We start from the raw sequence: 72089 nt of genomic DNA on the forward strand, positions 1-72089 counted from the left end.
TGTCTTTTATGAAATACTGGTCTGATTTGGGATTTGTGTCGGCTGGCCTAGTTTCATGATAGGCGCCATCACGGTCAGGTCGATTTTATGGTCGTGACAAGTTGGTATCAGAGCCTATGTTACATAGGTCTCACGAGTTATGAGCGGGTTTAGTAGAGTCTCGTAGATCGGTACGGAGACATCTGTACTTATCTTCGAGAGGCTACAGAACCTTTAGGAAAAACGTTACATTCTTGAATTCTTATCGTATGACATTGATTCAGCTTGAAGCTTAACTCCTTGAATTCCTTCCACGCATTCGTGTGCACACATGAGCGCTCATTCAGCTGTGCATCGATGGCTTATGATTCCCTGAATGAGGGACGAGATGTGATTTTTGTATGTTGATGTTGGGCCAGTTTGGAGGACTTAAGGTCGGGCTTTGCCTGTAGCTTGAGCACTGAGGTGTTAATTGTGTGAGCACATGCTTTTGGACTTATATGTTCGGTAGTGTCCCTATTAGTGGAAGTGACGGCTAGATGGCTACGTGATGAACATGATGTTACCGCGAGATGTGTTTATATGATTTAATATAACGAGAAAGGTCCGTTTGAGGGTAGAAAGAACTAATTGATGCTTGATTTCCATCTTGATTTGATGTATAGCCCCTAGTTAGGGATGTGTTGAAGGATCTTTTCATGTTGTTTAGTTGGGGAGTGAGGTAGATTTTATGTCGTGATATGAGTTCAGACTTAGGAAGATTAGGTGATTGCATGATGTTTATGGCGGTGGAATGGTATAAAGAGAAGTTAGTTTGAGGCAGAGCGGGTGGGTTATCTCCTGCAGAGTGTTCTGAAGTTTGTGTGATCCCTATGTTGTTTGTTGAAAGTCCTCTTTTACTAGTGAATTACATATGTTGCTGTTTGAGTTTGGATCGTGTATGAGAGTTGTCTTGATTGTTACGAGGGTGAATGCGAGATTTGTAGATGATTTGAAGTACTAGATGGTTTGTGTTGCACGAGCTTATGAATGATTTAGTTAAACCTTACTATGGTATTATAACAGTAATAGAGTATGGGCATTATGAGTTTTTGAGGGTTTTGGCCTATGGCTTTGAGCTAAGTGGGGGAGTCTGCCATTGATAAGTTGATTGCGCGGCTAAATATCGTATCAGTTTTAGTTTGAGGTATACTGGTGAATTAGTTATGGCTTACAGAGGTTGAGATTAAGGATGACTTGAGTAAAAGAAATTTTGGATAGGGGTTGTGTTATGCTTTATGGGTGTATAAGAATCATGGAATGACTTGAGCTGTTATTGGTGAAGGATGTAATGTACATGGAGTAGGAATTTATTTGGTTGCATTAAGGTGGGGTTACTTTCTGGGGTGTTGGAGTGCTAATGGAACATAGGTCGTTCGGTCTATTTGATCAGTTTAATTGAGTTTTGAGTAGAGTGGATGGATCTCGAGAAGGGTTCTAATGGATTCAAGATTTATATGTAATTGGGGATCTTCAGGATGTGTAATTGGCTAGAAATCGAGGTTTTCCTTGGATGGTGTCAAGACTTGTGACATTTCTACATCATTATGGACTCTACATATCAATATCAGGAAGGTGAAGTTAATGGCTTTGGATTCGCAGGAAGTCTCTTCAAGGTAAGTATTATGAGCCTTAGACAGTGTAGTTTTATGCTTGGGTCTCGTGTGGTGAGTCTGGGTTGAGAATTGGGGTATTACGATGAGGGGAGGTATCAATTTGAAGGGAATTCAAAAGGAACTTGGATAAATAGGACGGCTTGGTAGTAGGTTGGATCGGCATGGTAAGGGATATGATTAGTTCTTTGAGTGCTTATGAGGTAATGAGTTTCTATAGGTGATTCGTGGCAATGCTCTTGGGTTTTTGGTGATCTGCGTAGCTTGGTTGAGTTAGAAGGATTCAGTATTGATAGTTTGGTTTTGTGAAAAGGGGATTCGGAGAGTTCTTGGTGATTTCTATTACGGTTGGAGATGCGTAATTTCTATTGGCGTGAGGAGCATGTGATGTATAGTGATTTTCTTCTAGATGTGATCAAATGGAAGTTCTTTGCTAGTTGAGTACGTAGTTGTTTGTGGCTCGGAAGGGATTATGAAGCCCTCATATTTGACATAGGATGGCATGGTATATGCGGTATGTTGTGTAGGGTTGAGATTGCATGTGTAAGGTCACAATTCAGTTCTGAAAGGAAGGTAATAAATTCTTAGGCAGCACGTGCAGTTTCAGATGGTTAAGCAAATGATATTACTAATTTGTGTGGCTTGATGAGGGTATACATTTCAGAAAGGGCAATGTGATTGAGTTAATGATACATCATTGGTATTGCCGCATTCTCTTATTTGATCGACTGCTGATATTCGAGTTTGCTTGGTGGCACAAAAGAATTATAGGAGTATTCGTCATGGAAGGATTGGGTATTAGAGGTGTATTATATATTCGGATGGTGGAATTGGGATCGGATATGGTGATTCGTGTGCTATATGGATTTTGAGACTGGGAGTTCTCATAAACAGGTTATGTTATGGTTGTGGGTCGCGTGTATCGGCCTTGTGTGGTGACTATAATGGATCCTTTGTTTCTTAGTATGGTAGATTTTGATGTGATATTGGGTATGGATTGGTTGTCTTCGTGTCGTGCTATTTTGGACTGTTACGCTAAGGCGGTGGCATTGGCTATGCCGGGGATGCCACAGAATGAGTGGCGAGGTTCGACGGATTATGTTCCCAGTAGAGTGTTTTCATTTTTTTTGTAAAGATTTGGGAAGTGTTGTCTTTCTTATTTGGCCTTCGTGAGGGATGTCAGTGTAGAGACTCCTACCATTGATTCAGTTCCGGTGGTGAGGGATTTTTCGGATGTGTTTCCTGCAGACCTGACGGGCATGCTGCTGGACAGGATTATTGATTTCGGTATTGTTTTGGTGCCGGGCACTCAGCCCATTTCTATTCCACCGTATCGTATGGCACTGTCGGAGTTAAAGGAGTTGAAGGAGTAGCTTCAGGAACTCTTTGATAAGGGGTTCATTGGTAGGCCAATATGGATGTGTGTTCTGCATCGAGTCGGCTTTGTTCACTCCGATTTTCTATTATTGAGGTATGTGCCGTTCGATTGTCATTGAGCTTATTCGTGTTCTGGAGTGATCTATGAGTTAGTTTTCCGTGTTGCGATGAGTTGTGATTCATTGATTTATGCACAAGTGATATAGTTCTATTTGGGCTTTATAGAAGAATTTGAGTGAGACAGGTATTTGGGTGTTGTATGATTGATTGCGCATTTTATATGTTCTTTCGGACTGGTATGGCATTGCGTCGTTTGCTTCTCCGTGGTTATGGTGATTCACTTTTGGTACTGGGCATCAAGTTGCGTGTGGTAGTTGATTTTCTGCATGGTGACATGAGGTGTTTCATATGGACCAGGGTTTGGATAGGGTCGCGCATTGCCGCGAAGTTATATGGAGGTATGATCCTTCGGGTTAGATTTGTGTGTTCTGGTACTACAGTGTGTGGCGGGTTCTTAGCATCGTGGTGTGATGGTACTGGTGAGCTTGCAGTACAACTCTCTCATTTAAGTTATTTTCCATGATTTGAGTACATTTTGGACTATTGCTTATTAGTGCACGGGTTGGCCGGATTGTGGCTTTAGATTGTATTGATGTGTCATGTCACTAGAGTAGTCGTGTTGGATGAGATGAGGTTATTGAGATCTAGAATGAGTACTATCGGATTCGATTTCAGCATGTTGGAAGGATAATATCGGGATTTGGCTTAGAAATTTACTATGGTCCTTGCCAAAGGAGAGGGAGTTTCAAGAATGGTTGATCTGAGGAATGGTTATGACTTTCTACGTGTTTTATTCATCATTGGCAGTATACGAAAGTGTTGGAATGAGGTCTTGTTTGATAAGAGGGTTTATTACCGGTATTTGGTTGTTTGAGCAGTTGTCGTGATTAGAAGTTATCGCTACGAGTGTTTGAGCTATGTGGTATATCATGTAATTGCATCTAAGGTTACAAGTATGGTTTGCTACAGCTTGTTCGGACTTATTCAGAGTATAGATGTGAGGTTCTGATCTTATAGATAATTTCGGAAGCGGAAATTTGGTTCTAAGGTTAATGGGCTAGGTTGGATTGTGAAATTTCAGTTATGTTGTGCTATCGGGCCTATATGGGATGGGGTGATGTGGGATCACCCCCAGGTATGTGCATGGTAAGGTTATACAGCGATTTGTTGGCTTTTGGAACAACTCTGGGCACGTTCGAGGACGAACGTATGTTTAAGTGGGGGAGGATGTAACGACCCGATCAATCGTTTTGAGCAATTGCACTTCACTCACCAGTTATCGGGCATGACTAGCCCTGTATGATGTATTATGACTTATGAAAATCGCCGGTTTTGGTTTTCAGGATAATCAGAATAGATATGGAAGAATAATTCTCAACTTGAAGCTTTAAATTTGAAAGGTTTGACCCAGTCTTGACTTTTTAGTATTCGATCTCGGATTTGAATTTTTATGATTTGTTAGCTCCGTTGGGTGATTTTGGACTTATGAGCGTGTTCGGAATGTATTTTGGAGGTCCGTAGTAGATTTAGGCTTGAATTGGTGAAATTGAAAATTTGGTGTTTTCCGGTCGGCAGTGGAAATCTTGATATCGGGTCGGAATGGAATTCCAAAAATTGGAGTAGGTCCATAGTGTCTTTTGTGACGTGTGTGCAAAATTTTAGGTCATTCGTGTGAGGTTTGATATGTTTCGGCATCGTATGCAGAATTCGGAAGTTTGAAAATCCTTAGGCTTGAATCCGAGGGTGATTTGATGTTTTGATGTTGTTTTGAGTGTTCCGAAGGTTGGAATAAGTTTGAATGGTGATATGTGACTTGTTGATATTATTGGTTGAGGTCCCGAGGGCCTCGGAATGATTTCAGATGGTTAACAAAGAGTTTGGATGAGGAATAAGGCAGCTGAAGCTGCTGCTTCTGATATTTCCACACTTGCGGAGTGGGAACCGCAGGTGCGATGATCGCAGATGTGGAAGATGATTCTCGGATGCGGGATTTTGAAGAGCTGAGGCAGGAGGTGCAGGTGCAGGTGCGGATAGTAGAGCGCACCTACAAGACCGCAAGTGCGGTGTTGTGATCGCAGAAGCGGTTTCTAAGAGCAAAAGTGGAAACCGCACCTGCGATGGATTTTCCGCAGGTGCGGTGTCGCAAAAGTGACATTTTGACCGCAAATGCGGTACCTCTGGGCAGAAAGTATAAATTGTGGACTTTGCAAATTTTGGTTCATTTTCCACCATTTTTAGTCGGCTTTGGAGCTTTTGAGAGCAATTTTGAGGAGGAATTCAAGGGTTTATCAGTAAGGTAAATGGCTTGAGCCCTAATACTCGTATATGTGATGATTTCCCATTGTGTAATCATGGAATTTGTGGAAAAATTAGGGATAAAATTGGGGAATTAGGGCTTGAAATTGGAGAGTATAAATTGGGGATTTGATGGGTCATTTGAGTTCCGATTTTGGTAATTTTGGTATGTATGGACTCGTGAGAGGATGAGGATTCTGGTTTTATGATTTTTATCGAATTTCGAGACGTGGGCCCGGGGATCGGGTTTGACCAATTTCGGGATTTTTGAGTTTATTTGATTACTTTCGCTTGGGCTTTATTCCTTTAGCGTATATTAATGATATAATACTAATTTTGGTTAGATTTGGAGCATTTGGAGGCTGAGTCGTGAGGCAAAGGCATCGCAGGTTAGAGTTCGGTCCGGTTTGAGGTTAGTAATGATTCTAAATATTGTCCTGAGGGTATGAAACCCCGGATTTCACATTGTTATGCTACTTTGAGGTGACACACACGCTAGATGACGGGCGTGAGGGCATGCACCGTTGGGGATTGTGACTTGGTCCGTCCCGTATGACTATTAAGTCGCATATTTGATTGAAAACTATTTGATAATATTGTGTTTTGGAAAGTATTACTATGTTTTAGGCTGAATGCCATATTTGGGCCTCGTGCCAAGCTGTTAGGCCCTTAGGGGCTTTTACTATTATTGCTCACTGTTTTGATTTAATATCTGCACTCAGTCATGCTATGTTATACTAATTTTTTAACTCAGTCTTTATTACTCTGTTTTTGATGCATAAAATGATATTTTGGGCTGAGCACCCTGTTTTACTGTTAGCCCGAGTGGCTTGAGAGATTCCTGACTGAGTGAGACTGAGGGCCTGTGTTGTGAGGATATTATGGGATCGGGCTGCATGCCACATCAGGTTGTTACTGATTCATGATATTGTGAGGTCGAGGGCCTAGATTGATTCATGCCATGAGGTAGCTTGTTGTTATGAGGCCGAGGGCCTGATTTATTATGCCACGAGATAGATTGTTATAGTGTTTGGGCTGTAGGAGTCTGCACACCCCCAGTGAGTGCACGTCTAGCGATTGGGCTGTAATAGCCCCTCCGGAGTCTTTACACCCCCAGTGAGCGCGGGTACCCTGAATGAGTGATATGTTGTTGCCCAAAAGGCTGTTCTTGATTCATGTTATGCCCGAGGGGTTGCTTACGAGTGATTGTGAGGTATGCCCGAGGGGCTGTGTATGAGTGACAGTGATGATTGCCCGATGGGCTGTTTATGACTTATGTTGTCCGAGGGGCTGTTTATGATTTATGTTGCCCGATGGGCTGTATACGAGTGAGTTTTTACCTGAGCGGTCGACTATGTTTTCATCATTTCTACTCACTATTTCATCACTTGTTTGAAAACTGCTGAAAGATGCTTTAAATGGATTTTTCACATCTTCAAATGATTTCTACCGACAACTGAATTTTTAACGAAATGATTTGATTTACACACTATTTTTGAAACACACTGTACTTACTGTGGTGTTATGACGTGGATTATGTATTTTATTACTACTCGGTCTTTATTTACTCTTATTACTTACTGAGTTGGTGTACTCACATTATTCCTTGCACCTTGTGTGCAGATCCAGGAGTTGCGGGTTGTGCTAGCGAGCGCTTATCTTCATCCAGCGGGTCTTTGGAGTCGGCAAGGTAGCTGCATGGCATTCGCAGCCTTGCTCTTCTCCCTCTTATCTTCCCTAGATTATATTAGTATTATTCCCAGACTTTGATAGACTACATTGTATTCAGACAGTTCCTAGTAGACGCTCGTGACTTGTGACACTCCGATGTCGGGCTTTTGTTGTTTTCTGCACTTGTTATTAGACTCATGTTATGGAATTTTTATCGATTAATAGACTAAAAATGTCTTTTATGAAATACTGGTTTGATTTGGGATTTGTATCGGCTGGCCTAGTTTCATGATAGGCGCCATCACGACCGGGTCGGTTTTAGGGTCGTGACACTTAACTAACTCTAATTATCTGCACCGTTGGATCCAATGCGTCTGAGCCGTCAATCTTTTATTAAGCAACCTTCTACTACTGCCACGTGTCTACATGTATTTACCCTTATTTACCCTAATCCCTCTTATTTCTTTTGTCTTTAGACAGCCGTCCCAAACCTAACAGAATAAAATTAAAATATCGTGAAATTGAAGGTTGCAGCAGATTTCAAACAAATATACATGGATTCTAAAACTAATTCGCAAGACGGAACCGATAATTAGCTACACTAGTTTTGGATCGGGTTGATCCAATGGGTCAGGTTATACGGGTGGGGAGTGGGGTTTAAATTCATCCAATAAGAATGAGACATGTCATTAAAATTTATAATTGTTTTAATTAATTTTGGGTTGTTAGTTATATGGATAGGTTTGAGCCAAATAATTTAACAGTAGGGGCAAATTTGGCTCAGTAAGTGGATGGATGACAATTTTGTAGTAATTCTGATAGTTCAGAGGTAGTTTTAGTCCTTTTTAATATAATATATATAACCATATATAATCAGTGCATGATCTATGAATACCACTAGAAAATGTTAATAATAAATTCGATCATCTATTTATGTAAGATCGCTTGCGTAAAACTTCTCCATTTTGGTCTATCTTATTTCAATTCTAAGTGTACAAAATGAGCAAAGGGAAAATTGCACCGTCTAGATTTTGCGCCTACAGATTTTGCTCTGGAAAAGGACGCAACTAGGCTTTGCATATAAGTGTTGTATAGATAATTAAGGGGCAGAAAGGCAATTCATAGATTTACAATTATTCAAAATAATTAAATAATATTACTTAAAATAAATAATGATCATATTAGGGCGGCTGGACTCATGTACCAATTATCCAGTAATTTGAGTAGTAGTTTGTCTCAACAGACACTTGAAAAGATCACAAAGACATCTTCTAGCTAGTAGATGATGAGTTGACTATGCAAAATATAATATTGTAAAGATTTTTTTTTTAAAATTAAATAACAAAATAAGACTCAAATAGAAACCTGAAGCTCCTATAGTCGCTCTCTCTATATTGGCAATGAATCAATGAAAGTGTAAAGTTGTTAAAACTGCAACAAAAATGGCATAATATGACAACATCGTGAATATATAAGTCGTCTGTGTCGTCACTAAAAGTTAATGCAAAAACATTTGATACCACAAATATAACTTTTGGAAGATTGAGAAGAAATTAATATTATATAGAGTAATATCAAAGTTCTCATGGGAGTCAAAACTATCAAATACCTAGAGAAAGGTATGAAGAGATGTTATTGCTCATGCCATGTTTACAAACTATGATAGGAGGAGGAATTGATGAATTTAGTCTATCAAAAAATAGATTTCATAGTCATCTTAGTTTTAATTATTTGTGTTTCCATATACTCTTATGAATAGTGACTTTACATTCTATGTGATTCAGCTGTCCAATCTCTATTTATCTTAAATTTCATATTTGAAATATTTCCTATAACATTTATCTATGGGAAAAAAGGTAGATAAAAAGTTTAGATTGTCAAAATTACCAATGAAATATTTGATGTTGGAGATCCTAGCCGATAAAATGAAATAAGGGAATAATTTGAGTAATCAATTTAAAGTCATCTCATTTCAGATGCCATTAAGCAACAACTAAGAGTGGAATAGTGTTCACTTAAGCATGTGGAGAATCATCTTAAAACACTAAGAGGCACATGAAATACAATGCAAACTCTACTATACAAAAGTGCTCTTGGATGGGATGATAACTTGAAGATGATTATTGTCCGTCCTAAAGCCTATGCTCACTATGTTCAGGTAAATATTTTCATGTATGTAATGCTTTACTTGTTCTGTTTTTAGAGATACTTATGTCGCTTCTTGCACCAAATTGCTATGAAGATGAGGATAGTTTGTAGATATGGAATCGTTCAATATTTTATTTCTTGTATCATATGTCAATGTGTTGCTCCTAATATTTGTAGTCCTATGTGCAAACCCCTATTGGGAAAATGTTTGATTTTATTTTGTTGACTTTTCTTGCAAGTGCCATTCCATATCATAGCATCTTCAGATTATATTTGTACCTTGAAGTTTTACAAAACTTTAACCTTGTAAACTCCATGAATTTTCAATTGAACCATCTGGTGTCATACTTAAACAAAAATATCAGCGAAAGTCAGTATTACACATACTTTCTTGGTAGTTTAGTTTGGTCTCTTCAATTATTTATATTCTTGGATTCTAAAACTACTGCATATTTGGAATATAGTATATTGTATTGTTGGTAAGAGTTGTTATTTTTGCCGTCTTAGTTATAAAGAAAGTCATAATGAACTACTTAGTTAAATGGACTAGTTGAACGTGCACCATCTTTATTGATACTTCATCTTTGTATTTTCCTTCAACTAACTAAACATACATCAGTTTTATATACTTTTTACTTTGTCATTGTATTATAGGCTTATTATATGTACATGAGAAGTTCATTAACAAAAATATTGAAATATATGAAGAAATATCCCTGGTGTGTGGGAATGATCGAGCTAAGGGTGATTATGCTAAGTTGTTTGATGATAATGCTTGGATAGTATTTCGGAGAAAGATAATGATAATGACACTAAAAGACCATCTAAGGAATTTATATTACTTGTGCAAAATTTTATATTAAAAACCAGACATCATAAAAAATATTACGGAATTTTATATGAATATTAAATGTTCTTATACTTAAACCAAAACTATCCCTTATTTTTGAAGACTATTATTGAGTTCTTTGACAACTTTAATTTCAATCAGCTCACTCCTAGAATTTTTTTAGGAGTGAAAAATGGTCGGGTTGACTAAATTGAGCGAGTCAAAATAGGCAGAAGAAATAAATGTGTCGGTCAATAACTTATCCAAAGATTATTGAGCTGAGATTGGGTAAGCAATGAGTCAAAACTCCACATACCCTACTCTAACCAATTTTTTATTTCTTTATTATTTTTAATAATTTATTTAATTATCTAATAAAACCTTTTAGTTCTTTATTATGAATATATATAACGAATCAAACATAAATTTCTGATGTAAAAGTTTCCGGCAAAGTTTCTTACAACAACAACAACAACAACAACAACAACAACAAATCCAATCTAATCCCATAAATGATGTCTAGGAAAGATAGTGTGTACACAAACCTTACCCCTATAAAATTTCTTATGATAAAAAATTTGACAAAGCGTCCTAATTGGTCACCCCTATTTAACATATACCTATTTTATTTTATTTTTTTTTGTAAAAGTTTAACTAGTACCATATTAGGTAAATTTAGATATTCCATTCTTCTCAGTTGCTTCTTTGCTACTGGTGCTGCTTCTTCTCTGCCTGCTGCTTCTTCGAAGGTTCTTCGTTGCTGCTTCTTCTATCCTGCTGCTTTTCTATTCTTCTTATTCTTCTTCTTCTAAAAACTGAGATTCAAACTTTGAGTTGGTACTCGTAAACTGTAGTGGAGAAATTCAAAGCCACCATTATTGAACCTAGAGAAAGTTTGCTCGATGGTGACCTCGCTAAAATCAATAAAATGAAATGTTTGAGAGATAGAAAAACTTTAGGTTCGATTCTGAAGTTGCATTGAATAGATAGAAAATTTTCATATCCCGATTATAAAGTTCTATTGAAGAGATAGAATTTCAGATCCAATTATGAAATTGCATTGACGAGATATAGAAGAACTTCAAATCCGATTTTGAAACCCTCAATTTGTAGCTTCAGATGTGAATATGAACTTTTTATAAATTTTTTGTGATAACCCAAACGGTCATCTTTTATTTTATAATTCAAATTCGGATTTCGAGGCCTTGAAAACCTTATTTTCCTTCTTCTCGATTTGCGTGCGCAGTCTGGGCGCGTTTCCGGAAAGCTTTTATGTGAGATTTAAGAAAAATATTAAAATTTACCTTTAAAAAATTGATTAAAGTTGACTTCGGTCAATATTTTTGGTAAACGGATCCGAACTCGTAATTTGACAGTCCCGTAGGGTCCGTAGTAAAATATGGAACTTGGGTGTATGCCCGGAATCGAATTCCGAGGTCCCTAGCCCGAAAAATGAATTTTTGAAGAAAATTATTTGCTGGAAAATATAAGGATTTTTAGAATTGGAATAGTGTGTAATCTCGTTGGTATCGGTCCCGTATTGTAATTCCGGAGTTCGGTACAGGTTTGATATAGTATTTAAGTCGTATCTGTGAAATTTGATGAAAAACGAAAGAGATTTGATATAAATCGGACCCTTGGTTGAGAAAATAGAAATTTTGAACTATCTTGAGAATTTCATGAGTTTTGGTGTTAAAATCATTGTTTAAGATGTTATTTTGGTGATTTGATAGTACAAGCAAGTCCGTATGATGTTTTTAGACTTGTGTGCATATTTGGTTTGGAGCCTTGAGGGCTCAAGTGAGTTTTAGATAGGCCCCGAGATATTTTGGACTTAAGAAAATATTGTTGGTATGCTTCAGCTGTTGCAGGCCTCTGATCTCGCAATTGTGAGATCAGGCTTCGCATTTGCGAGCTTCACAGGCTTGGCAATTGCGATCCTTTCATCGCAAATGCGACCAAAAGGCTAGGCCAGCATGTTCGCATTTGCGAACATTCCTTCGCATTTGCGAAGTCAACAGGGATGGTCAACCTTCGCAATTGCGACAAAATTGTTCGCAATTGCGACAATAGTAGACATGCAGTAGGTTCGCATTTGCGAAGCCTGTCTCGTATTTGTAAGCTTCGCAATTGCGAAGCTCCTGTCGCAAATGCGACATCTGCAACTTATCAAAACATCACTTGGACGGGATTTTCAACTCATTTCTCAAATTTTCAAACCCTAAGCTCTCATAGACGATTTTCCAAAGGAAATTTCTTCCCCAAATCATAGGTTAACGATTTCTAACTCATTTTCTTCAATCTATTCCATCTTTTAACAATATTTCATCACAAAATCTAGGGTTTTTCATGGGAAATTGGGTGTTTTTGGGTAGAATTTAGGAATTTCGAAATTTAGGGAATTTGACCTCAAATTGAGGTCGGATTCCAAAATCAATTATATATCCGGGCTCGGGGGTGAATGGAAAATCGGGTTTTGGTCCGAATTTCGAGTTTCGACCAAGTAGGCCCGGGGTCGGGTTTTGACCTTTTTGGAAAAAATATTGGGAAATCTATAATTAAGAATTGGAATTGAGTTTTTTAGCATTTATTAATGTTATTAAGTTAATTATGGCTAGTTACAAGCGGATTGGAAGTGGCACCGAGGGATAAAGCGGTGATTGGGGCTTGATTTTGGCCGTGGAATCGAGGTAAGTGTTTCGTCTAACCTTAGCTTGAGGGAATAGGTGTTGTTGTCTTATTTGCTACGTATTAGTATTGAGTACGATGTATAGGTGTGGTGACGAGTATCTATACATTGGTGTCGAGCATGCAAGTGAGTCTTATACTGTGACTGTTGTGTCTCTTATTACGCATTGTTCATGCTTAAATTGATGATTATCCATGTTGAACAAGTCTTATGATATTTTCTTGGTATTGGATCATTGTTGAGTATTGACTCAAGTTGAGACTTACATTGTGAATTTAACTGTTGAAACGAGATTGGTTATAGATGATTACCTTGCCCGGACGTTATTATTTCTATTGTTTGGGTGATAAAGAGTGTAAAGCACGAAGGGTGATGCCGTGCACGATATTGTGAGAGAGTGTTAATGCACGAAGGGTGATGCTGTGCCGTGATTATGAGAGAGTTAATGCACGAAGGGTGATGCGGTGCCGTGATTATGAGAGAGTTAATGCACAAAAGGTGATGCAGTGCCATGATTATGAGAGAGTTAATGCACGAAGGGTGATGCCGTGCCGTTTCTGTTGATTTTTATGGTGAGGACGAGAGTAAAAGCACGAAGGGTGATGTCGTGCACGTGTTACTGTGTTATCATTTCTGCTGGTTCAAAGTTTGATATTTACCTTGCTTCTTTACTTTATTACTGTCAGAATTTGATATTCCCCTCAGCGTGTTTCCCTTTCCCATCTTTATATGTTAAATTTCTGTTATTATTGTTCCCCGTGTATGATTTAACTGCATAGGTTTATATTGTTGTCGTGTCCTAGCCTCGTCACTACTTCGCTGAGGTTAGGCTCGACACTTACCAGTACATGGGGTCGGTTGTACTGATAATGCACTCTGCACTGTTTGTGCAGATTTCGGTAACGGACCTCGTGAGTAGATCTTGGGTTGCTGCCTTCAGTCCACAGGAGACCCGAGGTAGATCTGACGGCGTTCCCAGATCCCGGAGTCCCCTTCCTTCTGTTTTAGATTTCCTGTCTCTTTTCATTTCGAGAACAATTGTATTTCTTCTAAACCAGTGTTTGTAGAAATTCGTAGATGTTCGTGAACTTGTGACACCAGATCATTGGGGTAGTCATGTATTAGAGTTGTTGAACTATTATAAAATTTCCGCATTTTATCTCTATTTGGCTTTAGCTATTATTTATTCATGTTCTGGTTAATAATTAATGTAGTAAAATTGTATATGTCGGCTTGCCTAACTTTCAAGAGTAGGCGCCATCACGATCCTGATGGTGGGAAATCAGAGTCGTGACAAGTTGGTATCAGAGCACTAGGTTGTCTAGGTCTCAAAATTCACAAACAAGCTCAGTAGAGTCTGAGGTATCGGTACAGAGACGTCTGTGTTTATCCCCTAGAGGCTACAAAGTTAGGTAGAATTTTACTTCTATTCATCTCTGTCGTACGGTTTGATCTCTCAATACTAATTGAACTCTCTACTCTGTTCTTTCGCATGTGGCGAGAACACGTACCGCTTCATCAGCTGATCTGCAACCCGAGCCCCTAGTGGAAGCTCCTACGAGGACAGAGGATGAGGCCGAGGCCATGCTAGAGGTCGAGGCAGGGGCAGGGCTCAGCCCAGAGCAGTAGCACCATCGGCGGAGCCTCAGGTAGAGTTTGATGATGAGGCTCCAGCTCAGACCGTTCCAGCAGGGCCAGCTCAGGTTCCAGAGGGGTTCATCACTACCCCAGTACTCCAGGAAGCTCTGGTCCGTCTAGTGGGCCTTATGGAGAGTGTCACTCAGGTAGGCATACTTCCTGTAGCACCAGCCGTATCTCAGGCTGGGGGAGGATCAAAGACTCCCGCTACTCGCACTCCGGAGCAGATGGCTCCCCAGTTTCAGACTCCAGCAGTTCAACCAGTTGGGGTAGTTCCGCCGGGTGTTGTAGCTCAGACCGGTGATAGAGCAGCTATGTCTTCTGATGCTTTGTGGAGATTAGACAGGTTCACCAAGCTTTTCACTATTACCTATGGCGGTACATCTTCATAGGATCCCCAGGACTAATTGGACAGCAGTCACGAGGTTCTACGGAACATAGGGATAATGGAGACCAATGGGGTCGACTTTGCTGCTTTTCGTCTGTCAGGTTCCGCAAAGAATTGGTGTAGGGATTATTGTTTGTCTAGACCAGTTGGGTCACCGGCTTTGACTTGGGATCAGTTCTCTCAGCTATTTCTGGAGAAGTTTCTTCCTATCACTTAGAGGGAGGACTATCGGAGGCAGTTTGAGTGTCTTCAATAGGGTTCTATGACCGTCACTCAGTAGGAGACCAGATTTATTGACTTGGCCCATCATGCTCTTCTTATACTTCCCACCGAGAGGGAGAGGGTGAGGAGGTTTATTGAGGGACTGGCTCAGCCTATCAGATTGCAGATGGCTAAGGAGACAGGGGGTGAGATTTCTTTCCAGGATGCAGCAAATGTGGCCAGGTGAGTTGAGATAGTTTTAGCTCAGGGGAGTGGTTAGGGGTTTGACAAGAGGCCCCATCATTCTAGCAGGTTAAGTGGTGCCTCGTCTAGAGGTAGGGATTCTTTCGGTAGAGGCCATCCTCCTAGGCCGTTTCATTCAGCACTTCAGACTTCTCACGGTGCTCCAGGTGGTCGTGGTTCTCACATGCAGTAGTCTGATCAGCTACCCTACAGTGCACCACCATCTCCTATCAGTGCACCTTCGATCCAGAGTTTTCAGGGTGGTTACTCCGGCCGTCAGGGTTAGTTTCGGGGTCAGCAGTCTCAGCAGCCGAGGTCTTGTTATACATGTAGTGATCCAAGGCACATTGCTAGATTTTGCCCTCGAGCATCGAGCAGTTCTCTACATATGGGCTCTCGTTCCATAGTTCTGGCACCGGGTGTTCCACCACCCGCTCGGCCAGCTAGAGGTAGGGGTCAAGCAGCTAGAGGTGGAGGTCGAGGTGTTAAAGGTGGAGGTCAGGCCGCTAGAGGTGGAGGCCAGCCAGCAGGAGGCCATCCCAGAGATGTAGTTCAGAGAGGTGCGGCCCAGCTCCGATGTTATGTTTTCCCAACCAGGCCTGAGGTTGAGGCATCCGATGCCGTTATCACAGGTACAGTTTCAGTTTGCAGTAGATATGTTTCAGTTCTATTTTGTAATGACCCTAATTTTTATTTTAAGAATTTGCATCTCGTTCAACGGCTTAAGACCCCGAGAAGCTTCGTAATACACGTTATTACTTGCATGTATGGTCAAGTTTGGTTTTATTAAGATTCAGAGTTAAATTTAAAGAAAAATCAAAATCTTATTTTTGAAGCTCAAATGGAAAGAGTTGACCGGAGAGTTGACTTTTGAGCAAACGACCCCAAATTGGAATTTTAATGATGTCAATAGCTTCGTATGATGATTTCGGACTTAGACGTGTGTCCGAAATCGGAGTTGGAAGTCCATAGGACAATTCGGCACGTTTTGGCGAAGTAAGAAAGTTGACGTGTTCTAATTATATTATTTTATATGTGGAAGAGGTATATTACTATGATTGATACCAATTGGATATGATAGCAAGTGTACGAGGTGTACTACAAGACATATGGGGTCTAAGGAAAGTCCTAAGTCTAAGCCAAGTTGGAAAATTTCATAATAGACTAAAGTTGCAAATGAGTACGCACAATACCTCACTTTGGACGAGCATATCTAAATATATATAAGGAGCTGTATAATGCACAACCTATCAAATTAAAGCTCTATGATTCTAGTTTTCAACTCATCAAACCATTCGTCATTTGGAGGTGTATACAGAAAGTTTGACCATTGTACTGGACCTGTTTCATATGCACGGCCAGGTGCGCGACCGCGCATATTCAGAAGTTTCTGCCTCGCGAGCGCGGCCTTAGCGCGGGCGCGCTAGTAGCATACCTCTAAATACACTTAACGATGGGAAAGGAGAGGATTTAAGTAATTTTTCAAGACTACGGCATCCTCTCCATCCCCAATCCGGCCAAGGCATCCAATTGCACACCTAAGGTGAGTTTTTAAGTGTGTTTTCATGGTGATTTCACTTCTCAATCACTAGTTACAACATGGTTTTGAATGGATTTCATAGGATTTCTTCAAAATTTCAAGAACACCCCAAAGTTGTCTTTCAAGATTTGGTCTACAAGAGGTAATCTTCTACCCTTAGACTTACATATATGGAGTTATTATGGAATTATGAGTATGAATCAAGTATTACAACTTGTGGTATGGTGATTGGAAGCCATAAATTCCCAATTTAAATACATGATCATGGTAGGGATTTAAAGGTGATTATTTGATGGAATTTTGTTGGTTGGGTGTGAATGGTTGATCACACATGTGATGTTAGGAGTATAAATTGTTAAAGAATAATGGTGGGAAGAATTGTTGGTAAATTGTAGTAGTTGGATGAACTAATTCTATGGTTAAGAGATATAGTCAAATGTGCACACATAGTGTTTGATGAAATGCCTAAATGAGGTAAATCCACGAATATCCTCCTAATTATGATTCACTTTTGTATGATTCTAAATAGATTGAAGTTGCTAGAATTTCCGGAACATTGTAGTAAGGTAAGAAAAGCTCAAGAAAGATTGGAGCCGTCCGGAGGTCGTTTCGCGCAAGAATTCTATTTTGAAATATCGTACTAACTCCGTTAAGGTAAGTATCTTGCCTAACCTTGTGGGGGGGACTAACCCTTAGGATTTGAGTCCTATATGCTAATTGTAGTCCGTGCACGCGAGGTGACGAGCGTGTGCTCGGTCTTATTTTTGGGAGAATTGCCCTTTAAGATTCTTAGGTCCTTATGTTCATTATGTGAGAAATATTCAGTTATGATTGAGTTACCTAATTGCATAATTTACCTCTATATGATCCATACAATGTTGTTAGTCTTCCTCTAATTCTTACCTGTTACTTGGCCTTATTTGCCTTAATTGAAGTAACTGTTCTCCTTATTGTTTTTTTATCTCTTAATTGGAAATTCCTCTATGACCTCGTGTATATATGCTATGTGTCCAAAATGTTGTGATTGTCGGTGTAGTTATCACGTGCTTATTATGTCTTGTTTTGTTAAGGTTATTGCACTTCTTGGTTTCTCCGCGATTCTCTTGTTGCCATGTAATCATACTATTGGTGGCGAAATTTTCTTGTGATTGGATTATTGGATATTATTTCTTACGATATTATTTCCCTTGCTGGGATATTATTGTTATGCTATTGTTCCCTTGCCGGGATGTTATTGTTTGGGATTCTTTTGCGATTGGTGTTGATTAGTATATTGGGATCGGGTTGCATGCCTGCAACAGGATATATGAAATGGGATCGGGTTGCAAGCCTCCAACAAGATATATGAAATGGGATCAGGTTGCACGCCTGCAACAAGATATATGAAATGGGAGCGGGTTGCACGCCCGCAACAAGATATATGAAATGGGATCAGGTTGCATGCCTACAACAAGATATATGAAATGGGAGCAGGTTGCATGCCTGCAACAAGATATATGAAATGGGAGAGGGTGGCACGCCGCCACGGTAATATTTATAATGGGATTGGGTTGCACGCCTGCAACAAGAAAGAATGAAAGTGAATATTAATTCTTATGGTGAGAACGAGAGTAAAAGCACGAAGTGTGATGCCGTGCATTTTCTGTTTGCTATGTTTATTTGTTATTACCAATTCAAGTGTTTTAACTGTTCAGATTCCTTTATCGCTGTGATCCTTTGTATTGTAACCCATAGTGTTTTCAATACTTCGCCGTATTTATATAAAGCTTTCAATACTTAAAATTTTCAATAATTGTTATGCCTTTAATTCAATTGGCTTCATAATTAAATCAACTTAGAACGTCCGAGGTCGTATTTTTACTTAAAAAGGAATTTCTACTATATTTTGATTTATTGATTTCTCGTGATAAACGTAATAATTCATTCGATGTTGTATTCTAATTGGAAATGGTACTTTCTTTATTCAAATGATTTCTAAAAATAACTTCATCTTTTCTTGATGAGTTCCTAATTGGTTTAGAAGCTGTACTCTACTTCAGGTTAAGTAAATGAGGCTCCGTGAACATTCTTAATTGTACTAGGTTATGGACCCTATGAACTGAGTAACTTGAGAATGTTGTTGCGCAATGTGAGACAGAAATATGTGGGCACAAGATGCTGGGGAAAATATTATAATTTTATTTAATGGCACGTGAGTTTCCCGAGCGGCTATGATAGAAATATGGGCACGAGATGCCGTAAAAATTATGAAAGTGGGCTGAGAGCTATATTATTTAGGATTATGAAATGAGGCGTCACAAGGTGACCTTTACTCGAAAGATTTATAATTGAAGGACTTGATTAATTGATTGCACTTGTATTTATTACTTGTTGAGAAATATTTTTGGTGTTCTTGTTGCCTGCTATTTATATTACTGGTTGATCATTGTTGCCGTTATTGTTATCTGCTTCCTATTATTTTTGTACGCTATATTGCACAGGTTATTAGACTAGTAAGTGTCTTGACTGTACCTCGTCACTACTCCACCGAGGTTAGTCTTGATACTTACTGGGCACCGTTGTGGTGTGCTCATACTACTTTTCTGTACATTTGTTTGTACAGATCTAGGTAATTGATCGTTTGTGGCTGTACGGATCGTTGCGGTAGAGACTCAAGGTAAAACTGTTGCAGCGTTCGCACGCCTTAGAGTCACCTTCAATTGTACTTATTTCCAGATGTTCCCTTGTTTCGGAACAGTGATGTATTTATTTTGTATAACTACTCCTATAAAGGCTTATGACTTATACTACCGATTTTTGGGAATTGTAATTTGTTCAGAGTAATTTAATGTAAAGTTACTAAATACCCATATTATTTCAGTAAATGTTAGGCTTACCTAGTTTAGAGACTAGGTGTCATCATGACTTCTTTGGAGGGATTTTTGGGTCGTGACAAATTGGTATCAGAGCTCTAGGTTCATAGGTGCTACAAGTCATAAGCGAGTTTAGTAGAGTTTTGCAGATCAGTACGGAGATGTCTGTACTTATCTTCAAGAGGCTACAGAACTATTAGGATAACCTCACTTCTTTCATTCCTTATCGTGCGACGTTTATTCAACTTGAAGCATATAACTTATGTTGTTTTACATCCACTCGTGTATGAAATTGAGCACTCGGTAAAAAATATGTGCCAACAATCAGTGGTACCACAGAGGGGTTATAAGGGAGCCAGGATTGCTCAATCATTGTTACAATGTGTTTCCAAGATTGAAGATGCAAAAATATTGAGAGATCACCCAGTGAATCATGTAGGGGTGCAATGGGCCCTGGCGTCTGGTTGACTTATATGAGCTGTGAAGGTTAACATTGTAGATTATCGGATGTTGTGACCTATGGCCTCGTGCCAAGTGAGGGGAGTCTACTATCAACTATCAACTTGCGGGGTCATGTGTTATACCAATTTTGGCCTGAGATGTATATATGTGGTATTGAAAGGTTTGTTGAAACTTGTATATGATTAAGAGCTGATATTTGAATGAGATGACGATGGGACTTTTGGTATTCCCACGTCTTTAATAATTCTACATTCCAGTATCAGCGGGGTCATGGAAACATATTTAGTATACTCATAGTACTTAAGTTAATCACAACACTCGCATGGGGCAGACATCTTTTAATATACCAGTGGCGTGGAATTTCCTGCAATCGTTATTTAAGTTATCCGGTACGGACTCAGTATGAGCAGTCGAACTGTGGATGGGTTGTTATAAATATGGTGATACTAGGAACATCTTGAGAAATTGTCCTATACTTGGGAGAAATCTGTTCCATCAGAGCACACATGCCACGTACTCCATTACAGTTACTACTCTACTCACACTACCAATTAGGGGTGGAGGAAAAGAGGGTAGATGGCACCTAAGAGGTGGAGGCCCGACCTATTGATGTATTTGCTATGGTATGGCTGATATCGCTACACCAGATAATGTCGTTACAAGTATGATCTCGAGTTATTATAAAGTAACAATTTCATTAACTTGATTCGGATCTGAGTATCGAGGCAAGTACTCCTAATATACACCAATCATGAGTGAGGTTCGTAATCTTGAAATCTATTTATGTGAATACTCCTGTTGGGAGATTATGTGAAGATAGATATGTCTATCATTATGTGTTGGTCACTAAAAAAATAGTTGTGAGGCTAAAAGTGACTTTTGTTAACCATTTCAGTTAGTTTGATGTAATTTCCAAATAATTGATTTCAACTGTGAATTATATGCCCTACCGGTATGAGGGTTAATTATATGTTGTGATTTTGTTTGACGGAATTTATTTAGAAGAAGAAAGAAAGGAAATGGAAAATTTCAGTTGGTACAATGTGCATATATTACTTGTGGTACGGAGTTAAGGACGAGATCCTCGTATTTTTATATGATGTGAGATATTTAAACCAGCTACAAGCTGCGGCGAAAGTTATATAAGGACGAGATCCTTGTGGTGAAAAATTTATGTGTTTAAATTCTCCCATGTGAAATTAAAAATTTGTACTATAGTACTTAAAGGGAGTCATGCCTATGAGGCTTATTTGAAAATTCTTGTATGAATATCTCTGTCCATAATTTGCCAATTTGTATTTGCCAATTTGTATTGTATCCAGGTAATTGATCGTTAGTAGTTGTACAGATCGTTGCGGTGGAGACTCAAGGTAAAACTGTTGCAGCGTGCGCAGGCCTCGGAGTCACCTTCAATTGTACTTATTTCCAGATGTTCCCTTGCTTCGGAACAGTGATGTATTTATTTTGTATAACTACTCCTAGAAAGGCTTATGACTTGTACTACCAGTTTTTGGGAATTGTAATTTGTTCAGAGTAATTTAATGTAAAGTTAGTAAATACCCATATTATTTCAGTAAATGTTAGGCATACCTAGTTTAGAGACTAGGTGCCATCACGACTTCTTTGGAGGGATTTTTGGGTCGTGACAAGTTGGTATCAGAGCTCTAGATTCATAGGTGCTACAAGTCATAAGCAAGTTTAGTAGAGTCTTGCGGATCAGTACGAAGACGTCTGTACTTATCTTCGAGAGGCTACAAAACTATTAGGATAACCTCACTTCTTTCATTCCTTATCGTGCGGTGTTTATTCAACTTGAAGCATATAACTTATGTTGTTTTACATCCACTCGTGTATGACACTCGCTAATAATTATGCGCCAACGGTCAGTGGTACCACAGAGGGGTTATAAGGGAGCCAGGATTGCTCAATCATTGTTACCACGTGTTTCTAAGATTGAAGATGCGAAAGTATTGAGAGATCACCCAGTGAATCATGTAGGGGTGCAATGGGCCCTGGCGTCTGGTTGACTTATATGAACTGTGAAGGTTAACATTGTGGATTATCGGATGTTGTGACCTATAGCTTCGTGCCAAGTGAGGGGAGTCCACTATCAACGATCAACTTGCGGGGTCATGTGTTATACCAATTTTGGCCTGAGATGTATATATGTTGTATTAAAAGGTTTGTCGAAACTTGTATATGATTAAGAGCTGAGATTTGAATGAGATGACGATGGGACTTTTAGTATTCCCGCATTCTTAATAATTCTACATTTCAGTATCAGCGGGGTCGTGGAAACATATTCAGTACACTCGTAGTACTTAAGTTAATCACAATACTCGCGTGGGGCAGTCATCTTTTAATGTACCAGTGGCGTGGAATTTCCTGCAATGGTTATTTAAGTTATCCGGTACGGACTCAGTATGAGCAGTCGAACTGCGAATGGGTTGTTATGAATATGGTGATACTAGGAACATCCTGAGAAATTGTCCTAGACTTGAGAGAAATCTTTTCCATCAGAGCACACATGCCACGTACTCCATTACAGTTAGTACTCTACTCACACTACCAATTAAGAGTGGAGGAAAAAAGGGTAGATGGCACCTAAGAGGTGGAGGCCCGACCTATTGATGTATTTGCTACGGTATGGCTGATATCGCTACACCAGATAATGTCATTACAAGTATGATCTCGAGTTATTATAAAGTAACAATTTCATTAACTTGATTCGTTTCTGAGTATCGAGGCAAGTCCTCCTAATATACGCCAATCATGAGTGAGATTCGTAATCTTGAAATCTATTTATGTGAATACTCATGTTGGGAGATTATATGAAGATATCTATGTCTATCATTATGTGTTGGTCACTAAAAAAATAGTTGTGAGGCTAAAAATGACTTTTGTTAACCATTTCAGGGTTTGATGTAATTTCCAAATAATTTATTTCAACTGTGAATTATATTCCCTACCGGTATGAGGGTTAATTATATGTTGTGATTTTGTTTGACGGAATTTATTTAGAAGAAGAAAGAAAGGAAATGCAAAATTTCAGTTGGCACAATGTGCATATTACTTGTGGTACGGAGTTAAGGACGAGATCCTCGTATTTTTATATGATGTGAGATATTTAAAGCAGCTACAAGTTGCGGTGAAAGTTATATAAGGACGAGATCCTTGTGGTGAAAAATTTATGTATTTAAATTCTCCCTTGTGAATTTAAAAATTTGTACTATAGTACTTAAAGGGAGTCATGCCTATGAGGCTTATTTGAAAATTCTTGTATGAATATCTTTGTGCATAATTTGCCAATTTGTATTATAACTATTGAGTTTTAGCCCACAAGATAAGTGCCCAGGTGGCATTAATTCGGGTAATTAATTATGAGGTCTTCATGCCTCGTTGTTAGAAAATGGAGGTTTGAAACGAGATTTTTGTTGGCATGAGATTAATTGGCGATTTGTAATTGATTATGAACAACTATTAAGACCAGAGATATGGTTATGGTCATACATATGATGTGTTTCATGTCTAGATATCTTTGTGATAATGTCACGCTTGTAATGCGGAGATTTGTGTTATCGATATATACATTGTGGTGCTTTGTTGGGTTGTGGATGTGTTGTTAGGAGTTGTTTTGGTGTTACTCTGACAGGTGGATAGGCCTAATTACAGGGGAGACTCTGCCGAAAATTCTGAAAAATTTGAGAGTTAGAAAAAAATTTGGGACATTGAGATGTGCGAAGAAAAAGAAAAGTTACATTATGTGTTTGAGAGCGGACTCTACTTCTTATTTGAGGGTGAATGATCCTAAGTGGGGGAGGATGTAACAACCGTTAAGCGCTATTAAAAAGTTGATGTGTGCGTAGGCACGAGTTGCTATAGCCAGGTGAGACTAAGATCGTGTGATATGTGAAAATCGGACCTTTTTGAAAATGTTCGAAGTGTAAGAAATTTAGTCTTAAAGTTTACAAATATGGGTAAGAGAAATAGCCTCAATTGAAATGGTATTGTCGAACTTATTTCGAATTTGGTAATGTAGGATCAACCACGAGTATATGTGTAAAAGTAGAAACATCAACTTGGTAACCTCAAAACAATCTTAGCACGTTCATGGACGAACGTTTGTTTAAGAGGTGGAGAATGTAACGAACCGAATTTTCGTTTTAAGAATTTGCATCTCGTTCAACGTCTTAAGACCCCGAGAAGCTTCGTAATACACATTATGATCCGCATGTATGGTCAAGTTTGGTTTTCGTAAGATTCGGAGTTAAATTTAAAGAAAAATCAAAATCTTATTTTTGAAGCTCAAATGGAAAGAGTTGACCGGAGAGTTGACTTTGAGCAAACGACCCCAAATTGGAATTTTAATGATGTCAATAGCTTCGTATGGTGATTTCGGACTTAGACGTGTGTCCGAAATTGGATTTGGAAGTCCATAGGACAATTCGGCGCGTTTTGGCGAAGTAAGAAAGTTGACGTGTTCTAATTATATTATTTTATATGTGGAAGAGGTATATTACTATGATGGATACCAATTGGATATGATATCAAGTGTACTAGGTATACTACAAGATATATGGGGTCTAAGGAAAGGCCTAAGTCTAAGCCAAGTTGGAAAAGTTCATAATAGACTAAAGTTGCAAATGAGTACGCACATGACCTCACTTTGGACGAGCATATATACATATATATATAAGGAGTTGTGTGATACACAACCTATCAAATTAAATCTCTATGAGTCTAGTTTCCATCGCATCAAACCGTTCGTCATTTGGAGGTGTATACAGAAAGTTATGACCATTGTACTGAACCTGTATCATATGCACGGCCAGGTGCGTGACCTCGCATATTCAAAAATTTCTATCTCGCAAGCGCGGCCTTAGCGCGGCCGCGCTAGTAGCAGACCTCTAAATACACCGAAGTACGGGTAAGGAGAGGATTTAAGTCATTTTTCAAGACTAGCGCATCCTCTCCATCCCTAATCCGGCCAAGGCATCCAATTGCACACCTAAGGTGAGTTTTTAAGTGTATTTTCATGGTGATTTCACTTCTCAATCACTAGTTACAACATGGTTTTGATTGGATTTCATAGGATTTGTTCGAAATCTCAAGAACACCCCAAAGTTGTCTTTCAAGATTTGGCCTACAAGAGGTAATCTTCTACCCTTAGTCTTACATATATGGAGTTATTATGGAATTATGAGTATGAATCAAGTATTACAACTTGTGGTATGGTGATTGGAAGCCATAAATTCCCAATTTAAATACATGATCATGGTAGGGATTTAAGGTGATTATTTGATGGAATTTTGTTGGTTGGGTGTGAATGGTTGATCACACATGTGATGTTAGGATTATAAATTGTTAAAGAATAATGGTGGGATGAATTGTTGGTAAATTATAGTAGTTGGATGAACTAATTCTATGGGTAAGAGATGTAGTCAAATGTACACACATAGTGTTTGATGAAATGCCTAAATGAGGTAAATCCACGAATATCCTCCTAATTATGGTTCAGTTTTGTATGATTCTAAATAGATTGAAGTTGCTAGAGTTTCCGGAACATTGTAGTAAGGTAAGAAAAGCTCAAGAAAGATTGGAGCCGTCCGGAGGTCGTTTCGAGCAAGAATTCTATTTTGAAATATCGGACTAACTCCGTTAAGGTAAGTATCTTGCCTAACCTTGTGTGGGGGACTACCCCTTAGGATTTGAGTCCTCTATGCTAATTGTAGTCCATGCACCCGAGGTGACGAGCGTGTGCTCGGTCTTATTTGTGGGAGAATTACCCTTTAAGATTCTTAGGTCCTTATGTTCATTATGTGAGAAATATTCAGTTATGATTAAGTTACCTAATTACATAATTTACCTCTATATGCTCCATACAATGTTGTTAGCCTTTCTCTAATTCTTACATGTTACGTGGCCTTATTTGCCTTAATTGAAGTAACTGTTCTCCTTATTGTTTTGTTATCTCTTAATTGGAAATTCCTCTATGACCCCGTGTATATATGCTATGTGTCCAAAATGTTGTGATTGTCGGTGTAGTTATCACGTGCTTATTATGTCTTGTTTTGTTAAGGTTATTGCACTTCTTGGTTTCTCCGTGATTCTCTTGTTGCCATGTAATCATACTATTGGTGGCGAAATTTCCTTGTGATTGGATTGTTGGATATTATTGCTTACGATATTATTTCCCTTGTCGGGATATTATTGTTATGCTATTGTTCCTTTGCCGGGATGTTATTATTTGGGATTCTTTTGTGATTGGTGTTGATTAGTATATTGGGATCGGGTTGCACGCCTGCAACAAGATATATGAAATGGGATCAGGTTGCACGCCTGCAACTAGATATATGAAATGGAATCGGGTTGTACACCTGCAACAAGATATATGAAATGGGAGCGGGTTGCACGCCTGCAACAAGATATATGAAATGGGATCGGGTTGTACGCCTGCAACAAGATATATGAAATGGGAGCGGGTTGCTCGCCTGCAACAAGATATATGAAATGGGATCGGGTGGCACGCCTCCACGGTACCATTTTTAATGGGATTGGGTTGCACGCCTGCAACAAGAAAGAATGAAAGTGAATATTGATTCTTATGGTGAGAACGAGAGTAAAAGTACGAAGGGTGATGTCGTGCATTTTCTGATTGCTATTTTTATTTGTTGTTACCAATTCAAGTATTTTAACTGTTCAGATTCGTTTATCGATGTGATAATTTGTATTGTAACCCATAGTGTTTTCAATATTTCGCCGTGTTTATATAAAGCTTTCAATACTTAAATTTTCAATAATTGTTATGCCTTTAATTCAATTGGCTTCATAATTAAATCTCCTTAGAACGTCTGAGGTCGTATTTTTACTTAAAAAGGAATTTCTACTATATTTTAATTTATTGATTTCTTGTGATAAACGTAATAATTCATTCGATGTTGTATTCTAATTGGAAATGATACATTCTTTATTCAAATGATTTCTAAAAATAACTTCATCTTTTCTTGATGAGTTCCTAATTGGTTTAGAAGTTGTACTCTAATTCATGTTAAGTAAATGAGGCTCCGTGAACATTCTTAATTGTATTAGGTTATGGACCCTATGAATTGAGTAACTTGAGAACGCTGTTGCGCAATGTGAGACAGAAATATGTGGGGACAAGGTGTCGGGGAAACTATTATGATTTTATTTAATGGCACGTGAGTTGTCCGTGCGGCTATGATAGAAATATGGGCACGAGATGCCGTAAAAAATTTATGAAAGTGGGTTGAGAGCTATATTATTTATGATTATGAAATGAGGCGTCACAAGGTGACCTTTACTCGAAAGATTTATAATTGAAGGACTTGATTAATTGATTACACTTGTATTTATTACTTGTTGAGAAATATTTATGGTGTTCTTGTTGCTTGCTATTTATATTACTGGTTGATCATTGTTTCCATCATTGTTATCTGCTTCCTATTATTTTTGTACACTATATTGCATAGGTTGTTAGACTAGTAAGTGTCTTGACTGTACCTCGTCACTAATCCACCGAGGTTAGTCTTGATACTTACTGGCACCGCCGTGGTGTGCTCATACTACTCTTCTGTATATTTTTTTGTACAGATCCAGGTAATTGATCGTTAGTGGTTGTATGGATCGTTGTGGTGGAGACTCAAGGTAAAATTGTTGCAGTGTTCGCAGGCCTCGGAGTCACCTTCAATTGTACTTATTTCCAGATGTTCCCTTGTTTCAGAACAGTGATGTATTTATTTTGTATAACTACTCCTAGAAAGGCTTATGACTTGTACTACCGGTTTTTGGGAATTGTAATTTGTTTAGAGTAATTTAATTTAAAGTTAGTAAATACCCATATTATTTCAGTAAATGTTAGGCTTACCTAGTTTAGAGACTAGGTGCCATCACGACTTCTTTGGAGGGATTTTTGGGTCGTGACATATTTGATCCAGGGTCTACATACTCCTATGTGTCATCTTATTTTGCTACATATTTCCTTGTGCCTCGTGATTCTTTGAGTGCTCCTATATATGTGTCCACACCGGTGGGTGAGTCTATTGTATTAAATCGTATTTATCGCTCGTGTGTGGTTATTATTGGGGGTCTTGAGACCCGTGTAGATCTCCTCATTCTTGATATGGTCGATTTTGATGTCATTTTAGGGATGGATTGGTTGTCACCTTATCATGCCATATTGGACTATCACACCAAGATCGTGACCTTAGCCTTGCCGGGGTTGCCTTGATTGGAGTGGAGACGGATTCCTGGTCATTCTACTAGTAGGGTCATTTCTTATATGAAGGCTTGGCGTATGGTCGAGAAGGGGTGTTTGCCTTATCTGGATTATGTTTGTGATTCCAGTGCAGAGGTTCTTTCTATGGATTCCGTACCAGTTGTTCGCGAGTTTCCAGAGGTATTTCCTGCAGACCTACCGGGGATGCCACCCGACAGGGACATTGACTTTTGCATTGATTTGGCTTCGGGCACTCAGCCCATTTCTATATCGCCATACTGTATGGCCCCTCCAGAGTTGAAAGAATTGAAGGAGAAATTGCAAGATTTGCTTGATAAGGGCTTCATTAGGCCCAGTGTCTCGCCTTGGGTTGCGCCAGTGTTGTTTGTTAAGAGAAAGATGGATCAATGAGGATGTGCATAGATTATCGGCAATTGAACAAAGTCACCATCAAGAACAAGTATCCATTGACGAGGATTGATGATTTATTTGATCAGCTTCAGGGTGCCAAAGTTTTTTTGAAGATTGACTTGAGATTTAGCTACAATCAGTTAAGGATTAGGGCATACGATGTCCCTAAGACAACTTTTTGCACTAGGTACGGGCATTATGAGTTTTTAGTGATGTCATTTGGGTTGACAAATACCCCAGTAGCACTTATGGATTTGATGAACCAAGTGTTCAAGCCCTACCTGGATTCTTTCGTGATTGTTTTCATTGATGATATCTTGATCTACTCCTACAGTCGGGAGGAGCATGAGCAGCATCTTTAGACCGCTCTTCAGACTCTAAGAGACAGTCAGTTATATGTTAAGTTTTCGAAATGTGAGTTTTTGTTGATTTCAGTTGCACTATTGGGTCACGTTGTATCAGCAGAGGGAATTTAGGTGGATCCTAAGAAGATTGAGGCAGTCAAGGACTGGCCTAGACCCACATCAGCTACAGAGATCTGGAGTTTCTTGGGTTTGGCAGGTTATTACCGTCGGTTTGTGGAGGGGTTTTTATCTATAGCAGCCCCGATGACCAGATTGACCCAGAAGGGTGCCTAGTTCAGATGGTCGGACAAGTGTGAGGTGAGCTTTCATAAGCTCAAGACAGTTTGACTACGACGCCGGTGTTGGTGTTGCCCACAGGTTTTGGGCCATATACAGTGTATTGTGACGCATCTCGTATTGTACTTGGTGCGGTGTTGATGTGGAATGGAAAGGTTATTGCATATGCTTCGCGACAGTTGAAGATCCATGAGAAGAATTATCTAGTTCATGACTTGGAGCTAGCAGCCATTGTTCACGTGCTGAAGATTTGGAGGCATTATTTATATGGCATGTCATGTGAGGTATTCACGGATCACAAGAGTTTGCAATACTTGTTCAAGCAAAAGGATCTAAACTTGAGGTAGAGAAGGTGGTTAGAGTTATTGAAGGACTGATATCACCATCTTGTATCATCCTGGGAAGGCCAATGTGGTGGCCGATGCTCCGAGTAGGAAGTCAGCTAGTATGGGCGGTCTTGCATATATTTCGGCCGGTGAAAGACCGCTTGCTTTGGATGTTCAGGCTTTGGCCAATCAGTTCGTGAGGTTGGATGTTTCTCAGCCCAGTCGTGTTCTAGCTTGTACAGTTGCTCGGTCTTTATTATTTGAGCGTATCAGGGATTGGCAGTATGATGACCCTCATTTACTTGTCCTTAGGGACACAGTGTGGCACGGAGATGCCAAGCAGGTTACAATTGGAGATGATGGGGTTTTGAGGATGCAGGGTCATGTTTGTATGCCTAATGTGGATAGACTTCAGGAGTTGATTCTAGAGGAGGCCCATAGTTCCCGATATTCTACTCACCCTGGTGCTGCTAAGATGTATCAGGACTTGCGGCAGCATTATTGGTGGAGGAGAATAAAAAAGGATATTGTGGCATATGTAGCTCGGTGTTTGAATTGTCAGCAGGTAAAGTACGAGCATCAGAGACCTGTTGGTTTGCTTCAATAGATTGATATTCCTGAGTGGAAGTGGGAGCATATCACTATGAATTTCATTGTTGGACTCCCACGGACTCAGAGGAAGTTCGATGCAATATGGGTTATTATGGATAGGCAGACTAAGTTAGCGCATTTCATTCTTGTGGCAGTTTCCTATTCTTCGGAGATGTTGGCAGAGATTTACATCCGTGAGATTGTTCGTCTCTGTGGTGTGCCTGTGTCTATCATTTTTGATTGGGGTACGCAGTTAACCTTGTATTTCTGGAGGGCGGTATAGCGCGAGTTGGGTACACGGGTCGAATTGAGCACAACATTTCATCCGCAGACTAATGGACAGCCCGAGCATACTATTCAGATCTTGGAAGATATGTTTCGCGCCTGTGTTATTGACTTTGGAGGTTCTTGGGATAAGTTCTTCCCATTAGCTAGTTTGCCTACAACAACAGCTATCAGTCGAGCAGTCTGATGGCTCCTTATGAGGAATTATATGGTAAATGGTGTCGATCACAAGTTGGGCGGTTTGAGCCGGGCGAGGCTCGGTTGCTGGGTACAGACTTAGTACAGATGCCTTGGATAAGGTTAAGATTATTCAGGATAGACTTCATATAGCTCAGTCTAGGCAAAAGAGTTACTTCGACCGTAAGTTTTTTGATGTGGCATTCATGGTCGGAGAGCAAGTGTTTCTTCGAGTGTCGCCCATGAAGGGCGTGATGAGATTTGGGAAGAAGGGCAAGTTAAGCCCTAGGTTCATTGGGCCTTTTGAGATTCTTTGGAGAGTGGGAGAGGTAGCTTACGAGCTTGTGTTGCCACCAGGTTTATTAGCAGTGCATCCAGTGTTTCATGTGTCCATGCTTTGGAAGTATCACGATGATCCATCCCACATGTTAGACTTCAGCACTGTCCAGTTGGACAAGGATTTGACCTATGAGGAGGAGCCAGTAGCTATTATCGGTCGGCAGGTTCGACAGTTGAGATCAAAGAGTTATCATTCGGTTCGTGTGCAGAGGAGAGGTCAGCCTATTGAGGCAGCTACCTGGGAGTTCGCGTCCGATATGCGGAGCCGATATCCCCATCTTTTCACCGACTCATTTACTTTTCGATGTCCGTTCGAGAACGAACGGTTGTTTTAGAGGTGGAGAATGTGATGACCCAAAAGATCATCTTTTGTTTTAAAATCCAAATTCGGGTTCTGAAGCCTTGAAATTTAAGAAAAATGTTAAAATTTGCCTTTAAAAATTGATTAAAGTTGATTTCGGTCAATATTTTTGATAAACGGTCCTGGACCCGTGATTTGACGGTCCCGTAGGGCCCGTAGTAAAATATGGGACTTGGGCGTATGCCCGAAATCAAATTCTGAGGTCTCTACCCCGGGAAATGAATTTTTGAAGAAAATTATTTGATGGAAAATATAAGGATTTTTAGAAATGGAATAGTGTGTAATCTCGTTGGTATCGGTCCCGTATTGTGGTTCTAGAGCTAAGTACAGGTTTGATATAGTATTTAAGTCGTATCTGTGAAATTTGGTAAAAAAACGGAAGTGATTTTATATAAATTGGACCCTTGGTTGAGAAAATAGAAATTTTGAACTATCTTGAGAATTTCATGAGTTTTAGTGTTAAATTCGTTGTTTAAGATGTTATTTTGGCGATTTGATCGCACGAGAAAGTCTGTATGATATTTTTAGACTTGTGTGCATGTTTAGTTTGGAGCCCCGAGGGCTCGGGTGAGTTTTGGATAGGCCACGGTGTGTTTTGGACTTAGGAAAATATTGCTGGTATGCTTCAGCTGTTGTAGGCCTCTGATCTCGCAATTGCGAGATCAGGCTTCGCAATTGCGAGCTTCACAGACTTGGTAATTGCGAGCCTTTCATCGCAAATGCGACCAAAAGGCTAGGCCAGCATGTTCACATTTGCAAACATTCCTTCGCATTTGCAAAGTCAACAGGGAGGGTCAACCTTCGCAATTGCGACAAATTGTTCGCAATTGTGACAGTAGCAGACATGCAGCAGGTTCGCATTTGTGAAGCTCCTGTCGCGCATGCGACATCTGCAACTGATCAAAGTATCACTTGGATAGGATTTTAAACTCATTCCTCAAATTTTCAAACCCTAAGCTCCCATAGGCGACTTTCCAAAGGAGAGTCCTTCCCCAAATCATAGGTAAATGATTTCTAACTCATTTTTTTCAATCTATTCCATATTTTTACAATATTTCATCACAAAATCAAGAGTTTTTCATGGGAAATTGGGTGTTTTTGGGTAGAATTTAGGAATTTCAAAATTTGGAAAATTTGACCTCAAATTGAGGTTGGGTTCCAAAATCAATTGTATATCCGGGCTCGGGGGTGAATGGAAAATCGGGTTTTGGTCCGAATTTCGAGTTTGGACCAAGCGGGCCCGGGGTCGAATTTTGACTTTTTGGGAAAAATATTGGGAAATCTATAAATAAGCATTGGAATTGAGTTATTTAGCATTTATTGATGTTATTAAGTTAATTATGGCTAGCTACAAGCGGATTGGAAGTGGAACCGAGGGGTAAAGCGGTGATTGGGGCTTGATTTTAGCCATATAATTGAGGTAAGTATTTGGTCTAACCTTAGCTTGAGGGAATAGGTTTTGTTGTCTTATTTGCTACGTATTATTATTGAGTACGACGTATAGGTGTGGTGACGAGTATCTATACGTTGGTGTCGAGCATGTAAGTGAGTCTTATACTGTGACTGTTGTGTCTCTTATTACGTACTGTTCATGCTTAAATTGATGATTATCCATGTTGAACAAGTCTTATGATATTTTCTTGGTATTGGATCATTGTTGAGTATTGACTCAAGTTGAGACTTACATTGTGAATTTAACTGTTGAAACAAGAGTGGTTATAGCTGATTCCCTTGCTGGGATGTTGTTGTTTCTATTGCTTGGGCAAAGAAGAGTGTAAAGCGCGAAGGGTGATGCCGTGCACGATATTGTGAGATAGTGTTAATGCACAAAGGGCGATGTCATGCCATATTTCTGTGAGTGTTAATGCATGAAGGGTGATGTCGTGCCATGATTATGAGAGAGTTAATGCACGAAGGGTGATGTCGTGCCATGATTATGAAAGAGTTAATGCACGAAGGGTGATGTCGTGCCGTTTCTGTTGATTTTTATGGTGAGGACGAGAGTAAAAGCACGAAGGATGATGTTGTGCACGTGCTACTGTGTTATCATTTCTGTTGGTTCAAAGTTTGATATTTACCTTGCTTTTTTACTTTATTACTGTCAGAATTTGATATTCCCCTCAGCATGTTTCCCTTTCCCGTCTTTATCTGTTAAATTTCTGTTATTATTGTTACTCGTATATGATTTAACCACATAGGTTTATATTGTTGTCGTGTCCTAGCCTCGTCACTACTTCGCTGAGATTAGGCTCGACACTTACTAGTACATGGGGTCAGTTGCACTGATACTGCACTCTGCACGTTTTGTGCAAATTTTGGTGACGGACCTCGTGAGTAGATCTTGGGTTGCTGCCTTCAGTCCACAGGAGACCCAAGGTAGATCTGCCGGCGTTCGCAGACCCCGGAGTCCCCTTCTTTCTGTTTTAGATTTCCTGTCTCTTTTCATTTCGAGAACAGTTGTATTTCGTCTAAACCAGTGTTTGTAGAAATTCGTAGATGTTCGTGAACTTGTGACACCAGATCAATGGGGTAGTCATGTATTAGAGTTGTTGAAATGTTATAAAATTTCTGCATTTTATCTCTGTTTGGCTTTAGCTATTATTTATTCCTGTTCTGGTTAATAATTAGTGTGGAAAAATTGTATCTGTCGGCTTGCCTAGCTTTCAAGAGTAGGCGCCATCATGATCCCGACGGTGAAAAATCCGGGTCGTGACATTTTTATATAATACAGATATATCTACACTTTCCCCTTTCTTATGAGTTAATATTGGCTACGTATATCTTTGTAGAAGAATTAACCTAAATAGTTGTATATGTATAAGTCATATATAATATGCGTATAAATGCATATAATCAGTGTATAATCTATGTATACCGGTAAAAGGTGAATAATGAAATCCAACCGGCTATTTGCGAAAGAACTCACATACTTAACCCAAATCAGTCCAACTTTTAAATGGGCTAACTTAGGTTGTTCCCAGATTGACCCACCATAAAAATATGCCCAGCCCAACCAGTCCAAACACAAATGAATTGGGCCGGTCATATTTTATGGATTAATTTTGTCACCCATAATTTCCTTGAAGTTTTCCTAATTTTGGAGTTCTTGAAGGATATTTTTTTTGTTTCAATTCTAGTGGAACGTATGATTGTCAATTTTCTAGCTTGCTCCGATGATGTGTATAGTATCGCGCAGTTTGATTTTTGGGTAGGGAAGTACCTTGGAACAAGGTTGATTTTGCCCCTGGATATCATGCAGAAAAGCCACATGCATGGATTTTACCTGTTTGAGCCTTGCCTATCCTTGCTGTGTGTCATAAACTCCCCCCCCCCTCTCCCCGGTAACCCATCCAATTTAGAAGAATTAATCCTAATAATCATTCATCTAATCGCCTAAACTAAAGATAGATATATAATTCATGTATATTATGCGTATAATCGTATATAACTAATATATAATTTATGCATATCGATTAAAAAAATAATAGTTAATCCGGCCGGTTATATTCGCTTAAAAAAAATAAAATGAAGAAGGAATCATCCATTGCAGCGACATTCGGACCCATATGGCATGATTGATAATACAAACTGAAACCATTTGTAGACTTCCTTCCACTAGAAAATGCAAGTAGATACTGAATCTTCTTCATGAGTAGGAGGCTGACCACTAAAAAGAAGTGGTATGATTATCATTGTCAAAGAGACTTGAGAATTGCACTCTGAATTTAAGCTCCTAGTATCAGTGGGTCAATTATTTGGGGTCAAAAACAATTCTCTCTTGCATGTCAATAAAATATTGGAAAATAATTCTAGATAGATTCATTTCAAGCACGTGTTTGTAAATTTCAAACTTCGTGAATTTGCATTATTTTGAGGGTGAAAAAATAAAATTTGCATTGTGAGAGCGTATATTTAAATTTTGAAACCGCGAATTTATTAGAAAAGACTTAGGTTCTCAATAAAGAGGAGGCAATAAATTCTAAAGGAAAATGAAGTAGTTTGTAAAAAGTAAAGCTGGGGAAACTGGGGAACGGTTACGATCTTATATATGTTGTTTTGGATTAATTCTTTTTATAATTTTTTTTAAGGCATAGAAATTTAGCCTAAATTATGTACTCGTCCAAATTTGAATAGCATAGGTGTGAGATATAATTTAAAATCATCAAAATGGGTTGGATACAAATTGTATGCCAAAATTTCTGTGCAGAAAAAGCTAAACTATTGCAAGCCAACATGTTACTTCTCCTCCGTCTACGTTAGGCTAAAATAATAACTTGAATATTCTCTATATGAAAATCAAACTAAATATGAAGTAAATGGATGGCGAGATATTCTTTTAATCCAACCATAATATTAAATTGCTTTAAACTCTATACGTTCAACCTTTAAGGTTTTTATCATTGAGCTCATTATATTTTAAAGTACGGGTTCATATCTACTATTTGTTACAATTTTAGTGAATTTTTACGCATAAATTTATGTTGCACGTCGAAAGTACTGGATTCAGACTAGTATTGTAATTGTTGATCCACACTGATAAAAGAGGTTATAAAGGTGTGAGAGTTACAACTATAATTGTGAGGAATAGTGAGAATTATCCATAGATTAGTAGACATCCATAATAATAATAATACTCTATATTAACATGTCCAATCTTGACTCTACTCGCTGACACCTCCAAAAACTTCTTTTGTTTTGAAGATAAGATATCATATAAAATCGAATACGAACCCATAATCAACATTGTGGGGGACCAAATTTGACGATTTAGTGGTGCAGTAAATTGCCTAAGGTATGCATGTAGGTGAACAGTAGTTAAGTGGGAAATGGAAATTGTCAGAAGCACTGGAACTTGGCCTGGGCTTTTGGGCACCAACTGAGCTGACGAAAACTTGTACACAACACCACAATTTAGTGGAAGTGGCACTGAATGCAGTCAAAATGAACTTCAAAACAACATGTATTTGTTCTTTTCCCCCCAAAATTTAAGGTCAAAACTGTTGGGAATAAACCCCTTACCAAAATAATATTCACGGTAATAAAGCGGAATAATAATGTAGCACCGAGATACGGTAATTAACAAGAATAAAAGAGTAACAATGACACCAAAATTTTTACGTGGAAAACCCTTCTGAATAAGGGAAAAAACCACGACCCCGAGAGGAGCAACTGATATCACTATAGTAAGGAATTTTACAACTTTGTAGGTCGGAGGTAAATACTCCAAAGACCACTACAACACTCAAAAGAAATAACCCTCTTTTGATATTCCCACCTCACTACAATATCGCTCTCTCTCTATTTTCCTCACAGACTATTTTCTTATACCTTGTCTGTGAAACCTTACTCTTTCTTTCTCTCTTTGTTGGTGTGTAGAAATGAGAGTTGAAGCTCTCCTTTTATAGCCAAAGCTTCACCCTCTAAAGCCTACAATATTTGACAATTTACACACATTTTTCACAATTCAACAAAGTTGGCTACCAAACCAAAGAAATTCAACAAGGTTGGCTACCAACCAAACCAAGTCAACAAGGTTGGCTACCAAACCAAAGAAAACTCTTATTAGGCACATGCCTAATACTTCTTCAATGAGATGGACATCATCAATCTCCCCCTCCAGTCTCATTCATCCAGAGGAGGTAGCACTGTCTTCTAGTTTGAATGCATGCCGACAAGTTCTTTGCATAGCTCGAACTTGTTCCTTGGTACCACCTTGGTCAGCATATCTGCGGGATTCTCATTTGTAGAAATCTTCAAGACTTTTAGAGATTCATCATCTACCATTTCTCGAATCCAATGATATCTCACATCAATGTGTTTGGTCCTTGCATGGTACATAGAGTTCTTGCTAAGGTCTATTGCACTTTGACTGTCACAATAGACGACATACTCCTTCTGATGCAATCCAAGCTCTTGAAGGAATCGCTTGAGCCATATCATCTCCTTGCCAGTTTCTGTAGCGGCAATGTACTCTGCTTCAGTTGTTGAAAGTGCAACGCACTTCTGCAACTTAGACTGCCATGATATAGCTCCCCCTGAAAATGTAAATAAATATCCAGTAGTAGATTTTCTGTTGTCAATGTCACCTGCCATATCAGCATCTGTATAGCCCTTCAAGATTGGATCAGATCCTCCAAAGCACAAACAATCTCCCGTGGTACCTCTCAGGTACCTGAGTATCCACTTGACTGCTTCCCAATGTTCCTTTCCAGGATTTTCAAGAAACCTGCTGACAACACCAACTGCGTGAGCAATATCAGGTCTAGTACATACCATTGCATACATCAAGCTTCCGACTGCTGAAGCATAAGGAACTTTAGCCATGTTCCCTTTCTCCTCCACTGTTGTAGGACACATCTTCTTACTCAACTTTAGATGACCAGCAAGAGGTGTGCTGACTGGCTTAGCATTCTTCATGTTGAAGCGTTCTAGTACACGTTCAATGTACTTCTCCTGAGATAGCCACAACTTTCTACTTGTTCTCTCTCGAACTATCTTCATCCCTAGAATTTGTTGTGCTGGGCCCAAGTCCTTCATATCAAATGACTTGGACAGATCTCCTTTCAACTTTGCTATCAACCCCTTGTCTTTTCCTACAATTAACATGTCATCCACATACAACAACAATATAATAAAGTTATTCTCAGAAAATCTTTTGAAGTATACACATGGATCAGAATAGGTCTTTAGGTATGTTTGACTTTTCATGAATGAATCAAACTTCATGTACCACTGCCTTGGTGCCTGCTTCAATCCATAAAGACTCTTATTCAATTTGCACACCATGTGTTTCTTTCCAGCTACTTCAAATCCTTCTGGTTGCTCCATATAAATCTCCTCTTCCAAATCTCCATGAAGAAATGCAGTTTTCACATCCAACTGCTCCACTTCAAGATCTAGGCTAGCTGCTAAGCTCAAAATTGTTCGAATAGAAGTCATTTTAACAACGGGGGAGAAAATTTCGTCAAAATCAATACCTTTCTTCTGTTCGAAGCCTTTAACCACCAATCGAGCTTTGTATCTGACCAGCTTGCCATCTCCATCTTTCTTGAGTTTAAAGACCCATTTGCATTTGAGTGGTCTTTTACCCTTTGGAAGTTCAACCAGCTTGTATGTGCCATTTTTCTGGAGAGATTCCATCTCTTCTTGCATAGCTTTCATCCACTGGTTCTTTTCTGGATGGGACAACACCTCCTTAAGACTTTCTGGCTCCCCCTCATCACTGATGAGGACATACTCTGTGGAAGGGTACCTGCGTGACTCTACCCTTGGCCTCTCTGATCTCCTCAGAGGTTGAGGTTGTTCTTCTCCCTGAGTGGGGTGCTCCACTTCCTCGACACCTTCATCAAGTTGCTCCCCCTGCTCAATAACCTCACCAGGTTGCTCCCCCTGCTCGGCAACCTCGTCGGTCGTACTTTCTGCACTTGTGGGATTGTTAGAAGTAGAAGGAATAGTAACAAAGTTAGGAATTATACCATTCTTCGCCTTTTCTGACATATCAGCAGCAGTTCCAACTTCACTTTCTCGGAAGACTACATCTCTACTTCTGATGACCTTCTTCTTTACAGGATCCCACAGTCTGTACCCGAACTCTTCATCTCCATATCCGATAAATATGCAGAGAATAGATTTATCATCCAGCTTTGTTCTCTGCTCTTTTGGTACATGTGCAAAAGCTCTGCAACCGAACACCTTCAGATGCGAGTAGGACACCTCCTTGTTGGTCCAGACTCTCTCTGGGATTTCAAACGCCAACGGAACTGATGGACTCCTATTGATCAGGTAACAGGCTGTCTGAACTGCTTCACCCCAGAATGACTTAGGCAGTTTAGCCATTCTGAGCATGCTTCTCACCTTCTCCACAATGGTGCGGTTCATCCTCTCGGCTACGCCATTGTGCTGTGGGGTTCCAGGAACTGTCTTTTCATGTCTGATCCCATGACTTGAACAATACTCTTCAAATTCCCTTGAAGTGTACTCACCTCCATTGTCACTTCGGAGACGCTTTAGCTTTCGACCCGTCTCCCTTTCTACTAGAGCATGAAACTTCTGGAAAACTTGAAACACCTGATCTTTGGTTTTCAAAATATAAACCCATAATTTTCGTGAAGCATCATCAATAAAAGTAACAAAATATTTGTTACCGCCCATTGATTCAATTTCCATTGGGCCGCAAACATCAGAATATACTAAATCAAGTATATTCAATTTTCTTTCAGACGATGTCTGAAATGAGACTCTATGCTGCTTACCAAATAAACAGTAGTCACAAGGTTTTACAGTTGTACCTTTGGCATAAGAAATGAGTGATTTCTTGGCAAGAATCTGCAATCCCTTCTCGCTCATATGACCCATTCTTTTGTGCCATAAATCTACAGAAATCTCATCTTGTGCCGCGTTCAATTCACCTTGGCATATTTCTGCATTTGTCCTGTACAACGTGCCACGAGCAACTCCCTTTGCAATCACCAATGATCCCTTAGTGAGTCTCCACTTTTGATTTGCAAAATAACTCTCGTATCCATCTCGGTCTAAAGCAATTCCCGAGATCAAGTTCATCCGCAAATCAGGTACATGCCGCACATCCTTTAGAACCAATGTGCATCCGACATTTGTCTTGATACAAATGTCACCAATCCCCGCAATCTTTGAGTAACTTGTGTTACCCATTTTCACTGTGCCGAAATCACCTGCTACATATCTGCAAAAAAGATCTCTTACCGGTGTGGCATGGTGAGATGCCGCTGTGTCAACCACCCATTCCGACTCTGAACCTGACAGGTGCATGCATTCCTCTTCCTCATTTATAAAGAGGACAACATTATCATTATTTTGCACCATGGCGGCTGTGTTGTCGTCATTCTTCTGGCCACTGGTTTCACCTTTGCCCTTCCTTGGATTTGGGCAATCTCTTTTGAAGTGACCTGGTTGATTACAGTTGTAGCAATTTCTGACTCTTGATTTGGATCGGTTCTTTGACTTCCCACGAGCTCCGGATCTACCATAGTTGTTCGAACTCCTTTGATAACTCCTGCCTCTACCTTCTGTGATGAGAGCCTGTCCTTGATTTTCAGGCTTCTTTCTCATCTTCTCATTGAGTAGAAGAGCCGATGTGACATCTTTCAACTCAATAGTAGTCTTACCGTGCAGGATGGTTGTTGCCAAGTTATCGTACGAAGATGGCAACGAGTTCAATAGCAAGATGGCTTTATCTTCTTCCTCGATTTTCACTCCGAGGTTGGCAAGCTGTGTGATTAGTCCGTTAAACACATTTAAATGTGACAAAAAATTCGTACCTTCACTCATGTGTAGGGCGTATAACTGCTTCTTCAGGTACAATTTATTTGTCAGCGTTTTGGACATGTATAGGCTTTCCAACCTTGTCCAAATTCCTCGTGCAGTGTCTTCATCAATGATGTTATTTACCACATCATCTGATAAGTGCAACCTAATTGCACTAGCAGCTCTTTCATCCAAGTCAGCCCAATCCTCAGCTTTCATGGTATCAGGCTTTTTGGAATCAACATCTAGAACCTTGTGTAATCCTTGTTGGATGAGCAGATCTCTCATCCTTCTTTGCCATGTTGAGAAACCGTTATCTCCGTTGAATTTTGCTACCTCGTACTTTACTCCGGACATTTTTATTTTTTCACCAAGTATAGTACTACCGACAGTGAATAGTATTTCAGTGAACGAGCAGAACCCGTGCTCTGATACCAGTTGTTGGGAATAAACCCCTTACCAAAATAATATTCACGGTAATAAAGCGGAATAATAATGTAGCACCGAGATACGGTAATTAACAAGAATAAAAGAGTAACAATGACACCAAAATTTTTACGTGGAAAACCCTTCTGAATAAGGGAAAAAACCACGACCCCGAGAGGAGCAACTGATATCACTATAGTAAGGAATTTTACAACTTTGTAGGTCGGAGGTAAATACTCCAAAGACCACTACAACACTCAAAAGAAATAACCCTCTTTTGATATTCCCACCTCACTACAATATCGCTCTCTCTCTATTTTCCTCACAGACTATTTTCTTATACCTTGTCTGTGAAACCTTACTCTTTCTTTCTCTCTTTGTTGGTGTGTAGAAATGAGAGTTGAAGCTCTCCTTTTATAGCCAAAGCTTCACCCTCTAAAGCCTACAATATTTGACAATTTACACACATTTTTCACAATTCAACAAAGTTGGCTACCAAACCAAAGAAATCCAACAAGGTTGGCTACCAACCAAACCAAGTCAACAAGGTTGGCTACCAAACCAAAGAAAACTCCTATTAGGCACATGCCTAATACTTCTTCAATGAGATGGACATCATCAAAAACGACATCTATGATTTCTCTCGCTTTTGGCCAATTGAGTCAAATCAAAAGGGGATATGAAATATAGTTGCTGGTCCCCTCACCTAAAAAAAAAACCTTTCGTATACATATTCAGTCAAATGTTTAACTGGCCAGTACTCTTGTGTACATTTGATAATTGACCATACATTGATGGTTTACCCAATTTTATTTTACTATTTCTTTTGTAAATTTGTCATGTTTAACCTTTACTTTCATTATATATGATACTTCAAAACTTACTCCAAACGCGTGAAAACTTACCTACGGTCCTCGGGTCCCTTCAAACCATATGGACATATTCAAATGCTCAAAACACAAAAGGAAATTGTCAACTTCCGACTAAAAGCACAAAGTAACTAACTAAAGTTCATCAAGTAGATATTCACAAATGGAAAGATCTCGATCTCATTATACTATTAAGTATCAACCTTAGATGAACGCGAAACATAAGTAAATCAAACTAAAAGTTCCGTAGCAGAATTTATTCTTCCCTCAACAACAAAAAAGACATTGCAATTACAAGTGTCTTATACATGCCTCGTAACTCTTTTGCCATCCTTTTTCTTTATATACATAAAATGGATGCTGAAATAAGTTTGCACACATTTCGACTATTCACAAATATCTACTGATCCATTCTTATTTCTCTGTAGAGGCTAGAGCAGTGCCCTCGCTTTATTGGGCCTTGTCAATCTTGTGCGTATAAGCAATTTCAGGAACAAGCGGTACTAGCTTGGTTCGAATGTGTCATGAATACAGAGGAGATGGACAAAATTAAGGACCACAAATATGGTCAACTTTGAGGTCTGAAGTCTGAACTACACTGTATCACTGCTCTTTAAGAATCTTTAGACATATATATACTTCCATTCCATATTAACGTAATGTTAAAGTTCCAAATGCAACCTTTGGGAGCTTGAAAAGATAGGGGGAAAATGAGTTGAAACATAAAATACACATCCTGCACTAGGGCTACTTGAAAGGCCCATCATTAATTGTGCTGCTTGCCAATATGGAATATATCATCAGTAAAGGCCAACATATAAATAGGTGTACTTGTACACAAGTTCCAACTGTCTGGAACTCAAACTCTGTATCTTTTTAACTTAAAAGGATACTATGTTACTAATACTAAGGAAGTTTATTACATAACTTGAGTTGTACCTGTTTAACCAAAAATAGGGATTTCGGTCAAAAGCTTAATTTTAGAAGAACTCGGGTTACTGATAATCAAATAGAAATAGAAATAATTGATGTAAATAATAACTGAATAGAAAGTAAAGTAAATCAGTATATTTAAATAGTATTTCGTGTCCTTACAAATGTTCAGTCCTCACCTTTTATAGCTATCTCTAAGTAATACGTTTTGTTTCTCTCATAATTGAGTCATTATGGACAATTAATGGCATTTAATGTAACGTTATAATTGGTAATCATAACTGATTCAATACAGAATCCATAACGTTTTCCGTGATTAATGCCTATTAATTACCAATAATTTATATCTATACCCCTTTTGCTATTTAGGTTCATTCTTCTGATGCGACTTCTGAATATCAATAGGTTCGAGCACCTATCCTTTCTGACTTCTTTGAATCTCTGCCCGTGCCTACTGAAGCTCGTGCCTCTTCAACTATTTTTGCCAACTGTCATTCTTTTACCAGTCCACGTGTCATGACATGTCACCGCATAATTAATCTATATATAAACTTAATTTTTCCAATACAGATAGTCCCCCCCCCCACTTGCCATTTATTCTTCAATAGAATATTTGAAAAGTGGATCTTATTAAAGCAGGAATATTTGCCGCCATTATTTCTTCTCTAGAACTGACGTTTCATATGTCACTTTCATTTAATGGTCATGACGCGTGGTATTCCCCGATTGTTTCTGCAACTTTTTGGCGTCTTTTAGCGCTTTTTTACGGCTTCATCAATTACGAAGCGACAGCCTCCATCATGACGTTTCCATCATTACACCTTTTCCTTTGAAGGTTGCTTCTAAGTATAAATATAACTTTTCGTCTTTGTCTTTCTCATAAAAAGTTTTAGAATATTTAGTTCTTGTTTTCTTCTTCCTCGTACTACTATGTCTTCTTCAAACCCTAACCCTTGAAGAGTCCCCATTGTTGATAACCTTCCTCTTGCTCCTGTTAGAAGTAGGAGAGGAGAAAGACTTCGTAGTTTAGGGTCTTCATCGTTACGAGGCCCTTCTATTCCTTCAGTATGTTCTACTCCACCTTCGAGAACTAGAGGTTCTCTTTCCCAGAGGTCTTCCTCTATAATAAAGACTCTAATGCACCTCTTCGTGAGCCTTTGGTAGACGAAATTATCCCTGCTGAACCATCTTTTTATACTGATAGAGAATCAATCAGAAACCAAGTTTCTTCTGTGTCTTCTTTAGATCGTGTTGATATTTACCCATCTCAAATTACTGAAGGTCTGATCTCTGTTGTTAGTAGGGATTGCCACTGGAGACATGATTTCCCCATTATAATTCCTAATGCGAACAAAGGATTACATCTTACTTGAATGGGTTTTCTTTTGTGTATACATATCCTTTTACACTAAATTTCAAGCCCCCCATTGATCCCGTTATCATCGAATTCTGTCATTTTTTCGACGTTTGTTTAGGACAAATTGGCCCCATCGTGTGGAGGGTTGTTGCTTGCTTGAGGCATTTAGCCAATATGGCTGGTTTGCCTTTTACTTTATTTCACCTGATTCATCTCTACTCTCCTAAACTTTTCCGCCAAGGGGTTTTTACTTTAGTAGCGAGAAGTAAGAGAGTGCTAGTTAGCCCAAAAGATGATAAAGACCGTGGCTGGTATGCCAGGTTTGTTGCTACCTCCACTGTTGGTCTAGTGGGTCAAGAAAATGTTCCATTTCCTGAGAAGTGGAATTTTGCACGTAAGTTTTCTTTTTATAACTTTTTTCTACCTTTTCTCTCAATTTTACTTGATACCATCTAACTTTTTCCTCTTTTTTAGCAACCATGGGAACTGTTGATGAGATTCCCAATTTCCGTGGTTGGGTAGGAAAGTTATTAAATGTTGCTCCGATGAAAGGTAGATCTTAGAAAAACCTTTCGCATCGGTTTGGTTGGAAAGTGAAGACTCATGGTAAATGCTTTTTCTCATATATCCTTCGTACTTTCATTCACTTTTTCCTTTGAAATTTGTTTTGATCCTTCTTTTTATCAGGATTTCCTATTCAAGGTATAAATGTTGATGTTGTCATAGCTTCCAGAGTTTCTTTGGAAAGAGCTCAAGAGATAATCTTGGGTTCTTCATAGAAAAGGAAGGTTGCTGCAGTCCAAGATTCTGAAGAGGAGGAGGAACAGGATAGGGGTTCCTTGATAAAAAGGCCGCGAGCCAGAAGACGTGTCTTTTCAGATAATGAAGCGCCTCATCCCTGTTTTGTTCCCATTATCGGTCCTGTTGAAGCCACCATGGTAATCTCTGATGATACACTCCCGTGGCAGCTCGTGACTCTGACGACCAGCTTTTTGCTCGTGGGTTTGATAGTGACAATTTGGGTTTAGTTTCTGATGAAGTACCCCTTGCCTCATTTTCCATGCCTGTTCCTGTGACATCTTCTTTACCAGTTGTAACTGCTGTCGTTGCTGCTCTGCCCCAAGCTGTTTTGACTTCTTCCATAGTTCCCCCTACTACTGTCCATCATACTGAGGTTGGGTCCTCAAGTGGAAGTGGAGCTATGAAGCAAATTATCATCGAGTTTCCTGCCGATGGTAACCTTTTGAGAAAATCAGGTTGGGCTGATGTGTGGTTGAAACCTCTGATCGGTCCAGTTGAGAAATCCAAGCTTGAGAGTCACAACTCTTTAACTTGGATGAATGACATAGTGCAGTCATTATTAAAGGTATTTGTTTCTTTTGTTACTTTATTACATCCTTTTTCTATTAAGGTTCTTACCCTCTTTTTTTTAGATCAATCTTGCTGGCACATAGATGATGAAGAGGGTTTCCCACACGGAGCAGTTAATGCATGATTATCAAATTGAAGCGGACAACTAGAGAGAACAATATGAAAGCCTTCAAATTGATATGGAAGTGTTAGAAGAAAACAAGTGCACCTTAGAGCAATAATTGAAGGTTTTAACTTCAGAGTTGGCGGTTGAGAAAGCTTCCTCAAATCAAGCTGGCAAAGATAAAAATCTCCTCGAGACATCGTTTTCTGAGCAACTCTCCAAAACCAGTGAAGAGATTAGAGAATTGAGGGCTTTGCTGAATGAAAAAGAAGTTTGCGCTGGTGAACTTGTTCAATCACTCACTCAGACCCAAGAAGATCTTCGTGAGTCTTCTAATAAGGTCAATTTTTTAGAAAGTTCACTTGCTCCTCTACAAGCTTCTTATGATTCGGCCTTGGCTGAGAATAAAAAGCTCAAAAATGAGATTGATCAATGGGAGAAAGATTATGAGATTCTCGAGGACAAGACTACTATTGAAGTGAGTTGAGCAATTTTAAACACACACCATGATACCCTTGTGGAGGCTAGCCAAGAGGGTTTTAACTTAGATGCCGAGTTAGCCAAGATAAAGGAGACTATTGAAAAAACTCAACAAGGTCAAAACTTTCATTCTCCTATGGCTGATACTCCCGAGCATGTTGAAGATGACATGGGTACGGTGAATGCCCCAACTCTTTCAAGCCAACCCGAACCTTCTGCTACAAGTGACACTGCTTTAGATCCTTCTTCAGCCCCTCAGTGAAAGCTTATGAAGTGTGACTTTTTTTACTAACTTGGTGGAATGTGGTTTTAACCCTCGGTCCCATTTGAGGGTTTAGTGTTTTGGAAATGACAAGTCCCCAGACCTTTTCGAGGCATTTTGACAAATAGTTTACGACTAGGTTCATACTTAGTCTAAACTTTAATATTAAGAAGTTTTTGTTTTAACTTAATTATCTTGAGCTTCTGTTTTGCTCGTTCTTGCCTTTATACTCAAGGACTTGTTAGTTAATTTGTGGGTTTATGTTTTACCCTTTTTGCATTTTTTTTGTTTTATAAGATGCTTTATTAACTTCATGGATGTCTGAATCAAACATGAATTTTATAAAAGAGGACCCTTTTATACTCGACACTTAATGAAGAAGACGTCTCAACTTCATAATGGTGTAAATATACGGAAAAAATAGGAACATACATGTTTCTTGAAATAACTTTGATAAAGTTTTCATCGGAACTTTGTCAAGTTTAAGTAACATCTTACATGTATTTAAATATCTTCTATAACTTTTCGTAATTGTTTTGATTACAACAGATTTGCAAAAAAAGAAATAAAATTCAAGGGTTTTTTCTTTTAACCCATGACTAAACATTGCCTTTAACCTAGACATCATAAGATTGTTAAATCTGTATGAAGGTTTTTTGACTGGCTTGTGTTATTGGCTCGTGACTTTGCTCTGCACTTGTTATATTTGATTAGTAGATTTTTGGGCTTGCCTTGAATTTAACTTGCATTCAATCTTCTTTTCCTTCTTTATACATATGTTCTATGTATATTATATAGTCCCCCAAGTATTTGATCTTTGAAGTATGAAATCTCAAGCACTTGATTACTCCTATCATGAGGTCCTTTTCCTGAAAAGGAAAAACATACGGGACTCGGAGGTACGATTTTAGATGAAGACTGCTTAGACCATTTAAATTTCTATCAGAATAGTTGTAACCATAGACTGGGAATTTATATTTTTCCACGTGTCTTGCAGGTCGTGATTCATCACTTAGTACGGTTAGCTTTTTTCCTACCATCTAAAATCGTTAGTAAAATTTTAACAATTCAAAAATAAAATTTTAAAATGAGGGTACCTGCCCGTGGATACTTCCTTTCCTTAGAAATAGTATCTCTTCAGATGAACAACATTCCAATGTGAAGGTAAAATCTTGCCATCCATTGTTTCCAACTCGTATGCTCCTTTTCCTGCGATACGATGAATCTTATAGGGTCCTTCCCAAGTTGGACTTAACTTTCCCGCATTAGCTGCTCTCGTGGATTGAAAAACCTTCTTGAGTACGAAGTCCCCAATCTTGAAGTATCTTATACGAGCTTTCCGATTATAGTATCGTTCCATAACTTATTTTTGCGTTGTCATCCTTATTAGTGCAACTTCCCTTCTCTCTTCAAGTAAATCTAGGTTTACTCGCATTTCTTCTTCATTAGATTCCTCAATTGCTTGTGTATATCTCGTGCTTGGCTCCCCTATCTCGACTGGGATCAAGGCTTCAGCTCCATATACAAGTGAGAACGGTGTTTCTCTCGTACTTATTTTTGTTGTTGTGCGATAAGCCCACAAAACACCAGGTAACACCTCTGGCTAATTGCCTTTGGATTCCTCCAATATTTTCTTCAAATTGTTGATAATGACTTTATTCGTTGATTCAGCTTGTCCATTACCCACCGGATGGTAAGGCGTTGAAGCAATCCTTTTAATCTGCCAACTCTGAAAAAATTCAGTGATTTGTGCGCCTATAAATTGCGGCCCGTTATCACATACGATTTCCTTTGGTACGCCGAATCGGAATATGATATTTCGCCAAATGAAATCTCTGACCTCATTTTCTCGTACCTGTTTAAAAGCACCTATTTCTACCTACTTAGTAAAGTAATCAGTGAGTACTAGCAAAAATCTTACCTTGTCTTTTGCTTGTGGTAGTGGACCCACGATATCCATCCCCCACTTCATTAAGGGCCACAGTGTAATGACCGGATGTAATAACTCTACAGGTCTATGCATATTGTTATCGTATCTTTGGCACTTGTCACATTTAGCCACAAAATATTCCGCTTCTTCTTCCATTTTGGGCCAATAATAGCCTGCTCTAATCATGGTTTTCACTAAAGATCTTCCTCCCGAGTGATTTCCACAATGCCCCTCGTGTATTTCTCTCATCACATAATCTGTTTGAGAAGGTCCGGGGCATCTTTCTAGGGGAGCACCGAACATTTTACGATAAAGATTGCCTTACTTTAAACAGTACCGAGCAGCTTTTTTGTGAAGCACGTGAGCCTTTTTCTTATCTTTAGGGACAATTCCATACTGCAAAAAAGTGACAATCTCGTTCCTCCAATCCCAAGTTAAATTATTGAAATTTACCTCGTTTTTGTCCTGATCAAGTACAGAATGGAATAGATGAATTACAGAAGCATTTTCATCATTTGTCACTTCCACTGCAGATGCAAGATTAGCTAAGGCGTCTGCCTCAACATTTTCTTCTCTTGGTATCTGCACAACACTCCAGGTTCGGAATTGCCTAACTAGATCACGTGCCTTTTCCAAGTATTGCTGCATTATTTCTTCTCTAGCTGCGTAAATCCCCAGCATTTGGTTAACTACGAGTTGCGAATCGCTTTTGATTATGACTTGTTCTACGCCAAGCTCTCGTGCCAGTTCTAAACCTGCAATCACAGCTTCATACTCTGCCTCATTATTAGTAACATGGTGACATTTTATGGCTTGTCATATGGTTTCACCCGTAGGTGGTACCAAAATAATTCCTAGACCTACTCCTTTTACATTCGATGAACTATCAGTGAATAAATTCCAAATTCCTGGATTAGACCCGTTGAATACTTGTAGTTCTTTTTCTGCTTCTGGTTGCATCCCTTGGCTAAAATTGGCCACAAAATCTGCTAACACCTATGACTTTATTGCAGTTCCAGGTTAATATATAATATCATATTCACTCAATTCTATGGCCCATTTGGCTAACCTACCTGATAACTCATATTTGTGTAGTATATTACGCAAGGGATAGGCAGTTACTACGGAGATAGGGTGGCATTGAAAATAAGGTCTTAATTTCCTAGATGCCATAAATAATGCAAGTGCAAGTTTTTCTAGATGGGGATACCGAGTCTCAGCATCTAATAATGACTTGCTAACATAATAAATTGGAGATTGTTTACCTTGGTCTTCACGAACCAAAACAGCACTCACTGCTACTTCTGAAACAACAAAGTAGATAAGTAACTTTTCCCCATCTTTTGATTTTGTGAGCAACGGTGGATTTGACAATTATACTTTCAAGTTTTTGAGTGCTTGCTGACATTCCTCAGACCATTCGAACTGATCCTGCTTTTTTAGAGCTGAAAAGAACCTAAAGCATTTTTCTGATGATTTGGAAATAAATCTTCCCAAGGCTGTAATTCTTCCCGTCAGTCTCTGTACCTCTTTTTTACTCGTAAGCATATCAGGAATTTACTCAATAGCTTTAATCTATGGGGGATTTACTTCAATGTCACAGTTAGAAACAAGAAATCCCAAAAAGTTACCTGATGAAACGCCAAATGCACATTTCTCAGGATTTAGTTTCATGTTGAATTTACGGAGAATCTGAAATGTATCAGACAGTTGCTGAATATGATTCCCTGCTTGTTGGGATTTGACCAGCATATCATATATGTAGACTTCCATGGTTTTCCCTAAATGTTCTTGGAACATTTTGGTCACCAACCTTTGATATGTAGCCCCAGCGTTTTTAGGCCAAATGGCATTACTTTGTAACAGTAAGTCCCCCTATCTGTTATAAATGAAGTTTTTTCCTCATCTAGGGGATCCATTTTGATTTGATTATACCCTGAATATGCATCTAAAAAACTTAACAATTCATGTCCTGCAGTAGCATCAATTAGTTGATCTATATGTGGTAACAGAAAAGAATCTTTAGGACAAGCTTTGTTTAGGTCAGTGTAATCTACACAAATTCGCCATTTACCATTCTTTTTTGGTACCACTACAGTATTAGCTAACCAATTAGGATATTTTACCTCGCGGATAGACCAAATTTTTAAAAGTTTTTGCACTTCATCTTGAATCACCTGATTTTTGAAAGATCCCTACTTTCTTTTCTTTTGTTTGACAGGTAGATATGATGGATCTTCATTTAACTTGTGAGTCATTACTTCCGGAGGTATTCCTATCATATCAGAATGGGACCAGGCAAAACAATCCACATTAGTTTTCAAAAATTCAGTCAACTTACCTTTTATTTCGTGGCTTAAGTTGGCCCCAATGTAGACTTTTCTTTCAGGCCATTGTAGGAATAGTTCTACAGCCTCCAATTCTTCAATCGTTATTTTGATGTTTCATTTTCTTCCGGTTCTTGGATGGAATCGGGCCTCGAGTTTACATCTGTTCGCCCGTGTTCAGTTGAGGCTTGTGTTGCAACATCCTCAACTAAATTCTGTAATTGCTATTTTTCTTCATTTTTTGCGCTTGAATCTGCTACGGAGTTGATTCTCCTAGATGTCTTTTGATCACCATGGATTTGACGTATCCCCCATTGTGAAGGGAATTTAATAACTTGATGTAGAGTAGAGGGCAGAACATCCATTTCGTGAATCCATAGTCTACTGAGAATCATATTATAAGCCATATCCATTTCTACCACCTGAAATTTCGTATCTTTGACAACTCCCTCTGCGAATGTTGTAAGTTCTACCTCCCTTTTTGTTACGACGCTTGAATTGTCAAAGCCAGATTAAGTATGCGCATTGGGTACCAGCTTATTTTCAGCTTGCATTTCATTTAATACTCTTAGCAAAATGATGTTCACGGAGCTACCTGGATCAATCAAAACTCGTTTCACATTAGTTTCATATACAAGTAGAGATATTACCAGTGCATCGTTGTGTGGAGTTAGTATACCATCTGCATCTGCATCATCAAATGTAATGCTTTCTTCTTCCAAAACATGTCGAACTCACTTCCCGTGTGTAACTGTAACTTTTGAAACTTTCTTGGCTCTCGTATATGTCATGCCGTTAATTTCTTCTCCCCGCTTATAACGTTAATGGTCCTTTTTGGATAAGGAGGTTTAGGAGGCTCCTGTATGTTCTTCATGTATGCTTGCTTACCTTTTCCACTAAACAATTCGGTAAGATATCCTTGCTTTAATAAATGGTCAACTTTACCTTGCAACAATCTACAATCTGCTGTTTTGTGACCATGAACGTTATGAAACTTGCACCAGAAATCAGGATTTTGCCTATTTGGATTTGATCTCATTTCTTTTGGCCATCGCACCTTATCACCCATGCTTCTTAATACAACTACTAATTCTGATGTGTTGACATTAAAATTGTAACCGCCAAATTTTTCCTTCGAGCTTCTATCATCATCTCGTATTTCTCGTGCATTTCTCATGCGTTTCGCTCTTTTCCAAACCTTGACGATGAGCCCGACTCTATGTCTTTAGATCTATGATCATACCTTGAATTTTCCTACTTTGAATGTGAGTCTCTTCCTGCTGATCCCATGTAAGGCTCGTATGTGTTTTTACTGGACCTTTTCTCAGTTTCAGCACGTCTCGAACTTACCCTCTCCTCTTTTTGAGATCGGGAGATGGTATCTTCTTCTATCCACAGCTTCGTGCTGTATCTGTTGTATCCAAGTTGTCGCTGGAAATTTGCGTAGACTTTCTTTGAGTTGTTCGTGGCTTTTAAACTTTTCTCATTTAAATTACTGGCAAAAGCCATAGCTGCCCAGTTATCAGGTACGCGTGGTAACATCATCCTTTCATGCTGGAATCTATCTACGAATTCTCTAAGCAGCTCTGAATCTCCTTACTTTATTTTGAAAATATCCTCCATTCTTTTTTCGACTTTTTGAGCTCCTGAATGTACTTTAATAAATGAATCTGCAAGCTCAGTAAAAGAATTTATAGAATTTTTGGGTAAAAGAGAATACCATGTTAATGCTCCCTTGGTGAGTGTTTCACCGAATTTTTTGACCAACACTGATTCAATTTCTTGTTTGGTTAAATCGTTGCCCTTCACACCAGTTGTGAATGCAGTCATGTGGTCTCGTGGATCGGTTGTGCCATCATATTTTGGAATATCGGGCATCTTGAATTTCTTCAGAATCGGTAGAGGAGCAACACTGGGCTTCCAAGGTTGTTGTGAATATTTATCCATATCTATTCCATTGATTACAGGCGGTACTCCAGGTATTTGCTCTATGCGATCGTTTTGCTCCTTGAGCTGTTTTTGTAAGGTTAATACTAAATTTTGTAAATTAGAATTAACTATGTTACCTGTTTCTCCATCACGAGACTCGCTGTGAGTTCCACCACTGCCTGAATTAATGAGTCCAGAACGTGGGTTTTCTAAAGTATTATTATTCGGAGTTGGTGTTGTGGTGCAACCGGCAACTGACTTGTAAAAGCCTGGAGAGCGTTGTTGACCTGTTGAGCAATTAATTTCTTAAGAGCGTCATCGAGTGCTTGTTCGTTCGCAATTCTGTCACTTTGATTTGCTTCAGATCCGTCTGGAGTCCCCTCTCATGACTGTCGCTGAGAATGTTGTGGCGAAGGAGGTGGGGTTCTGTCATCTGCATTGTTCACTTGATGTTATGGATCTTGAGGTGGTAAATTGTGTTGGTTATTATCGTTGACATTCGACATGATCAGTTTTGATGAAAGAATCGATTTGGAAAGCAGACGATTATCAAATCCCCGGTAACGGAACCAATTTGTTTAACCAAAAATAGGGATTTCGGTCAAAGCTTAATTTTAGAAGAACTCGGGTTACTGATAATCAAATAGTAATAGAAATAATTGATGTAAATAATAACTGAATAGAAAGCAAAGTAAATCAGTATATTTCAATAGTATTTCGTGTCCTTACAAATGTTCAGTCCTCACCTTTTATAGCTATCTCTAAGTAATACGTTTTGTTTCTCTCATAATGGAGTCATTATAGACAATTAATGACATTTAATGTAACGTTATAATTGATAATCATAACTGATTCAATACAGATTCCATAACGTTTTTCGTGAGTAATGCCTATTAATTAACAATAATTCGTATCTATACCCCTTTTGCTATTTAGGTTCATTTTTCTGATGCGACTTCGGAATATCAATAGGTTCGAGCACCTATCCTTTCTGGCTTCTTTGAATCTCTGCTCGTGCCTGCTGAAGCTCGTGCCTCTTCAACTATTCTTTGCCAACTATCATTCTTTTACTAGTCCACGTGTCATGACATGTCACCTCATAATTAATTCTATACATAAACTTAATTTTTCCCAATACAGTACCTACACAGTCATTTTCATATGATGATAAAACAAAAGGAGGGGAATTAATTTTTTCTCACTTGACCTTTCTTTTTTTATTTTATTGGATAAGCGACCTTGATATTATAATTGTTCTTGAAAGTAAATAATATTATTAGAATGCACATTTGTTGAAGATAGATAAGGATAAACAAGTTAAAAAGTACTTCTTATTTATTATTTTTCTTAAAAAGGAAAACATGATAACTAATATGGGACTGGAGGGAGTACAACATTAAGCTTTCAAAAACTTCTAAGTTACTTTCATGCTTTCTAGTCATTTATTGCCTTGTTTTCTTCCCTTAGCGTTACTTTAGCCTAGGAATCCTTTCCTTAAGCTTTATACAACTCAAACTATACACACATACATATATACATACATATCCTGAGAGCACTTATTATGTCATCCATGAAACAGCCCCTTCCCTACCCTCTCCCTCCTCCTCCCTTTTTGTACGAGGTGAAATTAACAAATGACGGTTGGACGTTTGTCAACTTGATATATGACAGTAAAGACATGTAGGATATGAGTCAACAAATAATTAGCACTATGTACAAGCATGTGACCGGTATTGTATGAGTTTTGAAGATATTAAAATCGGAGGGAGTATTCGAAAGCAAGGTACCGGTTGAAGAAGGCAGCATTAAAGGAGCGAACGTTACAGAGAATCCCGGTATTTACACTCAACCATTATGCAGCTATCAAGAGGGGTCTTTATTCACTTTATAGAGGAGCTTGATTTGGGGATCTTGTCTTCCCTAATTTAGCTATAAATAGACAAATTTGTACTCACTGAAAAAGGCTAATCTTACTCTCTTATTCAGTTAAAAATTGTTCTGCTAAACTTAGTTATTGATATTGTCCTTGTTTTCGGAGATGTCCAATTCAAGGCCCAAGCTTGTATTTTCTTTAATTATTCTTGTTTTACTCAGTTTTGTTCTTCATTACTTTGTTTCCGCGGATTAATTTAATTCACGTGTCTATAAACCACGTTACAAATTCAACTATACTGTTTTACGGGTAAACAGTTTGGCCTCCACCGTGGGGCATAGACAATTGTGATATTACTTTGATTTATTCATCTTTTACTAACGTACTTTGAAGTTTATCTTTAGTAAACAAAAGAAAATAGATATGGCACCTAACGATATCAATGACTCACTCAACATCGGGACAAATGAGCACGAGGATAATTTTTGTGATGGAGATCAACATGACGATTCAACTAGTGAAACCTGCATTGATGGAAATGAGACAACTCCGGTCCGTAAAGAATGAAATACTCAGCGTGCGAGGAGTCCTACCCCTGGTAATATGGATGGTGAACCCGCTTTTGAGACTATAAAAGTTTTGAGGGCTCAACAAAGAAAAATTATGAATTATCTCTCAAGATAGGACCGGGTAATAGCTGAGCTCCAGCAAGCACTATAGGTTGCCTCAAATAATTCCAACGGAGAAGTTTGAGCCCCTCCCATCGTGCCTGCAAATTGGACGACGCAAAAGAACCGGTAATATCACTTTAAGGAAGAAGTTCAAATCTAATGATAATCAAGCAGATGGTGCAGGCAGTAGATCTGGGAATGAAAACAACACAGATGATCCTTTTAAAACTGAGCTCATGAGATTCGTGAGAGAAATAAATGATCGGATAGACCAAAATGCTAAAGAATTTCACGCCCGGATTGATCAAATCGTGAGGGCACCTCCGATCCTGAAGGGCCCGGATTTAAAGAAGTATCCTCAGTTGCTATTCAAACCAAGTGCGTCCTCGGAGTTGATTCCAAAGAGAATCAAAATGCCGGATATTCCAAAATATGATGGAATTTCAGATCCATATGAGCACATCACAACTTACATTACGGCTGTAAAGGGGAATTATTTGCTCCACATGAGGTCGAATCTGTTTTGCTAAGAAATTTGGTGAAACCCTAATAAAGGAAGCTTAAAGTGGTATTCTCTCTTATCTGAACATTCAATTGATTCTTTTGAAATGCCTGCAGATTCTTTCATCAAAGCTCATGTTGGGGAAAGGAAAGACCAATCTAGAAAAGAGAATATATTTAAAATCACTCGAGGAGAATCTGAATTGCTGCGAGAGTTCGTGATCCAGTACCAAAAGAAGAGGATGTTATTGCCGGTAGTACCGTATAAATGGGCAGCAGAGGCGTTCACTAAAGGCCTTAATCTTTAAGCTCTGATGCTTCAAAGAAGTTGAAAGAAAGTCTATTGGAATTTCAGGTGACCACATTGGTTGATGTCCATAATCGTTATGAATCAAAAATTAGAATTGAGTATGATTGAATGGGTTCTTCGGTGTCATCTAAGGATCCTAATCGTGATTGAAATCAAGAAAAGTTCAAAAATGATCCTGATGCAGACCATTTATCATCCGAGAATTATTTTCGATCTTATTTATCAAATGAACGATCTGATGGGTGTGAAGCTAAAGGTTTTCAATCATCAGAAAGATTCAGACCAGATAAAAGGAAAGATCGTGGTTGGAGTAGCAAAACTTTTCAGGATAAAGAACCATCGGGGTCTCGAGATCTCGATTATCAAATTATAATTTCAATATCAGTTTGGTAGAGTTAGTTTCAGCAATGAGAAACATCAAGGAGGTAAGGTTCCCAAAACTAATTCGATCTAACCGCAGTCAAAGGGATCATAATTTGTGGTGCGAGTTTCTTGGTACACATGGTCATAAGACTAGGGATTGTTGACACCTTCGTGAAGAGGTAGCGATGTTGTTGAAAAATGATTACCTTAGAGAATTTTTAAGTGACGGGACTAAGAATAACTATGGGAGGAGTCTATATGTGACGTAATTAGCAAAACCAACCACACGGTCTCCCCGCCTAACAATAAACATGATTTTTGATGGGGTTGAAGTAAATGGGGTGACGTTTTCGGCAGCGAAAAATATGAAAATATCAGTGACTCATGGCAAGAGAATTTGAGAAGCATTAGAAGATGATAAAATCACCTTCACGGAAGAAGATGTTGACGACCTTATGTACCACACAATGATGCTCTAGTAATATCTTTAAATGTTTTAGATTTTAAAATTAAACGTATGTTAGTTGATCCAGGTAGTTCATCCAATTGAGGGTCTTGGAACAAGCAAAGCTAACCAAGAACATAGTTCCAGCGACAAAGCTTCTGGCAGGGTTCAACTTAACAAGCGTAACGACCCGAGGAGAAATCGTGTTTCCTACATATACCGGAGGGGTGACGAAATCCACCTTGTTTGAAGTTTTGGATGGAGATATGGGATACAATGTGATTCTTTGTAGGCTATGGATCCACGAATTGAAGGTTCTACCATCAACTTACCATCCATTGTTGAATCTCCCTACACCGAATGGGATTAAGCATATTAGAGGTGATCAACCTGCCGCAAGGGAAATAAATTCTCTCACCATATCTAGCAGCAAGGTTGGGGGAATAAACAAATAACAACTACAGGAATCGGTGTCAACGTTTCCTCCAATACCGGTAAAAGACGATAGAGAGAAAAGACAACAGATATTTACCAGGTGCCCAGATCTTTCCAGGTACAGGAAGAAACAGATGCAACAAAGTCAATTGCCTAGATCATTACAAGTACCCGAAGAAGTGGATGCAACAAAGTCAACCGCAGAAGAGCTTGAATAAATTGCTTTGTTGACATAATTTTCAGAAAGGAAGGTTTACTTAAGAACAAGGTTGAGCCCTGAACTCAGGCTTAGAATTATTGAATTACTTAAAACTAACATTGATTATTTTGCGTGGTCTCATTCACATATGGCACTTATTCCATTCACTACAAAAAAAAACTGGATTTAGCTACGAACGTCGTCGCTAATCTGTCGCTAAAATGCTCGTTGCTAGAAGAATTTTTTGATAATCCGTCGCTAATCCGTCGCTAAATGAGATTAGCGACGGATTTTTCTGTTTAGCTACAGATTTTGTCTGTCGCTAAACCCTGGTTTTTTTAGTAGTGATTGGAAGTGGGTGTCCACAAGTTAAGTTTGGACCCTAATTTCCCTTTGATAAATCAGAATAAGCAGCCGATAGCCAATGTTAGGAATAGGTTTTTGAAATAAGAGATAACCAGGTTGCTAAATATAGGTTCAGTTCATGAAGGAAGTTATTCCGATTGGTTAGCTAATGTAGTAGTTATACCTAAAAAGAATAATAAGTTTAGAATGTGTATAGAATATAAGGATTTAAATAAGGTCTTTCCCTAAAGATTCTTTTCCATTGCCAAATATCGACCGAATGATCGATGCAACGATTGGGCATAAATTGATGAGTTTTCTTGACACATACTCCGGGTATAATCAAATTAGGATGCACCCGGAGGATCAAGAAAATACCTCATTTATTATAAATTTTGACACATATTGCTACAATGTGATGCCTTTTGGACTTTAAAATGTCGGAGCCACTTATCATAAGCTTGATAATAAGATGTTTGACCGTAAAATTGGTAAAACAATGAAAGTTTATATTGACGACATGTTGGTTAAGTGTCTCGGTGTAGAGGATCATTCGACCCATCTTCAAGAAACATTCAACATCTTGAGTAAAGTACAACATGAAGCTCAATCCGGAGAAGTGCTCCTTAGAATTGGGTCCGGGAAATTTCTTGGATTCTTGGTTTCTCAAAGAGGAATTGAAGTAAATTACGACAAGATTAAGGCCATAGAAGATATCCCTGACTAAGTAAAAAGTGTAAAGGAGATGCAAAGGTTGACCGGCAGGTTGGCGACCCTTAGAAGATTCATATTGAGGTCATCGGAGTAATGTCACCATTTCTTTACACTATTAAAGAAGAAGAGTGACTTCTCATGGACTCCAGAGTGCCAGCAAGCATTGAAAATCTTAAAGAGGTATTTGTCCAGTACTCCTTTAATGTCTAAATCGAATGAGGGAGCACACTTGTTAATTATGTAGCGGTATCGAAAGTTGCGGTGAGAGCAGTTCTAATTCGGGAGGAAGAAGGCATGCAATTCCCTATATATTATGTGAGTAAAATACTATCAGGTACAGAAACACATTATCCGCACCTAGAAAAGTCGGCTCTAGCTCTCGTAGTTGACTTAAAGCCTTTAAAAATTATGAAAAAAATTGTGAAATTATTAGAGACATTGCGACCTTCTTGACATAGAATTTTGAGGGCCCTCCTCAAAATTCTGCCCCAGTTATCTAGACGAATTTCTGGCTATTCCGCGTACAGTGCTGTTGACTGAACTTGCTTCGGAATTTTGAGAGTCCTCCTCAAAATTCTGCCCCAGTTTCTAATCATGGGGAAAATGAAGATTTAATTGAATTGTGACTGAACCTACAGGGCTACCTACTTATCCCCTCTTAAATGGGAATAAGGTAAAGCGTAATTTAATTACATCATATGAAGAAATGCAAATAATTTACACATAGTATCTTTTGACTACATCTGAATTGATAGGCTTTGGCCAAATTTCTCCGTCCATCTCTATAAGTATGAGTGATCCTCCTATTAGTACCGTGTGAACCATATAAGGACCTTACCAGTTGGGTGAGAATTTCCCTTTGGCTTCATCCTGATGGGGAAAGATCCGTTTCAGCACCAACTATCCCGGTGTGAACTGTCTAGGTTTGACCCTTTTATTGAAAGTTCTAGACGTTCTGTTTTGATAGAGTTGACCATGACATACCGAATTCATTCTTTTCCCATCTATGAGGGCTAATTGCTCATAGAGGCTTCTTATCCATTCTGCATCACTGAGTTCAGCATCTTGTATGATTCTCAAAGATGGGAATTCTACCTCGGCAGGGATGACGGCTTTAGTAACGTAGAACAATAGATAGGGGGTTGCCCCGATTGATGTGCGAACTGTGGTACGGTATCCTAATAAGGCGAATGGTAACTTTCGTGCCATTGCTTGCGATTCTCTACCATTTTCCTTAGTATCTTCTTGATGTTCTTGTTGACGGCCTCCACGGCTCCATTCATTTGAGGTTTGTATGCTATGGAATTCTTGTGCTTGATTTTGAAAGTCTCACACTTGGCTTTCATCAAGTCACTGTTGAGATTGATGGCATTGTCAGTGATGATGGATTCTGGAACCCCGAATCGACAAACAATACAATCCTTGACAAAATCTACGATGACTTTATTGGTTACAGCTTTGTAAGATGCAACTTCAACCCATTTTGTGAAATAGTCGATGGCCACTAGAATGAACATGTGCCCGTTTGAAGTAGTGGGCTCGATTGGTCCAATGACATCCATTCCCCAGGTGGCGAAAGGCCAAGGTGCACTTGTTGCATTGAGTTCATTTGGAGGTACCCGTATCATATCTGCGTGCAATCTGTTTCCATAGTCATCCAAAAGTATCCGGCTTTGAGTATATTCTTGGCTAGGACGAAACTATTAATATGTGGACTGCAGGTTCCGGTATATATCTCTTCAAAGAAATTTGGAGGCTTCTTTGGCGTCAACACACCGTAATAGCCCTAGAACAGGAGATCTTCTATATAGAATTCCTCCGCTTTGGAAGAAGTGGTTGGACAACCTTCAAAATGTGCGTTTCTGAGTGTGGTTTGCGTGATCTGGATATTCTCCTTTTGTCAAATACTCCCTGATATTGTAGAACCATGGATTTCCATCCGTTTCTTCTTCGACTTGAGCACAATAAGCTGGATGATAATGGATTCTTACCAGAATGGGATCGACGAAATTCTTGTCCGGGTGTTGTATCATGGAGGAAAAAGTGGCTAGTGCATCTGCAAATTCTTTCTAGATTTTGGGGACATGTCGGAACTCTATCTTTGTGAACCTCTTCATCATCTCTTGTATGTGATGCAGATATGGCAATATCTTGGTATTCTTCGTAGCCCATTCTCCTTGTACCTGATGCACCAACAGGCATGAATCACCAATCACCAGTAATTCTTGAATATTGATGTCGACAACCAAATTGAGGCCTAATATGCAGGCCTCATATTCTGCCATATTGTTGGTGCACAGAAACCTGAGTTTTGCAGACACTGGGTAGTGTTGACCTATTTCTGTCACACCTCCTTTCTATGCGCGCCCGCAGGGGCATAGAGGAGTTTTTTCAATTAAAGGACAATCGAAACGAGATTTGTTTATTTATTTTAGAGTCGCCACTTGGGAGATTTATGGTGTCCCAAGTCACCGGTTTAATCCCGAATCGAGGAAAAGAATGACTCTGTTTAACAGTCTGCGAACCAGAAATCCGGATAAGGAATTCTGTTAACCCGGGAGAAGGTGTTAGGCATTCCCAAGTTCTGTGGTTCTAGCACAGTTGCTCAACTGTTATATTCGGCTTAATTATCTGATTTTATACAAATACGAACTTATGTGCAAATTCTAACTCTTTACCGCTTTTATTATTATTATTATTATTATTATTATTATTATTATTATTATTATTATTATTATTATTATTATTATTATTATTTTACAGAGAATTGCAACATTGTAAAAATGTATCTCGAACCACGTCACAATCAATGTACCTGTGGTCGTCGACACATTTCGACTCTGTTGAGATTTGGATTTGGGTCACATCAATGTACACCCGCGTTTAAGAAAGTAAATTATTAAAGGCGCGCCTAAAGCGACTAGCGCATTATTATTTTTGAGAAGGCCGTGAAATCTTGCTAAAATGGCCCATCCGAAGTCTAATTAATTATTAATCATTTATTGAGGGCCTCGCAACTTGCGTTTTATTTGGCGAGGCTCGTCTCAATTATTTTTAATGGGCAATCCTAAAGTGACTACATTTTTATTAAGTTTGTCTCTAAAAGAAACGAGAAAAGTCCTAATTAATTACATGCTTGACAAGTAGTTATTGGATTACAATAGATGATAACGGTAATTTACACTCGAACTCGTAAAAATGGAGAAATGTTTCGTGCCTTTATTCTATAAGCGAACTACTAAAGTTGAAATTACAAAATGCATACAAAATTGTCAAGATATTCAAAACAAACTAACCATTCTCCAAATGATTTAAACTAACATTCCTAAAATTGATTTAAACTATTGGAATTAACGGCTAGGAAATGTTATCAACATGGATTCGAATATTGGCCTATATGCTGCCTAACGGAATTAAACACTGCCTATTTAAAATTTGCCTTAAATACAAAAGAAAGCTAAAGATGAAATACGGAAACTAATCCCTTAACTTATTTGTTCATTCTACAAATTACATATTTAACTACATGGAATCTGTAATTAACAACTACAAACTATAGTTTGAAAACCAAACAGTTCCAGTTAAATACAAGACTACGTCATGCATTCCAGTTGAGTTATAAAACTAAACTATATAAATATTTGTCACATATCTTATTAAACTATAGATACAACACTAATTCATCAAACACCCTAGCATTTCATTTCACTTTCACATCTCACAGCCACATCAGTATTGATTCGAAAGTGTACCTGGTATTGAAATAAAAGAAGAGGAAGATGAGAAATCAGTAGGGCAGTAACAGTACAGCAACATCAACAACAACAACAACAACCAGCAACCAGGAGATTTAAAACCAAGCAATAAACTCAGAAATCCAGTTGCAATTTCAGAAATACAAGGCAGCCACACAGATATACCAGAAACAGAAACAAATAACTAGTGCAGACCAGAAATAACAAACTCAGAAAACCACTTGAAACCTCAATGAAATCCTAGAAACAAACCAGCAATCACAAACAGAACAGTAGAACCAGAAGTGCAATAGAACAGTAAACTTTGATTTCTATTTTTCAAACTCTCCAAGAAAGAAACACTTTGAACTTTTATTAAACACTAACAAAACTGATTCTGATTTTCAGAAGTAAAAGAAAACCAACTCTCAAACTTTTTTTTAGACTCTCAACTCTGACTTCTCCCCGATTTAAAAGTCCCCCAAAAATCTATTTTCCTTAACGTCTCTCCCTAAAAACTCCTCTCAATATTTCAGAATGCCCCTCATCCTTGTCCTAAATGACTCTATTTATAACCAAATACTGACCCTGCCAGCTCTTAGGAGCACTCAGGCAGAATCCTCCCACTAATTCTGCCCATGATCTTCTTTTTTTTTCCACTAGAGTATGTCTTTTCCTTATTTAATGTTCAAATAGGCATGGGCCACATATTTTTAATCAATCCTTTCTAAGTCTTCCCCTACCATTATGTTTTGTTCCCCATTAGTACTAAACAAATGTCTTAGTTTAATGTTAATTAAGTACTTTACTGACAACCCACTTAGCAAGACTATTTTGCCAACTTTTAAATCCCAAAACTACCCCTGAAACCCCTATGTATTACTACCATGCCCTAAGCTTTATCGATCTGTTTTCTAAGTTACAAACTTAATATCTGATTTTTGACTGATCACTAAAGTACTACAGCTATAACCAATTCACAATTAAATTCGAACAATGATTTAATCAGTATTGAAGCAATACGAATCAAATTATTATCAAGTTATTCAATCAAATTTGAAGCAGCATGAGTCAAATCAGGTTATTCTAACATTCAAGCATGTAAAACTAATCGACGACACTTATCCAATCGACTATACGAATTACAACACATACAATCAATAGCAAATAAGAATCGAACTGGCACACAGAAGATTCGAATCGTATTGATAGAAACAGGCAAATAAGAATTCTTTTTGTCTTGACTCGTAGTCTTCTCTTGAATGCGATCTCAAACTGCTTATTTCCTTCTTGTGAGCTTCGCATTATTTTTCCTTCGAATCTTGAACTGTCTTCCTCTGCTGGGGATTTTTGTTGCTTCCCGCTGGGGATTTTTGTTGTTTCCCGCTGGGGATTTTTGTTGTATTCCTCTGCTTTACTGACTTCAACAACTTCTTAAAATATAATACCTCTATTCTCCAGGCGGACTCCTGACTTCAACAACTTCTTAAAAATATAACAACTCCATTCTCCAGGCGGGCTCCTGACTTTAACTTAAAACATAACAACCTCCGTTCTACAGGCGGGCTCCTAACTTCACCATTTGAAATGTATTCCTCTATTCTCCAGGCGGTCTCCTGACCTCAACACTTGAATCATACTCCTCTGTTCTCCAGGCGGGCTCCTAACTTCAACACTTGAATCGTACTCTTCTGTTCTCCAGGTGGGCTCCTGACTTCAAAACTTGAAATGTATTCCTCTCTGTTCTTCAGGTGGGCTCCTAACTTTTGAAACTTGAAATGTATGCCTCTGTTCTCCAGGCGGGCTCCTGACTTCAACACTTGAATTTAACAACCTCCATTCTACAGGCGGGCTCCTGACTTTTTCGACTTAAAATTATAACAACCTCCGTTCTACATGCAGGCTCCTGACTTCATCAACTTAAAATTTAACAACCTCCACTCTACAGGTGGGCTCCTGACTTCTTCAACTTAAAATAAACAACCTCCGTTCTACAGGCGGGCTCCTGACTTCAACAGTAACTTTTAAAATAAACAACCTCCGTTCTACAGGCGGGCTCCTAACTTCATCAACTTAAAATTTAACAACCTCCATTATACAGGCGGGCTCCTGACTTTATCAACTTAAAATTATAACAACCTCCGTTCTACAGGCGGGCTCCTGACTTCATCAACTTAAAATTTAACAACCTCCATTCTACAGGCGGGCTCCTGACTTCTTCAGCAATTACTTCCCTCAAACCGGTGTTTTCACTTCTCTGAAACCTGTCGGGGATAACACTGCTGGGGAATTATCTTCCTTCTTTAAGACTAGTTACTTTCCTCCTTTTAACAATGGTGGGGATGATACTGATTCAAAGACCACTACCATTAAAACTTGGGTTATCTTTCTTTTTCCAAGATTGCTTTCTTTAAAACTTGTATTGTCTTCTCCTGTAAACTGCTGGGGATTCCACTTCCTTCAAAACTTGTGTTATCTTCCATTTTCCCCAAGTGGGTATCTGATTTCAAGAAAATTTTCGCAATGAGGGAAAATTTTCTCCCCCAGATTGATAATCTTCTTTGTGGCCATGTCTTCCCGCTGTCAATAACATTTCCTTTCCCTGCTTTAAATCAAAGAAAATTTTGTTAGTTTAAATCAAGGTGAGTGGTCGTGCCGCTCCTGCTAGGGATGGTTTTTCCCTTTTCCTTTTCATGCTTTGCGTTTTATTACAAAACTTGATGGAGATGATATTATTTTTTGGGGATGATATTCCTGCTGGGGATGATATTCCTGCTGGGGATGGTTTTTCTTTTCTCTTCCTTCCCCGCTCTGTGTTGTCCGACCATCGCGGAACATGGTCAATAACCTGTCGGAGTTGTTCCTGCATCTCGTAAATCTGCTATGGACCCTCTTGGGATTTGATACATAACTTCTCAAATGTTGTTTTTCCTGTTTTTCTCCAACTCCCCCGGGAATTTTGGTCCTCTTGGAATCTAGACCCCTCCATCATTTGGTCTTGCGACAAACTTCTTTTCGCTTTGTCGCCTTATCTTGGGCCTGTCCTATTCGCATTTTACCTTGCACCATTTTGGCAACTGGTAGTAAGCTCTAAAAAATCATTCAAAATCAAACTGCTGGGGAAAAGTCTTTAAACAAAGAAATGAAAAGAAAAGGAAAAAGTCTTTCCGAACGAATGTTGGGGAGAAGAAAAGGAAAAGGACTCATCTGAGTGATATAACTGATCCCAACGATCATGTCGTGCATTCCGGATTAATCAACCCAGTCTATTTGTATCAATCAATCTTTCTGGTGGCCTCATTTCGCTGGGGGATATGCAGGCGCCCAACTCTTTTTGCCGAATTGACATTTTTGCAGTGCTTGATGCCTTGACGGATCCTTTCCGCCAATCCTATCTCGTCGCCTCATAGTGCCCTTCGAGGGGTTTTCACTAATAAGACTCTCTCATTTCTCTCAACTCCTGTCGCCTTCTGGTGCCTATGAAGGTTTTCACCATAAGACTCTCTCATTTTTTTTCTCTCAGCTTTCGTCGCCTTACGGTGCCTGTGGAGGTTTTCGCCGATAAGACTCTCTCATTTTATTTTATTTTTTCAGCTGGGGATTGGAGTGTTATCGATATGACTCCCTCTGCTGGGGATTCTTTCGACTATCAATTCCTTTCCAGCTTATGATCCTCTTCTTTGCTGGGGGTCAGAGTATTATTCCCGACTTCCATTTGCATGACTTGGCACTTCTCGGATACTGATCGGGAGGTCTTTTTGTTTGGACATCAATATGGGTTTTTGTGTATGGCTAAAAGAAAAGGGGTATCAAAAGGTTCAAAATAATTTTGATGGGTAAAACATTACAACTCTTGGAATCAAACTTTTTCCAAAATTTAAAACATAACTTCTGCCCCAGTTTTCTTGCTTGGGGGATTTTTTATTTTATGTTACACTATGACCAAGCCATGAGGCGCCTACGTATCCTTTTGAGGAATCAGGTCAAACGTAGTTCCCAATTCCTTTGTTTTTCTTGTGACTTTTCTTTTGTCTTTATCATCGTTATTTTTCTTTCATTTTCATTATTGATTCCAAAAGAGGGTGTGAAAGAATAAATAAGGCTCAAAAGGGAAAGCAAAGGTTAAAGTGTTTGGATAGAAGAAAGAATTGCCTCCATCATTTCATTCTCCGATAAATGCCCAGTACAAACAAACAACAATTACAATTAAAAGAAATCATACATAATATCTTCTAACTGCGTCAGAATTGATAGCCATGTCGACGCATTTCCCTTCGATATATGTTAAACATAAAGCGTCATTGGACAATACTCTGGTTACAATGAATGGCCCTTGCCAATTCGGGGCGAACTTGCCCTTTGCCTCAGCCTGATGTGGGAGGATGCGTTTCAGCACTTGCTGGCCCACTTCAAACTTCCGGGGATGCTCCTTTTTGTTGTACGCTCTTTCCATTCTCTTTTGATATAACTGGCCATGGCACACAACTGCCAATCTTTTTTCATCAATCAAGTTCAACTGCTCCAAACGGGTTTTGACCCACTCGTCATCATCAATCTCAGCTTCAGCGACAATCCGAAGGGATGGAATTTCAACTTCCGCCGGTATTACTGCTTCAGTTCCATATACCAACAAATAAGGAGTTGCCCCTACTGAAGTGCGGACAATAGTGCGATATCCCAACAATGCAAATGGCAACTTTTGGTACCATTGCCTGGATCCTTCTACCATCTTTCTCAATATCTTCTTTATGTTCTTGTTGGCTGCCTCAACCGCGCCATTTGCCTTGGGATGATATGGGGTGGAATTACGGTGTGTAATCTTGAACTGTTGACATACTTCTTTCATCAAACTGTTATTAAGATTAGCGCCATTGTCCGTGATGATCACCTTGGGGATCCCAAATCTATAGATGATATGGGAATGAACGAAATCTACCACTGCCTTCTTGGTTACCGAATTGAAAGTTTTAGCCTCAACCCACTTGGTGAAATAATCGATGGTGACCAGAATGAACCTATGACCGTTGGAAGCTACCGGCTCAATCGGTCCAATGACATCCATGCCCCATGCAACAAATAGCCATGGTGCTGACATTGTATGCAATTTTGTTGGCGGATAATGAATCAAATCTCCGTGTATCTGATACTGATGACATTTTCACACGAAATTGATACAATCATGTTCCATACTGAGACAATAATACCCTGCTCGAAGAATCTTCTTCGCTAATACATATCCGTTCATATGTGGCCCACAAACTCCCGCATGTACCTCTGTCATCACTGTCGTGGCTTGACCAACATCTATACATCTCAGCAATCCCAAATCTGGTGTTCTTTTGTATAACACTCCTCCACTGAGGAAAAATCCATAGGCCAATCGCCGAATGGCTCTCTTCTGATCCCCGGTGGCCTGCTCTGGGTATATCCCCATCCTGAGGTATTCCTTGACATCACAAAACCATGGCTCGCCATCCATTTCTTCCTCTATCATGTTGCAATAAGCATGTTGATCATGAACTTGGATATGCAACGGGTCAGTATGAATTTTGTCTGGGTGGTGCAACATTGATGCTAAGGTGGCCAAAGCATCGGTAATCTCATTATGAACTCTTGGGATGTGTCTGAACTCCACTGATCGAAATCGCTTGCTCAGATCATGCAAACATTGCCGATATGGTATGAGCTTCAAATCCCTCGTTTCCCATTCACCCTGGATCTGATGCACCAGGAGGTCCGAGTCTCCCAAGACCAAGACGTCCTGGACATCCATGTCCGCAGCAAACCGTAAGCCCAAAATGCATGCCTCATACTCAGCCATGTTGTTGGTATAATAGAAACGTAGCTGAGCCGTAACAGGATAGTGATGTCCTGTTTCAGAAATAAGTATCGCTCCTATTCCAACTCATTTCACATTCGCAGCCCCATCGAAGAATAGCTTCCACCCTGGTTCCTTAGTTAGTTCTAACTCCTTTATATGCATCACTTCTTCATCTGGAAAATACACCCTCAAAGGCTCGTATTCTTCATCAATAGGATTCTTAGCCAAGTGATCGGTCAATGCTTGGGCTTTCTTGGCCATCCTCGTCACATAGACGATGTCGAACTCTGTGAGTAATATCTGCCACTTTGCCAATCTCCCTGTGGGCATAGGATTCTGAAAAATATACTTTAGTGGATCCAAGCGTGAAATGAGATAAGTAGTATATGATGACATATAATGCTTCAGTTTCTGTTCCACCCAAGTTAGGGCGCAACATGTCTTCTCGAGTTGAGTGTACTTAACCTCATAGCCTGTAAACTTCTTGCTGAGATAATAGATGGCTTGCTCCTTCCTTCCTTGTGATGTCGTGTTGCCCCAGTACGCAACCAAACGAATTCTCCAGGACCGTTAGATAAAGAATTAACGGTCTCCCCAGCTCAGGTGGAACCAACACAGGTGGATTTGATAAATATTCTTTGATTTGGTCAAATGCTTCCTGGCATTCTGCCGTCCATTCTACCGCAGCATCTTTCTTCAGTAGCCGAAAAATGGGTTCACAATTTGCTGTGAGTTGAGCAATAAACCTGCTGATATAATTCATCCTTCCCAACAGACTCATTAATTCCATTTTGTTCTTCGGCGATGGCAAATCTTGGATGGATTTGATCTTTGACGGGTCCAGCTCAATGCCTCGCCGACTAACGATGAATCCCAACAGCATTCCAGATGGAACACCAAATGCACATTTGGCCGGATTGAGCTTAATATCGTACCTTCGAAGTCTTTGGAAAAACTTCCTTAAGTCTGCTATGTGGTCTTCCTGATGCTTGGATTTTATGATCACATCGTCCACGTATACCTCAATCTCTTTGTGTATCATGTCATGAAATACAATAGTCATTGCTCTCATGTACGTTGCCCCAACATTCTTTAAACCAAATGGCATTACCCGGTAGCAATAAATTCCCCATGGCGTAATGAAAGCCGTCTTTTCCGCATCTTCTTCATCCATCAGAATCTGATGATACCCAGCATAGCAATCCACAAAAGACCCGATCTTATGTCCGGCACAATTATCGATCAAGATATGGATGTTGGGTAATGGAAAGTTATCCTTTGGGCTTGCCCTGTTCAGATTGTGATAATCGACACATAACCTTTGCTTGTAGCTGCTTGGTTACTTCTTCTTTAATCTTCACACTCATATCTGTCTTGAACTTCCTCAATTTCTGCTTGACGGGAGGGCACGCCGGGTCAGTGGGCAATTTGTGAACCACTAGATCGGTGCTTAAGCCCGGGATGTCATCATACGACCATGCAAAAATGTCTTTGAATTCAATGAGTACTTTGATTAGTTCCTCCCTGAGGTTCGGCTCAATGTGGATGCTTATTTTAGTTTCCCTGATATCATCTGCATCCCCTAAATTGATGGCTTCTGTGTCATTTAAGTTGGGCTTGGATTTCTCTTCAAACTGGCTTAACTCTCTATTTATCTCTTCGAAGGCTTCATCCTCGTCGTATTCCGATTCATCATCATAATTGACCTATTGTACAATTAGTTCGGAATTAGATTGATTTTTTAGACTACGTTGAAGATCCGTTGTGCATGCCATGTCATTAGAACCCGTATAAAAAGAACTGTTCAGAAAGAGAAAAGAAGAAAACAAAATTAAAAATAAGGAGAGAAAAACTTTCACTTTATTAAAATACGGGATAACAGAGTTCCACACTTTGCCGAATACAAAACAAAACTGGGTTACAACCCTGGGATAATCCGAAAAACAACAAGAAAGAAAAATCAGAGCCCACTACCAAGACTCCCTCTGGGTAGGAAGGGGAGTAGCTGTCCAATTGTTGATATTGGCCCTAGGCCCCACAAACTGTATATCTGCCCTACTGGAACCTTCTCCAGCTTCTATCACATTGACGTGGCCGAACAGTCTTTCAAAGCCCTCATTTAAATCTCCATCTGCACCAATCAGCGGCCCTGTAATCTGGGAAAGCAATTGCTTTTTGATACTCGGCCTGACAAAAGATCTAGACAGGCGCGGGAGTGGCTTGGGCAGGGCCCAGACTCTCGTCTTCATCTTGTGGGCCCGTCTCACATCCGCTGCTGTAGGCTTGAACTCCAGCCCAAAGGTATCCAGATTTTTGGGCAAGGAAACCGGTTGAACAATACCCTGCAGATCGACCCCTAGACCTTTTCCTGGTACAAACCCATTTTTCAACATTTTCGAGGCTACCATGAAGGTTGCAGTTGCGATCCTGGGAAGTGGAAGTTCCTCGCCTTCAGAAATTTTATCCACTGAAACTGCGTTAAAAACCTGGTATACCCATGGACCTTTGTTGTCGTTAGTTTCTATGAATGGCACAACGGCATCACTCACGATGCCTGTACCGTCATCCCCGTGCACCACTATCTCCTGCCTGTCCCATTCAAATTTCACCATCTGGTGCAATGTAGAAGGCACTGCTTTGGCGGCATGGATCCAGGGTCTCCCCAATAGAAGATTGTATGATACTGCCACGTCTACCACTTGAAATTCCATGATTAATTCCACTGGACCAATGGTCAATCCCAGTATGATATCACCCACCATGTCGGTACCACCTCCATCGAAACCTCGGATGCAGACGTTGTTCCTGTGAATCCGGTCATGATCAACTTTCAGCTTGTTCGGAGTAGTCAAAGTACAGATGTTGGCGCTTGATCCATTATCAATCAACACTCGGGTGACCACCGAGTCTTCGCATTTCACGGTCAAGTATAGGGCTTTGTTGTGTTCTGTACCCTCTGCTGGCAATTCATCATCAGAAAATGTCACTCGGTTTACCTCGAAGAATTTGTGCACTATCCTCTCCAAGTGATTTACAGAGATTTTATCCGGAACATGGGCCTCGTTCAGGATTTTCATCAGTGCCTGGCAATGATCGCTGGAATGGATCAGCAGTGATAGTAACGAAATCTGTGTTGGGGTTTTTCTTAACTGCTCCATAATGGAGTAGTCTTGTGCCTTCATTTTCTTCAGAAACTCCTCAGCTTCTTCCACAGTCACTGGCTTCTTTACCACCGCTGGGTTGGACCTTCTTAACTTTACGGGAGCAAAACACCTTCCCGAACGAGTTAAGCCTTGGGCTTCACATACTTCTTCCACAACCTCCTTCCCTTTGTACATTACCATCGCTTTACTGTAGCTCCATGGTACGACTTTCTCGTTGGTTATAGGCCTTTGCATTACTGGCCTGATGACAACTGGCCCTATATATGCTGGCTTGCTTGGTACCCCTCGCACCGTTACTTTGACCGGCTCTGGTTTCTTTGCAACAATAGGCGAACTTTTCCCCATCACCACTATTGGCTTGACGTCTACCTTTTCCAACTGTACCACCTCTTCTCCACCTGTCAACTTTTCTTTTGGACTGGCACGGATCATCATCACCGTCTGTGAGGGTTTCTTTAGCTCCCTTCCTTCGTGTGCAAGCTCGATCATGTGGGTTTCATGGTGTGCTGGCAACGGGTTCTGATTGATGTTGGGTGCCTCCGGTGTCTGAACCTCGATCTTATTGGTGCCAATAAGATCTTGCACTACACGTTTCAACTTCCAACACTTCTCGGTATCATGTCCGGGAGCCCCCGAACAATACTCACAGCTTGCCGAGTGGTCCATATTTTGGGGAAGGGGATTCGGCAATCTGGGCTCGACAGGACTCAACAAACCTAACGGCCTTAATTTGTGGAACAAAGCAGTATAGGTTTCTCCCAACTCAGTGAATGTTCTCTATCTCTGCACCCTTTCATTTCTGAAAGCCTGATTCCCCCGGAAACCCAGCCCTGCGGGATTCCTGTAGGCCCTTG

This window comes from Nicotiana sylvestris, chromosome 3 (genome assembly GCF_000393655.2).
Source record: "Nicotiana sylvestris chromosome 3, ASM39365v2, whole genome shotgun sequence".
Lineage (NCBI taxonomy): Eukaryota > Viridiplantae > Streptophyta > Magnoliopsida > Solanales > Solanaceae > Nicotiana > Nicotiana sylvestris.